Raw genomic sequence first — 72,089 nt, forward strand, 5'->3', positions numbered from 1 at the left:
GAGAGGTATGTTATAGAATTGATATTTTACTATTTTATTGCAGCTCACAGGTGGAAAAGACTGGACTGAGCTAGGCCTATGCGAATGAAAATATATACATTGTACATTTTATTATTCAAGTGCTCTTTTATGAGCTTTGGCCATTTATGACCGGCTGGCCAGTCTGTAACCAATTTGACCATTCAAGAAATCTATAAAACAAATACGTGCAAGAGGGAAATGGTCACTCTTGCACGGGGGGAGATTGCACCCAGTGTCTGTGTATTCTTCTCTCCTCTCCTCTCTCCTCTCCTCTCTTCTCTCTCGCCGTGCTGGAGTAGCACTCCACTTTAGGAGGTGCACCTGCACGCTCTCTTTCTCTCTCTCCCGCTTTGTCTCTCTCTGCTCGTGTACAACTTGGATTATGCGTTGTATGATTCAAGGTATGAAGATTTGTTCGTTTTATCGCTTGTAGTATATTGTTTTTTCTATTTTGCAAGGCTCGCGACGTTTCCGTCTGTAGCAGTATTCGGGCCAACTTCACCTTTTTACTCAGCGAATACAGGCTCGCCACCTAAGTAGGGCCGCCTCTTGCCTGCCCCGTTGTGACACGGGCCTTAGATTTTATGACATATCCTCCCTCTTGAAACCATAGTCGTCGTCGTCTATGAAGTAGAGAAGATAAAGCCTTACTCATTAGTCTAAATTTCTTAGCGTGTAGAGGATCCCTTTTTACCCTACGACATCATTCCAGAAACAATGACTAGTCCATTTGGTGCTTGAGAGATTTAGCTGCCACAAGCATGTCTGCTCTTTAGTCCATATCATACTCCCAAAGTAGAGTGACAAATTCTACTTGGTGTTTGGGAGACGTCATCATCACAAACATGATTCTAAGCATGCATACTACTTGTTTGGGAGACGTCATCATCACAAACATGATTCTAACTATGCATACTACTTAAATTTGTGCACAATAGAAAGAGATCTAGTCTTATAAGACAAAAACATTGTTTATTTTAAAAAAAACACATTTACATTTGCTTACTCTAGTGTTGCATGGTAAGCATTGACAAGGTTCATACTATCCTTAAGTTGTGTTCCTTGCATCCATCTAGCATCTTCAAAAGGATAATTTTTGCATTTAATAAGATACCGTTGGATAATCTTACCATGTCTTAGTACCTTGTTTTCATGTCGAAGGATGAATTCAGGCTGAAGCACCTCTTCTTGATCCTCGATCTCGGGTGGCTCCTCAATTATTGGTTCTCTTGGTGGCTCTCCATCTAAGTAGTCTCACATGAAAAGCATTGTGTATGAGTCAATGATTGGGCAACTTTAGTTGACAGGTCATCTCGTTGATTGGTTTTAGAATTTGAAAAGGACCATAGTATCTTTTTGCTAGCTTAGCATAATACTTTTGGTGGCCCATAGGATTTTTGTCCGTAGTTTGCCTCAATCGAGCATTGGGAAACTTGAGTATGACCCAATCATTTTCCTTGAAAGTTAAGGCCCTTCTGTGCTTGTTAGCAGCAGCTTCTTGCCTTTTTTGGGAGATGGATATAGCCTCCTTAATCTTTTAAACAGATTATTGTAAGTCTTGGCTATACTTAAGAGCACCAAAGATCTTCCCATGTACCTTAAGTAGCAAGGGACTTTTGGGTCTTCCCTCAATGATCTCTAAAGGTGTTTTCCCTGAAGTAGTATAGATTGTGTTATTGTACGCATACTCCATAAGGGGTAGGTACTTCTACCATTGTGAGCGTTGATCTACTTCCGTAACATAGGTCTTGAGTTGACCTAGAATCGTATGGTTAGCTATTTCACTTTGGCCATGCGTTTGTGGGTGATAGGCCGAAGAGAAATTTAACCTTGTTACTAGATTTTCAAAGAGAACCTTTCGGAAATTATTGGTTATCCAAGGATATCTATCTGACACTATGGATGTTGGCAAGCCATGGTGTTTGAAGATCTATGATATGAAGAGGGTTACCATTTGATTTGCGTCAATAGTCTTTTTGACATGTATAAAATGTGCTTGTTTGCTAAGCCCGTCGATAATTGTCCATATTCCCATGGATAGACTTGGGTAGTCCAAAGATAAAATCCATGGATATACTCTCCCATGGTGAATAAGGAATTGGCAATGGCTAGAGTAATCCAGGTTGCTTCCCTCTATCATACTTGGTCTTTGGGCATATGACGCATTTTGAAACATACTCTTGTATGTCTTGTTTCATGGTAGGCCAATAGAAATATGTCTCTACTCCTCAAAGAGTAGGTTGAATCCCTCAATTCCCCACATAGGGAGGAGCATGGGATTTGTACATTACTTTCTCACAAAGGGAGTTAGTAACACATAGCCTATTGCCATGGAGAAGATAACCATCTTGCAAGGTGAACGGTTCTTCTTTCTTCCCTAAGGCAAGGGCTGAAATTTTATCCTTGAAATCAGGGTTAGCAGCTTACTCATCTATCATAGAAGATAGATCTTTGTGAGTTGATATAGACACTACATTTACTTTTGGTCATTGTTTGCGGGTCGCCTCGACGGACGTCCATAGCATAGCCTTCAAGCATCAACATAAATATCAATACCAAGGAAGCGACTCGGATGAGGCATGGAAACTCACTAGGGTATCAATCCTAATGAAGTGAACTCGAAGAGATGCAACTACTAACTCTACAATCAAATCAAACGCACTAAAGCCAAGTAATCTGCCTATGTCCTTCTACACAACTCTACAGTCATCACACCTGTTTACCATGCAAATCATATCGGATTCGCACAAAACTTGAAGGGAAGCTACAGGGGACTATCAAGAGCATATCCTATCAGTGTCACAGCATTCTGGATGGGTACACGGATCGCGATCGTTCGTCCCAAAGTACGCAAAAACAATAAACGGATGATCGTAAAGGGTCATTTTTGGGTCCCTAAAGCCTTCAAACAACATAAAATACGCATATAAACACTCAAAACATTGATTTAAGGTCACAACGATTGCTTTTGATACCTACACCGAATCTTGAATGCTTACACTTGAATGAAAGAGCAGAGTAAGAAGAACACAATGCAATAAACAAAACTGAATTTGGATTACCGTAGCCACAATAGCGATGATTACAAGTTGGAGCCAAGAGGTCGCTCCCTATGCGTACAGCAATAGTCACTTATCTTCAAAAATAATCCCTCTTTCATACTAACCTTAGTGTATTATATACCTAGGGCTTTCTAAAGTGGCCAGCGGCCAACTTCTCATGGACCTTTACATACATCATTGAAAAAATTACATCTTTGTCTTAGACTTGACATAGACGATTGTCATTAGGCTTTTATAGGGTTTGATGTATTAAACATCGGAAAAATAATGTGACCACATCAAAACTTTGGTCGGCTGACCCAATGGGCGCCTTGGCTAGGTGGGCACTTGTATGTTGTTATCACCTCCAAACACTCCCCCCTTCCTAGCTCGTGTCGTCCCTTGACACGACCATTTGTAGTCTGGTCTTCTTGTTGATGAGACTCCCCCCTTCCTTAATTGAGTTATATCTGGCATGTTTTACTTGTTCAAATGGGGTGCCCATGTGCCTTTGATTGATGAACATGTGTTCTTTGTGATTTGGATGTTGTGGACGAGGCATTTGTGCATGTTGTTGCACATCCTGCTTTACCTTTCCATATGTGCAGTTGGTCGATGATACCTGCTTCTTTGGATACTGTGCCTTCTGGTGCAGTTGACTTTTTATTGGAGCTCGTATCTCAAAATGTTTGAGCCTTTGACGTGTGTGCACTGGCATCTCCAATTTGATTTTCTTTTCCACTTTGTCAATAGAGCTTTGTTGGTATCTTTGAAGATAAGAGCTGCTCTTGTTGAAGCGTAGTTGAGAACAATGTGGCCCCACTTTATCTCTTTGAAGATCGTGTAACAAATTCTTTATTGGTTTCATTTGATGGAAGGAATATATACAATAGAATAGTGATGGGTGTTTCTAAATTAGGGTCTAGAACCTGAATGACCAAAGGGAAAAACCCAGTGGAAAAAAATGCCTTTGGTATACGCTCTTATTGGGGTTGAACACTTGGAAGTTGAGTACCTGTTCATGCAAGGTGAGTGCTTGGGAGAAATAAAGTAAGAGTGCGTAATGCAAGTGCCAATTATGGGACACTCTATATGCACACAAGAGTTCTTTCAAGAAAATCATGCGGTGTGAAAAATGAGTTGTTGGGTGCTTCAAGGAACAAATGTAGCACATGTGATATCCAAGGACATCTCAATAGCTTCCACATTTCCAAGAAGGGTTTTTGATGTTGAAGCTTCTCCACTCATTACTCACTATGTATAGTGCACGAGTGTCTTTTGGACTCTCTTCTTCACTTTACCAAACTTAAAATACATAGACTTGGACTCTTATGCTCACCTATACCAGCATGAGCGACACAACATAAATATGCTCAACTCCTCCACCTTGAGCGGTACCTAGATTAGCTAAGACTCTTCGACCACAGAGAATATTACTTGAAGCTTTGGGACTAATGCCTTGCTCATTTAGTGGCTCAGCTGCCCGACTCTTGACTTTTATGCCATGTAATTATAATGGCGACTTGGACTTACCTGTTCATGGCTAAAACCCAATGCCATAAGTTCTTGAGATTAAGGTCTCTATCATTTCTTTGGTCTTTGGATGCCACCATCTTTTCAAGTAAGTTGGCATACTTTGACTCCTCTAGCTTCTTTTGTTGCATGGGATGTTCCGTAAGGAGGCCGTATTGTTGTACCTTTACTTCTTTGTGAGGAGCCTGAGTTTTCAACAGTGGTTTTGGGACGCACTTTGTTCTTGCTTCATGAGTTGCTCCCTTGACTTGATGGACACTAGGCTTTTGTATCCATACTTGGCTATTACCATTGTAAAAGCCTTGCTTTTGTAGTAGAAGACGAGGGATCCATTTTGAGGTTGTTTCTCCCTTGGTTGTGCTTAGTCTCCATTGGCTCTTTGTTGTTGTTAATTGTCTTTGTGTGGGGTCCTTTGCTACTTGGATGGTCTTAGTAGCTCTAGGTTGAGCAACTACTTTGGGTAACCATATTTGGGTGTTACCTTCATAGAATCCTTGTGCTTCAAGTAGCTTGACGGGAACCATTCTATTCTTTGTCTTCATTTGGCCTTGTTGTTGTTGATTGTCTTTGTTGTTGCCCGAAGAAGATATTCTTCCAACTCTTTGTTAGGACTAGATTTTCTTTGATGTGATGTGAGTCAACTATGTTGAAGTTGTCTTTGAACTCCCCACGACTCAACTTGAGTATTGCCTCCGCTATGCCAAAACTTGGGATTGGTGTTTTGGCACTGGTGTATACTCTTTCCTCCACTTCTTTAATTGTCGGCTTTCCCATCATTATCCAAGTGCCATATGACATTATATTCTTAGTAGCATAGGGATCAATTGTGGCCGAACATGTAACCTTGAGCCCTGTTTGTCCACATAAATTGAATTTGATCAATGTGGGATATTTTTCATCTTTGGCTTCTTCCTCATTCTTCCTTTGATCTTGAGTTTGTAGAACATCTGTTGATGTGGAGCTTTGCACATCTGACTCTTCCTGTACTTTCAACTCTGCATCATTTGAAGTTAGTTTCTTTGGAGTAGATGTTGTTGACTCTTCAAGTATGTCAATGATGACATCTCCACATGGTTGTATTGCTCTCCTAGTTTGTGTTTGTGCAACATCCTCCATGACATAGCTATTTGTCCCTCTATTTTCATTCTCACAAATCTCATTAGCATTTCTCAGCACTTTCAACATAAAACATGAAACTAGGTCATAGCCTCCTTCATCACAAAACTTGGTTGGAGTTAGCTCATTTACACACACATCCAAGGTTGCCAATATTTGAGTCCATCCAAATGGCTCAAATAATTGCTCTGGAAAGGGTTCCGGTATGTAAGCTTTATCGTCCATTGATCTTTCTAGGATGCAATCCTCCTTCACTGAGCTTCCACACTTCAAAGCACCACGCATCCAAAGTTCTTGTTTGGTTTGTGGCCACGCAGGTATCTCTTTCCCATTGACTATAGTAGAGTCAATTTCTTCTAAAGGAGTTCTATTCACATCTCTATAGCTATGGTCTTTTATGTTTATTTTTGTGGTGATCTTTTTATGTCTCAAGTAGATACAGTCATAGCCCCAATCTTGAACCATCTTAAGTTGACGCATGAAAGGTCTTCCTAAAATGATATCAAAATTGTTCCCTTTTCCAAAATCTACTATTGCAAATGTACGTTTATATTCAATTCCACAAGAAGTCACAATAATTTGCTCTAGGATACCCAAAGGTTTTTCTGTGTATCCACCTGCAAGTTGCAGCTTCATTCTAGTTTTCCTAAGCGCTGGTCTACCCCATTTTTCCCAAATGTCTTTTGTGCCTATGGCTACTCCAGCCCCACTATCAAGTATAGCCAATGTTTTAACTCCTTTGTATTCCACAGGTAAGGTGGTGTTTCCTTCTTCTCCTTCGCAATACTCCCCCACCTTGTTTATTGGCATAGGTTTAGCGTTTGCACTTTCTTGTTGAGTTTTGTTTGATTGTTCATTTGAGGGTAGATCTTGAAGAGGTATCTTTAATCCCATCTTCCCCAAATTGTTGCCTACTTCATCCCATACATGTGGTCTAATCTTAAGCAGTTCAGATAGAGTAATGGTGCACTGTATTGGAGCTGACATCAACTCTTGCATACTCTTTGTTTCCATCATCTTGGATATGGATTTCCTCTGAGATGGCACCACTCGAGTCTCTGAGTCTGCCTCATGTTCTCCTATGTATGAGGGTAAGGTCTTCAAGGACTCTGGTTTGCTTTCAATTGAAACTTCCGTCCCTGCATCTCCATTTAGAGATTGAATGTCTCCCTGATAGACTTCATGCCCTGTATTGACCTCAGTTATGGGTGTAGATTGGAAAGTCGCACTTCCATCTTTTGCACTTCTAATTGCTTTCCACAATTCATTTGGCCATGGCTCATCTATCTCTGGGATAGGTGCCATAAATTGTGATCTTGACCTTGCATCATTAGTGGTGTTGGCCACTACTTGATCATCTACTTGAATTTCTAGGTTGTTGGTTTCTTGTGTTGCAGTCTTTGCTTGCACATCCTTTTGTGATTCTAGCTCAATGTTTCTTTGAGTTAATGTTTCAACAACCTTTGCCTTAGGCATTTCAAATCCAATACTTTTGGTTTTTTTTCTGGAGGTGAAATTGGTGCTTCAGGTTCCATCATTGCTTGTGCAGTTTTTACCAATTCCTTACACATTTTCAACCTCTCACTCTCTACCTCAGCATGAGGATATTTCATCCCTCGTTGCTCTAGGGTTTGGTTGGGTTTCAATCTAGCCTCATATGCTTCAGTGCAGCATCTAATGGCTCTAGGACTTTGTCTACCAACACAGATCCTCCGGAAGACGCCTTCCTTGGTTTCTTATCGCTCACCACCGTTTTGTTTTCCCGTTCTTGTTTTAACTGCTCCTTTGTCTCTTGTAATTGTTTTTGCTTTCATTCTATCTCTTTTGGCTTTCCAGGATTTTCTCCCAGTCCTCACTGACACACTAGTTGTTTCCCCTTGTTTGGGTTGTTGATCTTTCTCCTCATTAGCTTGGTCCTCAGCATTTTCTTTTGCTTGGGCTCTAGTCACTACCTTCATAGGAATTTTGGGTTTTGCCTCTGATCCACTTGGAGAATGTAACACTCCCACAACATTCATTGTTGTTTTCCCCTGTTTGTTTGGGTGTTTTGGACAATTAGGAACAACGTGTGTAATGGCACACTCCAAACAATATCCAATTATCTTTACACGAGAACAATTCTTGGCCCAATGATTACCTCCACACTTGTAGCATGGTCCATCTTGTTGAGTCACGGGTGGCACAATTGATGGTTGTACTTGCTTAGCCAGAATGGTCTCTAGTCTACACTCTTGATTGGCTATGAACATCAGAGTGTCCTCATTCAATGAATAGAGTTTTCTCATAGGTTCTTGCCCTAGCCTAGGTTGTGATACCTTAGCTCTTTGTAAAGCCCTTGATACAACCCTATTTTGAAATAATGGATGATTTGGTAATGGCATTTGTTTTTCTATTTGATGTCCAAATAGTATCCCCCTCGTGTAGGTTTGATTATAGTAGCACTCACTCATCTCATGATTGGTCCATTTTTGCTCAATGGCACACCATTTTATTCGTTGTGCTACTTGCGCTGCTAGCTCATCTAGGTTGGTCATTAATTCAGACATAACCACTTGCCTTGTGTTGGTTTCACTAGATGCTAAAGGAGCATTATCCATAGTGATCTTTGTATCATCAATTTCCTCGCCATAGGCTTTACAATTGTCAACTAGGTATAACGCTTCTCTCGTGACTTGTTCAAAGGAAGTACATCCTTTTAAGTGCAAATCTTTCTTGAGAGTTTCATTTTTCAAACCCTCTATGAAGAGAATTGATAATCTTTCATCCTGTGGTAACTCGCGTTCCGGACATCTCTCTATATATTGTTTGAAGTGTAGCGATGCTTCCTTCACTCTCTCATCTTCTTTTTGCTTGAATGCATAGATTTGGGACACTGTGTTATGCTCGATTCCCCTTTTAGAGAACTCCACAACAAATTCTTGCAACAGTTGTTCAACGTTTGAGAAGGCATTTTTGTCCAACGGTTGGAACCAATTCAATGCTATCCCTTCCAAGGTGAAGCCAAATCCCTCATACTGTGTATGAAAATAAAATACTTGTTCGGCTCTTAACACTTGTTTGAACAAGATTCATGTACGTATGGATCCCTTAATCCACCATACTTCTTCTTGACACATTTGACCAATTGATATGGTCTCATTGGTTCTGGTTCAACCATGTATCTTAGCGTGTTGGGGTATCTCACAAAGACATCCCTCGTTCCTTCTTCTCGTCTTGGAGCAAATCCCGGTGGAATCCCCTTTGAGACATGTTTTGGAAATGTTGATGGATTTGTAAGTCTAATTGGTGGTCTCTTGGTTCCACTCAATGAGGTAGGAGCTACACTCCCGTGAATAGCTATTTTGGATGTTTGAGGTCCATTTGATCCCATAGTTTCAATGTTAGCTTCTTGCAAATCAGTCTCAAAAAACCATGGTACGCTTACTTACACTCGATTGAAAGTAGTAAGCAGAGATTGGAGTACCCATGTATGTATATCTTTCTAGCTCAATTGGGCTGATAAGTTTGTACTCTCATCCATACTTATCTACCATTAGAACTTGCACTCCCTGGTCATCTGTGTATGTGAAGGCATAGAGGTTCTTGTAGTCTGTCAACTCTTCAATGATGGAATTTAAACATCTACAGAAGTTGTTTTGATCCCCAATAGGTAACCTATAAAGGCCATCATAAGTGTAATCCGCTAGAACTCTCGTGGGTTCATTGGTTTTGATGAACCTCACGTTGGGTTTGTTGATTAGAGGATGCTTCTCCTCTAAGTCTCCAACAATTTCCACTTTTGCTCTTCCAAACTCCCGCATTTTAGATTGGTTTGGCTTCCAGTGAGCTACATGATCACTTGACAAATATCCATGAGCCATGCCTTGAGGTTTGGCTTGATATGATTGATAAGCCTCATGGTCTTGTCTCAACCCTCTTGTTATAGGTGTTGCAGTATTTCTGGCTGTTTGTGTAGGTGGCATAGCTCTGAGTTGAGTGGGAAACCCTAATGATGGATGAGTTGTCATGTTTAAGCCTCACTCAATACTCTCAAGATGGTCCTTGATAAGAACACCTTGGCTTAGTGCACACAATCCCTTTTTGCCCCTGGTCAAGTCTCTAAATAGTCAGGCTTTGGTGCCCCACTAACCTTTGGATACTGGTTTTAGGTACCCTAAAAGCTTCCTTATCTCACAAGCTTTCTTGCTAGCTATAGGAGACTCAGTTTGGAGTTGTGTGTCAAAAGTTAGAGCAATTTTGGTAAACTGCACTTGAAACAACACTCAAAACAGTTTCAAGATCAGCACACAAAGAGATTTTGTGCTTGTATCTTGGCTTCCAGAGGGTATTTTTCACTCAAACTTGAGATTTGGGATGTACTCAAGTAGATCTACAAACTTATGAAGTCAAATACCCTCACTATGTAGAGGTACACCGATCGCGATCGTTGAGCCCATGTCACAGATTTGGAAGATTTTTGCACAGTAGCTATCTCTTGATGTCTTGATACCAAGTGTCTTTGTATTTTTGAATTTGGAGATGTTTTGACCAATGAAAACCCAAATCCCAGGTGGTTTTGCGGTTATTGGTTTGATTGTGTAACTGGGACTTTTGACCACTTTCTTTTGCTTTTTTGACCTTGCTCCTTTTGGAAAATATGTTGCATTAGATGTCAGCTACCTACTCACCAAGTCTCAACTCAAAATGTCACTGGGGTACACTGATCGCGATCGTAGTTCTAGCTCCTTTTCAAGTGAAACTTGTGGATATGGTAGACAATGATGTGTACAGTCTACTCCTCAAATATTTTTGAATTTGGACAAGAAAAAGTCGAGTTTTTACCAGATCTTGGTCTGTTACAGTGGTTTTCTGATTGTCTGCTGTTTTTGGCTATTTTGGTGACTTTTTTTGAATTTTGACATCTTTTGGTATCTTATATAACCTAGGTGTATGTGTGGGTCAGATCTGGGACAGAGGTACACCGATCGCGATCGTAGTCCTGAGCCCAAATTGGATGAAACTTCACGAGCTTGTTCACTAGGCTATTTTAAGACTACCTGCCAGACACTTTTGTATTTGGACTAAAAAAAGTCAAGAATTTACAGTTTCTTGGTCTGAAGTGCCTGATTTTCAAATTTTATTAGGTTTGATTGATTTTGATGTTTGATTTGGGATTTGAGAGATACCTAGGCTTGTCCTATGCATAGGCTATCCCTCTGCATGGTTTCTTTCCAGTTTGGATGTGTTTTGGTCTACTGAAAGTCAATTTCTATGCCAGTTTAGTTGTTTTTGACTTGGATCTGTATTCAGTGGTTTTGACCAGTTTTTTGTGGTTTTTGACCCTAGGTCCTTTAGACTTTTATGTTTGTATACCCTTGAAGAGTCTACTCATCAAATCTGGAACAAATCTGAGGTCTAGGTACATCGATCGCGATCGTAGTTCTGAGCCCAAATTCAACCAAATTTGGCATGCTTGTAGACACTGATGTTTTAAGGCTATCCCCCAAGTCTTTTTGTATTTGGATCACCAAAAGTCAAGATTTTACAGTTTCTGGGTCTGTCAGGCTAGTTTTACCCAAGTGGCATGATTTCCTTGATTTTTGATGTTTTTGGGTGTGGTTGCTTTAGACAAACTTGTTTAGAATCTTAACAGGAAGGCACATGTCAAATCTTGTACAATTCTGACACTGAGGTACACCGATTGCGATCGTAGTACCAGAGCCAAATCTGATGAAATTTTACAGGCTCTCTCTGACAAGTATTTCCTAGTGTTTGGTGCTACCACTTTGTGATTTGAATCAATTTCAGCTCTGTTTGGTCAGATTTTCTAATTTCAGAGTCTTATGGCCCTTTTGCCAAAGTTATGGTTTTCTGGTGTTTTTGACTCTATCTTTTGCCCCAAATCTGACTGGAATGTGATTTACTTATCCTACTCCTAAGTACATAAATGAAAGAACATAAGAAAATGAATCAAACAAAACAAACAGGATAAAAAACGGATGATGGATCAGTACTCAATCAATACAAAGAAATTTGAAGAGAAAAAATGCTTAAAGCAACCTCACTCACAACTCTCTATATCTCTCAAGAGTAGATCTAGCCAGTCCACCGACCCTAGACTCCACTAAGTACTAAACCCCTGTCTAGATGCTTCACTGAAATGTAAATGGAATGGAAATTATCTTTTGGAACAATAAGAAAACTCTGAATACGCGCTCGGTCACTCATCGCCTAAGATTCATTCTCCGACAACGGCGCCAATGTTTGCGGGTCGCCGCGACGGACGTCCATAGCATAGCCTTCAGGCATCAACATAAATATCAATACCAGGGAAGCGGCTTGGATGAGGCATGGAAACTCACTAGGGTGTCAATCCTAATGAAGTGAACTCGAAGAGATGCAACTACTAACTCTACAAGCAAATCAAACGCACTAAAGCCAAGTAATCTGCCTATGTCCTTCTACACAACTCTACAGTCATCACGCCTGTTTACCATGCAAACCATATTGGATTCGCACAAAACTTGAAGGGAAGCTATAGGGGACTATTAGGAGCATATCCTATCACTGTCACAGCATTCTGGATGGGTACACGGATCGCGATTGTTCGTCCCAAAGTACGCAAAAACAGTAAACAGATGATCCTAAAGGGTCGTTTTTGGGTCCCTAAAGCCTCTCCTACGATCAAAACAACATAAAATATACATATAAACACTCAAAACAACGATTTAAGGCCACAACGGTTGCGTTTGATACCTACACCGAATCTTGAATGCTTACACTTGAATGAAAGAGCAGAGTAAGAAGAACACAATGCAATAAACAAAACTGAATTTGGATTACCGTAGCCACAATAGCGATGATTACAAGTTGGAGCCAAGAGGTCGCTCCCTGTGCGTACATCAATAGTCACTTATCTTAAAAAATAATCCGTCTTTCACACTAACCTTAGTGTATTATATACCTAGGGCTTTCTAAAGTGGCCGGCAGCCAACTTCTCATGGACCTTTACATACATCATTTGAAAAATTACATCTTTGTTTTAGACTTGACATAGACGATTGTCATTAGGCTTTTACAAGGTTTGATGTATTAAACATCGGAAAAATAACGTGACCACATCAAAACTTTGGCCGGCTGATCCAACAGGCGCCTTGGCTAGGTGGGCACTTTTATGTTGTTATCACCTCCAAACAGTCATTGTGACAGTGCATCAACCACTTGATTGTGCTTGCTAGCAATATGAGCAATATGAAAATTAAACTGCAAAAGAAAATTTTCCCACCTCATTTGTTTGTTGAAAAGCTTGGTTTGGGTCATGAAGTACTTAAGGCTTTGGTGATCCGTTCGTAGGATGAATGGAGTCCCCAAAAGATAATGCTTCCATGTTTCAAGGGCATGTAGAACAGCTAGTAGCTCCTTTTCATATATGCCCAACACTCGCTCACCATCGGAATTGAATCTTCGACTCTCATATGCTATGGCATGCCCTTCTTGAAGTAAAACTTCTCCATGGTAATCTCCACAAGCATCACATTGGACCTCAAATGCTTTTGAGAGATCCGGCAGTGTAAGCACATGCTGAGAGATAAGCTTTTCTTTGAGCTTGTCAAAGGAATTTTGCTCTTTTGCAGCCCATGTATACTTAACATTCTTCTTTATTAAGTCATGTAATGGTCCTGCTATTTGCTAGAATTTTTCTATAAAGCGTCTATAGTATGCACACATACCAATAAAGCTTCACAGCTCATGTAGATTCCTTGGATTAGGCCATTCTTTTATTACCTCTAACTTTGTTGGATCCATATGGATACCATGTTGAGAGATAATGTGACCTAAGTATTGAATCTCTTGAAGGAAAAACCTACTCTTCTTTTGATTAATGAAAAGTTTATTCTCCCTCAAAGCTTGAAAGATTACATGGAGATGTTGCTTATGCTCCTCAAGAGAATTGGAGTAGATGATGATATCATCAAACGGTGGGTCTAAAAAATTTCTCCATTAGGCGGTTGAATGTGACCAGAGCATTTGTCAAGCCAAAAGGCATGACAAGATATTCATAAAGACCAAACATTGTGCGAAAAGCGGTCTTTACAATATCTTCATTCACTGTCCTTATTTGATGATAGCCACTTTTAAGGTCAATCCTAGTGAAGTAGGTAGAGCCTTGTAGTTTATCAAACAGATCTTCTGCCCACGGTACAAGAAATCTGTTCTTGATAGTAATCCTATTTAGTGCTCTATAGTCAACACGTATAAGATATGTGTTGTCTTTCTTTTGCACTAAAAGTATTGGAGAACAAAAGGAAGAGGAACTAGGCCTCACCATCGCCTTGTCTACCAGTTCATGCACTTGCCTCATAATCTCCTCTTGTTGAGCTTGAGAAACTCTATAAGGAGGCTTATTAGGCGGTGAGCTTCCAGGTAGAATCTCTATCTTATGGTCATCATCCCCTCGTTGGTAGTGCAATTGAAATTTTAGTTTTTTGATACTTTGTGTATTTTTTGAATTTATCAATGCTTTTGTAAGATTAATTTAGCCACATATTTTCCTCACTAACTAGTACATGCTCCATCTCAATCAGTGAATCTACATATCAAATAGATACGCACTTCTTTTCTCACAGTTCTGCAATTCACCTTATGTATTATAGTACTTAATATGCTCTGTACATGTTTATTTTATTTCTATGTGGTTAATGTGAATCTACGTGTGTCCCTATTCCACTAAAATCTACTATATTGTCTCTGATTTGCAACCAATTTCCATAGCAAAGGCCACCAAGCAAGACTAGTTTACCCCCGCTTTCTGAGACGCAGACCAGTTTGCGAATTTGAAATTTGAACGCTGCTTACATTAATGGAGAAATTGCCAACGTAGCTGACGCGAGGGGGGTTCTACCCAGCCGTGCCCTTAGAGGGGTATTTTGGTAGCCACAGCAGCACGCTGCTAGTTTTTGTGACAACGATCAGCTGGGTTGCTCGTCAAGCTGTGAGCTTTGTGTCCCTCTCTCCCTCGCACGCACGCACCGCACATATGCTCTTTTGTGTGTGTGTGTGTGTGTGTGTGTGTGTGTGTGTGTGTGTGTGTGTGTGTGAGAGAGAGAGAGAGAGAGAGAGAGAGAGAGAGAGAGAGGTGTTGGCAGTAGGAGAGCACATGGTGAGCCTTGCAGACGGTGATTATGGGATGACTGTTGGCCATCGCGATTAGCCTCTTTGCTAACTTGGAAGGATATACATTCTCCATAGGTAATCCTATTCCTTTTGAGCTGATGGTTTTCTGCCTTCATCTTCCATTTCTCTGTCTCATTTGCAATCGCGTAACGCGGTGCGATCATCTGCAGTCATTGGGAAAACAAATCAAACTTGAAAGAAGAGGTTAAAGTGTTGATATAGGTTGTCACCAAGTAGTGGTGAATATTGACTACCAACATTTGAAATGTATCTCCAGTTAGCCCCCCCCCCCCCCCCCCGAAAGATTGGAATACCTTGGGAAAGCTGTTTGATCGGTTTGGCAGATGTTTGCCCTTTAGGAATGTGTTTAAGGAAAGATGTATGTTCTGTTTTGCATAGTTTTGTTGCTTACAATAGGCTTACGCCAAACCCACACTCACATTTTAAATGAAGGCAAAGCCAAGAATGGATATATGCCTCTTCTTGTGTGTTTGCAATGCATGCAATGAGTGCTGTAGGCATTTCATGATGCTTTGGCCAAAGAGGAATTGCTTTCAACAGTCTGCACCAGTACCTATCAACTATAGTAATACTTCCCTCGAATGTGTGTTTGGAACAACCTTCTTAGCACATCCTTGAGAGGGGCATTTTGTCAACAAATTGATAGTGTATGCCAGGGCTAGTAGTTTGTTTCAACCATTTAGAAGGTTGTGATATTGAAAGTTTTTTCTATGCTCACTTCTCTTCTGTAAGATGGGAAAAACATGTCATCCATTGCAAATGAATTGTTTCGAGAGGATGCCCTTCAATTACAATTTTGTTTTTATAGAACAGAATTGAGAGAGTGACAAAAATGGCTCAAGCTCTCAGAAGCCCGTCCTTCACATGCTTGGGCAAGCTCTACTTTCACACCGCTGCTGCCTGTTGGTCTCCTCGCAAACGGCCAGGTACCAGGGTAAGAGAGAGAGAGAGAGAGAGAGAGAGAGAGAGAGAGAGAGAGAGAGAGAGAGAGAGAGAGAGAGAGAGAGAGAGAGAGAGAGAGAGAGAGAGATGAAATGAAATGAAATGATATATGAAACATCTTCAAAAGGCCAAAATGACCTATAACACCAACCTGATACGATCGTGGTGGATCGTGGTGGACCTATAACACCAACCTGATACGATCGTGGTGGATCTAATACAATGTCTGCGTTCAAAATAAAAATGAAGTAAAGTGAAAAACTAAAATCATCGTCATCATCATCAATGTCCGAGGATGCCTGACATCGGGCGTTGTCCGAGAAAGTATTGCATCGGTCGCTGAAGAGCATCGTCAATGTCCGCCTCTGTAAATAGTCGTATAAGACATCTCCCATGTCGTGCTAGAATGGTCCTGACCCTCTGATGGAGCCTCCGTCGATGTCGTGGTCGCCCTCGTAGACGTTGGCATCTAGCTCTCCCGACCTCAATGGCTCTGTCAACTAATGTACCTCTGGTATAGGTGGGCTCCAAAGTGTACTGTGAAGCTTGCTCATTTGACTGCCAAGTCCTTGCACTAAAGAAGTCAGTGATCTCCCTCTATGAATGTCTTCCATTGCTTGACCTTCTGAAGAGACTCTCCTTGTGTCTGTGTAGCTCTAGCAAAAACAATCCGAGGCATCTCTGATCCTGATATCTCATGACTCTAACCAGCGGTCCAAAGCTCTCCCTGAATAGACAATGAAAGCGGCCTCGTATCTCAGAGTATACCAGACAATGATATATGTGATGTGTAACTTTGTCTCTGGCTCTATGTGACACAACTGGCAAATGTTGGCCTCTGTTGGTACTGTCACGAGGAAGTGGCAACCACTAACCTTAATTGTTGGTTTCTTTCCCTTGATTTTATTTAATTTTTGGGACCTCTTTTTGAATCACAAATGGTCGGACATTGTGTGGCCAATGTGAAATGACCGACGGCCGAGAGTTTCACCCGTAGTCGGAAAGGGCAGGTTGCAGGTCGGGCAGTCGACACTGAAATCCGAGCAGTAAAAGGGTGTCTAGGCTCAACTCCAAGTCGTTTAGGCCCCTTGCTACACTTATAAGTTGGTGGGTACTAGGAAATTAACTCAAAAGAGGCATAAGGAACACATTGCGGCTGCAGATGCACTTGCCAAGTCTGCAAGAAGAGGGGGCACCCATTTTGAGAGGGGGGGCTGATTTTTACCTACTAAGTGACTACAGAGTGTGTGTGAGTAGTTGGTGTAGGTGATGAAGCTTTAATGGAAAGCTTGCCTTCAGCGCGATGATTTGCTCTCTTGCATCTCCTCTCCCCTTTGCACATATGTTAATGCCCCACTAGTTGGGCTTCTTAGATGACGATGTACAGGTCTGGGGGTTTTATGCGTGTTTGCCAAGGCAAGAGCCTTTTGAACAGGAATCAGATTAGCTAATTGCTAATCCCCCACACGTACGCACAGTTTCATCGTGAAGGATTGTGAAAATGGAGAGTTTTCTCGCGTGAAAAGTTGTCTGTTTCAAAGGGGAACTGTCCCATTGCGTGCGGGAGCACCTGAGACACGCGTAGACGTGCTCGGTCCGCCTAAAACGATCCGAAACAGAGAATTACAGCCTGCTGTGTTTTTGTGCAGGTGTAGGGTTTCACACCTAAATTGCAGGGCAATGCGAGGGGAGCCTTGGGATGCGTAAACAGGGCTTTGGGCACCTGATAGTGACAAAACAGGTAATTAGAGCACGCTGAAATTGACCTGAGCTCACTGGAAAGCTTCCAAACCGCAAGGGAAAGCGTCCTTGACGTGTACTTTTAACCTATAGGGGTTTTGCGTCGTTATGTTGGCGAAATTGGGTCAAAACTTGCAATTACAGCCATGGACAGGTTTGGGCAGCTTGGTGAGAGTTAGGTGAGTGTTCGGATCGGTTTTTGCAATAAGACTAAAGAAATACCGAAAGGGGCACCAGTTTTTGGGGCCAACAGGTTGTCGGCGTCTGCTTGGAGCGCTCTAGCTTCCAGGCCATGTTCTTTTGAGTATTGATTCCAGCAACAGGTTTTTATTTGCAAAGTTTCTCTGTGTCCTAGAGTTTAAAGTAAAGTTTTGGGTGAAAGCCAAAGTCTACCGTCCTACGGGCCTGTTTCATGGTTCCATCGCCAGGACATAATCACTTTTTTCTCAAGAAGTGAGCCTTGGTTGGTTTTTGGTGAAGACACAGAGTACAAGAATGCGGGATTACACTATGGCCAACAAAGGGAAAGGCATTATGGAAGAGGGTTCCTCTTCGCAAGATAGGCAGGCAATTCCTACAGTGTTTGAGGTTGGCGAGAGTTCACGGCCGCCCCTGTCTGTACCTCTTGCTGATGTGAATGCTTCTCCAGTGTAGGGCTTTATGACTGGGCAACTTGAAGATGATGCATTCAGGACTCAGTTGGTTGCCGCTGTGAATGTTTTCCCTCGACTGGTGCAGAATCCAAGGTTTATGGAGTTTTTGCAAGTGCCACCAGTGCCACAGCAGACAAGGCAACTCACACAGCGAGTAGAGCCCATTGAGGCTCAAGTTGAGGTCCTTCATGCGTCCCAGCAAGATAGGGAGCACTCGCACGTTGCAGAGTCGTTTGGGGTTCCAAGACAGGTTCCTTCTGTCCATGAACAGGTGGTTAGGACGCCAATTCCATAGGTTTTTCCAGTTCATCCCGCCACCTCTCAGAGTCCACATGTTGCATTAAATGGACAGGGAACCAATTTCCAGGCAATGCATCAGATTTTTCCACCACCCACGGTACATCCTGGGTATTTCGGGGTGGATTTGTGTTCCAAAGTATGGCTGGTTATGCGCCTGGAAACCAACAATATATGCCAGGAACAATGTTTGGGGGTATGCAAGGCATGATGCCAAACCCCATGTATGGTAATATCGGCATGCAGCAAGGCTTTCAGAGCAATCAGAGCCAGTTTGGGGTGCCACAGGGCAATTTTGGCATGCTGGTTTTTGTGGACAACAACCAGATGTGGCACTTATGACGCAAAATGTCAATGGCCAAGGAATGCCGATGATCCCTATTACGTGCCCATGTTGCAGACAATTCCCTATAACAATTTGGGGGCATTGGAAAAGCCAAAAGCCTACAAAGAAGGTGGTGCAAGTGTAAAGTTTGATACTTTCAGCGACTTTGAGGATAAAGCAAAGGCTCTTACTTTCCTCCAGCAGTTTGATACAGTTTATGCAAGGGGGAATTTTACAGAGGCCTCTGAGGTCAGGAAAGTTGTCACTTTCTTGAAAGGCCATCGCTACATGGTGGTTGACACTATTGATGCAAGGACAGGCACCCGCCACATGGGTATACTTCAAGAAAATGTTTGCATTTGCATGGCTATCAAAAGAATTTGAAGCCGATGTCATGACGGATTGGCACCAACTCACTGCGACTACTTGCAAGAGCCTACAAGAGTACAATCGGAGGTTTTGTAAAGCGTTGCTCTCAGTAACCTCCTACAGGTTTGTGCCACTGACAGAGTAGATTGAGAAGTATTGTTGTGGGCTGCCTAAAGGGCTTCGAGATGACTATACAAAGAACAAAGTGGCTACCCTCACTTAGCTTATGGAAGTTGCCAACACTGGTCTTGCCTTGTTGAAGGGAGAGGACAGTGGGTTTCTGGGCAACGTGAAAGAGGGGCAGCAAAAGAAAAATTCAGCCAAGAAGCCCTTTGTGAAAACGGCTCCTGAAGCGTCACATGGGTTATAAAAGGTCAACAAGGATGATGACTTAGCCGAGACTTCTGGAGCGTAGACAAAGAAACAGAAAAGGAAGCATGTTGTACATAAGTCGCTCGAGGAAAAGAACTTCTTGATGGCTGAGAATAAATACTTTATATGCGAGCAGCCTGGTCACTTTGCTACAGACTATCCACAAAGGAAAAGACCAGCTGACTCAGATGATAAAGAGGACAAGAAAGGAAAGAAGCCCAAGCCCATGACAGGTTTAGTGCCAGACATGGTGGGTGACAAGCCAAGCATGGATGCCAGCGAGTTATGCAGAGCATGGGGTAAAGTCAGAGACAAGACGACACTTATTTTCTTTGATCCAAGTGCCAAAGCGAACTTTATCTCACCAGAGTTAGCTATGAAGCTGGGCATCAAAGAGATAGGTTACACAGTAGAGGCAAGGTTGGCATGTCCTGGCTCATGCCATTGGAAGGGTGCGATGCGTTGTTGGGAATCTCGTGGATGTTCCGTATACATGGAGTGCTGGATGTCTTCAATAAAAATATCACCCTTCAACATAGGGGCAAAACTAATGTTCTGGATGTAAAGCTCAAAGGGGAGTCTGTCCCTATTGTATCTGCTTCGGCTATCACTTCTGTAATTAGGAATCATCTTTCTGCGTACTTGATTTTTGCACGTGATGTTTCAGATAATTGTCAGTCAAATTTATGTGTGTCAAATAAAGAAAGGTTAGCATTTTTTCAAGAGTTTAATGACTACTTTTCTGATTCATTACCGTCACAATTGCCGCCGGAGAGACTGAGGACCATGTGATAGATTTGGTGCCAGTGTGTAGGCTCACCAAACAGACCTCCCTATATCGTTAGTGCGGCTCAGCAGAAAGAGATTATGGGCCAAGTTGAGGATCTTTTAGAGAAGGGGATGATTCAGCCTAGTTCTTCACCTTTTTACTCCCCAGTGCTCCTAGTGCAAAAGAAGGATGGCTCTTGGCGCATGTGTATTGACTCCCATGCGTTGAATAAGAATACCATCAAGAACATATTCCAAGGATTGATGATATTCTTGACCATTTAGAGGGTGCTGCAATTTTCAGTAGGATATACCTTAAGAGTGGGTACCATCAGATTCGTATAAGGCCAGAGGATGTGCACAAGACTGCGTTTAGAACGACGGTTGGTCTTTATGAGTTTCTAGTGATGCCATTTGGTCTTACAAATACTCCTGCTATGTTCAATAGGATGATAGACCGGATTTTCCACTCCCGTCAAAAGTTAGTTGACACATTCTTTGATGACATTCGAGGCCACTTTTAGATGGACCAAAAAAGAGATTTCAGCTTCCAGTCTCTTAAAAGAAAAGTTGACTTCAAATCCCATGATTGTTTTACCAGATCTCAGGAAGTCATTTGTGGTCCAGTGTGATGCATGTGGCAATAGTATTGGTGTAACAAGCTTGGACACCCAAGTCTAGATTCTATCATGGAGATTAACTTCAAAACAATTCACAATTCAAGAGAGAGTCGACACGGCCCGGCGTAGTTCCGTGCCAAGAGAGATTGGCCCCAAAGACTGGCGCCCCTTTCTGTATTTCTTTTATATTAATCTTTGAGCAAAGTACACCTCCTGTGGGTGCTCGCTCTCAGACTCTGTGTCCAGATGCTCTGAGAAGTGAGCCCCCTTGGGCTACTTATAAACATTACAAGGGGTGCTAAAAGCAGAGTCCCAAAAGCAAGTAATCTCAAAAGCAACTTAGTCCCAAAAGCTGCCAAAAATAGTCAACGCAAAAAGCGGAATTTCCGTACGGTTCTGCCACATCCGCACTGTCAGTGCAAAAAGCGGGTGTCCATACAGTGTCACGTCAGCATGTAACGTACATTGCCACGTCAGTAGGTCAGCGTAGTAAACGAACGTTTGTACAGTGCCACGTCAGCAATTCCATACACTGCCATGTCAGCATGTCGTGTCCGCAAGGTCATGCCACGTCATCAGTTTGTGACATACCCCCCTTTTGAAAGAATTGTAATCGCCCTCGATTACGCCTGCAAAATAAATAGAGGCCAGAAACCTTTTCAATGGACATTGACTCTAAGTAGCGACGTACTAGACACGACACATCTAGCACTTGTACAAAGACGACAGTCACATCACAAGACATCACATGACAAATCAATCATATAAAAGTTCATTCCAAATCTTAGACCATGACTGCAAGCAACGGATTTAGTAACCACATATAGATCCATCCCGGACCTCACTGATGCCTGATTAACTAATTCTTATTGTGATCATGTCTATAGAGATTTATGAGACCGAAATGCTGCAGTCATTTCGTCTTTCAGTTCCTGCACTCAAACTAGTCAAATGAGAGAGTACAACTCAATCATATTCAATTTCGGGAATTCCATTTCATAAAGTCATACAACAGAATATTGTCAGCCCAATAGTATCCTTGAAACCTAAAGGGGACATTAGTGACCTTATTCAACTGAGGCAATCTGTTGACAAAGGAGCAGAGTGACTCCCCTCTTGTGCAATCCCTCTGCACCAGATTCAATCTTGCTGATCTCTAGGATCTATCGGAGTAGACGATGCAAAACAACCGAATGCAAGGTAAATGCAAAACAACCGAATGCTTCAAGGTAAAAACAAGAGACTCACATGGAATGCATTGTGAATCTTCAAAGCATCGAGCAGCTTGAGTCGAAAGGAGACATCATTTATCTTTTCTTTAATCTGGAAAGGGCCATAATACCTCATGCTAAGCTTTGGAAAAAGCCGCTCCTGTCCCTTTTGTTTCCTTAGGCATGCCTTCTCAAAACGTAAGAGCACCCAATTGTCTTCCTTTAGTTTCAAATCTCGTCGATGTCGATGTGCTACCTTCTTATGTCGTTCTTGAGACTTCTCTAAAGCCTCGCAGACCTTGGCAAAAGCAGTGTCCAAGCCCCTCGTGTACTGGTCGGCTTCAAAAATCTTGTCTTTAAATGGTTGAAATTCAAAAGGCTCTTTATTTCTTCTTGGTTGACTAGGGAGTACGAACAAGATATACAACCTAGATTCTTTGGACGCTTATTGCGAGAGATTTTGGAACTCTTTTCTACCAACCTCTTCATTTAAGAATGTCTCGTTTAAGGAACAGATCGAGCGGTTTTGCTGTGGACTCCCTACAGAGATTCGAGACTACTGCCTGGAACAAAAGTTAAATTCTATTCAAAAATTGATGGGTCATGCGAAACGGGGTTTTGCGATACATTTGGGAAATTTGACTTACCCCACTGAGGAGATCTTGACTCAGAGAACCCAACAGACCTTTCACAATGAAAGTAGAAAGAGCAACAGTCCCCATGATAAAGAATAGAAAGATACACGTCCCCGACTGACTCTTAGAGAAAGGGCTATCTATCTCAAAGAGGGGAAGTGTGTTGCTTGTAGGGAATTTGGACACATCTCCGCAAAGTGCCCCAAACAGGCACAGCAAGAACAGACTGAAGACAGGCTAGAGAGTCCTAGTACAGCAGAGGAACGTGGCAGAAAAGGCAAATGAAAGCAAAACTGGTACCACATTGAGTGGGGCCCGAACCGAATTAGATGAACGGAAAGTACAAAACTTTACCGCCCTTGGGGCAAAGTGAAAGATCAGGAAGCCCTCATTTTTTCTTTGATGGAGGAGCCAAGGCCAACTTCTTGAATCGGCGGCTCGATTTGGAATTACGCCCGACATGCTGAGGCCACAGGCGGAGGCAGTTCTAGCGGCACCCGGACGGGATGTTACCATTACACCGATCATTGGCAAACTTCGTTTGCAATGTCAGGGGTATTTAGGGCACGAGGACTTCTACGTAACGCCCTTAGGAAGGTTGTGATGTCCTCCGAGAAATCCCTTGGTACCATAAGAACAACGCCGTGGTCGACTATCCGGTTGAGAAAGCGACTTTGACAAATGAAGGGCAAAGAGATTGTACTTGAGGAAATTCAACTTCTTTACTCGATTTTCTGGAGAGAACTGAATGATGATTGAAGGTTGAATATGTTTTTGACCTGATAAAGAACGCCAAGATTTTCTCCACACTCATGCCGATTGTCACAAGACGGGCACCACGTGCCAATAGAAAAGAACAAACCGAACAGACTTTCAGCACTTCAATAACAACTGAGTTGAGAGAGAGAGAGATGACACGCGACACGGAGTGGCGGAATTCCACCCCAGAGAGTATTGGCCCCAAACCTTGGCGCCCCTTTCGGTATTTCTTTATATTGCATCAACTTAGTACAAGCCGATACTCCAGACTTTGCACCTTCTCCAGGGAGCATGCCAGAGAATGAGCCCTTGGCACATATTTAAAGGCCCTTGGCCTATGAAAAGCAGTTTACATGAAAAGCCTTCAAACTCAAAAGCTTATGGTTCAAAAGCAATGCCAAAAAGCTCCCAGCGAAAATCACGGAATTTCGTACACTTGCCACGTTAGCAGTCAGCGCAAAACGCGGAAATCCGTACAGTCTGCCAAGTCATCATGTCAGTGCAAAATCAGGAAATCCGTACAATCTGCCATGTCAGCAGGTCAGCGTGAACTGCGAAAATCTGTTGCTGCTTCTTCTGTTGCTTCTGCTTCTTCTAGGGTTTAGGCCCCTTGGCCGGCATCTGTAAGTTGTCTCCATTCTTCAAGGCTTTGACACGTCAACAGTTTGTGACACCGATTGCTTTTCTGAGGGCCTGCCAGGCGAGTTGCCACCATCTCGACCTGAGGATCATACTATTGATCTGACACCTAGAAGCACACCACAGAACCGGCCACCTTACCATGTGAGCTGAGTGAAGAGATTATGAGCCAAGTGAAAGACCTCTTGGAAAAGGGTCCTATTCATCCGAGTACTTCACCTATTTCTCTCCGGTGTGTTGATTTTAAAGAAAGATGGATCTTGGGGAATGTGCATTGATTATAGAGCTCTCAATAAAATCACCATCAAGAACAAATTTCCGATTCCGAGGATCGATGATATTCTTAACCGACTACATGGATCCTCTTGTTTCAGCAGGATCGATTAGAAAAGCGGATATCATCATATCCGAATCACCGGGGAGATGTCTACAAGACAGCTTTTCGGACGAGCTTCGGTTTATATGAATTTTTGGTGATGCCTTTTGGCCTTACCAATGCTACAACGACTTTAAACCGAATGATGAATAGGATTTTCAGAGAGTACACATCTTTTGTTGGCACTTTCTTTGATGACTTATAGTCTTCTCCAAGGATGAGGTAGAACATAGACACCATCTGCTACAGGTCTTTCAGGCATTACGTGATCACAAGTTAGTAATCAATGCCAAGAAGAGTGAATTTTTCTTACCGGGGATACACTTTTTGAGACACATCGTCTTAGCAGCAGGAGTACAGATGGACCCGGTCAAGATTGACACTATACGTGATTGGCCCGATTAGAAGAATGTCCATGAAGTTAGAAGCTTCTTGGGCTTATGTTCCTACTACCGGCGGTTCGTTAGAAAGTTTGCAAAGGTTGCTTCCCCTTTGCGCATTTTGACACAGAAAGGAGTCCCTTTCTCGTGGGGACCCACAGAGGTGATTGCCTTTCAAACTTTGAAAGAAAAATTGACTACAGGATCAGTTTTGACTTTGCCGGATTTGCAAAAGTCATTCGAAGTATATTGTGATGCTTGTGGTCGTAGTTTGGGTGCGGTCTTAATGCAAGAAGGCCATGTCATTGCCTATGAGAGCCGATTGTTTCAAGGCTGGAATTGACAGTACAGATTCATGAGAAAGAGCTTTTGGCGGTTATCCATGCTCTTACTCAGTGGCGACATTACTTACTCGGAGCCGATTTTACGGTCTTCACTGATCGTCAGAGTTTACGCTACTTCTTGTCACAGAAACAACTTTCGGAAAAGCAGATGTGGTGGGCTAACATCTTATTACAGTTTCACTTCGAGATTGTCCATGTACAGGGACATAAAAACTTGGCAGATGCTTTATCCCGGAAGCCGTTGGTCTTGGCTATTTCCACGATTCATCATAGAAGCTTTGAGGATATGGTCGATCATTACGCCACAGATCCAGATTTTTTTGATGTATTCAGTCGAATACAGAATGGGGAGGTAGTATCGGAATATTCCATACGGGGTGGCTACTTGATGAAGAAAACGATGTGCGTTACACAGCTGTTGAGGGAAAAGGTTCTAACTGAATGCCATTGTCCACCATTTATGGGTCACCGCGCTATTGATACCACCTTGAAAGGTGTGGAGCGTTACTTCTTTTGGCCGAGACTCAAGAATGATGTGGACGATTGTGTACGCAGTTGCTTGGTATGCCAGAAGGTCAAGTTTGACAGGCATAAAGCATAGGGATTGTTACAGCCTTTACCCATTCCCACCCGCCCCTGTGAAAGTATTGCTATGGATTTCATTTTTGATATCCCGAAGACACAAAGTGGGCACGATGGTATCTGGATTGTTATTGACATATTTAGCAAGCAAGCTCATTTAATTCCAGTGAAAGAAAACAGTCAAGCCGGATCATTTAGCGAGACTGTTCATTGCCCGGATATTCAGATTACATGGCATGCCTGAGACAATAGTCTCTGACAGAGATCCCCGATTCACGATGTGAGCGGGATGAAAACACACACAGCGCCTCTATAACGACCCGACACACACTCTTGGGAAGATACACACACACACACTATGGGGCACCATTCGGCTTACACAACACACCTGGCCGAGACAGGGAACACACCTCTGGAGTGAGAGGAGAGAGACTATCCACTTGCCCACTCCACACACACACACACACACACACACACACACACACACACACCCAAAAAACTCAGCTCAAAAGAGAAGAATTTCTGATGTTTAGATACAAATGAGCTTGGGCCAACACCAATGGGGCAAACAGCTCACACAATATAGGTAAAAGATACCAGATACAATCACAAACTGGAGCAGAAACTTCGCTCATAGAAGAAACTTACACAGAAAAACAGCAGGAAAAGAGTGAGGAATTTGGCAAAATGGACAGCGCCATCGTGTCCGGAACGGCCCAAAACCCCAGTCTACAATGTCAAAGTGCTCAAATCCGACCTCGGATGAGCAGTTTACGGCCAAAACAGGCTCCAAAATGAGCAAAAACACACCTGCGGCTGTTTCTCCTCTCTTCTCCACGTTTTTTCTGGTCTTCTTTCTGTTTTTTCAGTTCCCACACTTAGATTTATTAGTTGGGCACCCTTGGTCTTTTAGATGACCTCAAACGGATCCCGAACAGGCCAAAAACTGACCTTGCAGTGCATAGTTGTCACCTTTTTGCATCATTCGCACACCTGGCACTCAGCTTTTTTCCAATAATGCATCTCGCCACCACGTGAAGTGGCCCCAAAAAGTGGTCCTAATGATGACCTTTCTGCATAACTCTCACCAGAAAACACCCACGTGTCCGTCCTCATCCGCGTGCAAATATTGACTTCGTTCGCCCTCCTGACGCTACTAGATGCCATCTGACGCACTTGCTGACCTCACGTCGTCGGCCCGCGGATAGCTTCCTCGAGAAGTTTTACGCGCTACCAACTCCTCCTTATTGTAGAAAAAACACACTAGTATTGATAATAGTGAAAATCGCTGCACTATGTACATGCTGTCCTACCTGTACACATGTGGGCCCCACGTAACCACCTGGCTCTGGAAAATGGGCAATTCCTTATTTGATGCACCATGCATGTGTATGTACATATGCGCAATCCTTTGCTCCAAAAAACTCCTGACATAATTTGCCCATCCCCTAGCCTGCTAGAGCATTCATGCTCAGCAGCAGCAACACTAGTAGATGCTCATTCCACCAGGATCCCACACAAAAACACTTTGCATTCCCTGCATCAAGAGCTTAATCAAGCTTCCACCTGGTTCCGAAGGAAAACCTGTAGAGATGCCATATATCAACTTTGCATCAAGAAAACCATCAATTACTTTGGCGTAGACCTGCATGTGCAAATATATCTCCCTCTCCATAGCTGAGAGGTCTTCACTGATCATTTGTGTCATCAATTCTTGCTTCTTTGACAATTCGACCTTGGTTTGCATCAGCCCTTCAATCACTTCATAAGGCCCTTCACTTTCATCTTCAACTTCATTCGCAAATGCAACTAAACCAAACTCCTGGATTTCTTTGTCCATCGAAAGAAATGCAACATCAGCATCCTCATAACTGCTGGTAGTGCTATCACTGTCCTCATCTGTCACCGTGGAAGAGTCTTCATCACTAGACTCATCCTCATCTTCATAAAGCTCCTCTAATCGTTTCCTTGTGTCCATATTATAAAGCTTCTTGGTACCTGTCTTTCCATAGAGGCTAATCGTACCATGTCGCCAATCTTGAACAGCTCCCACTGCACGTAACCACGGTCTGCCCAGTATAATAGGATATGCTCCCAACCCTGCTGGCATCACATGAAAATCAACCACTGCCTTTGCATCATATGCCTCCACTTCTAAGCTCTTTACAACACCCAAGCATTTTACTTTTTGATGGTTTGCCAATCTGATCCGAAAACCTGACACCCCAGCCATTGTGAGACCCATCTTCTCAACGCATGAGTGTGTTATGACGCATATTTGGGCTCCGCCATCCACATAACCTTGTCCCAAATTTTTCCTTTTATGCCACACATCTACTAGTGGACAAATGTCTGGTAGCTCGTCCATTGCCAACACCTTCACTGAACCTCTCTCTGGCTCTTTCTCCATTGGGTTAACCATCCTCTTCCACTGTCGCTTTAGTTTAGGCACCATTTCTATAAGCTGCCCAAAAGTAACATTTGCCTTCTTGCTCGTCAGATCCTCCTTCAAGTCATAGCTTAATTGCCCATCCCCTAGTGGAAAATCTGAAACATGAAACTTTCGACGAGCTCTCCTTTTCCTCTTGGCCTTGACATCCTCGCCTTCATGGCTCTTTCCTTTCTTCTTACTAGGACCTGGGGCACTTCTTCCTTCCTTTTCCTCTGTGGTCCTCTTCCCAATAGGCATCACTAATGTATCCTCTAGCTTTGATGCCTTCTCCAAGGTGACTACACTTAGCACTTTTGTCTTTCCTTTTTCCTCCTGGGTCAGTCCACTGGTTCCTTCATCTCCCTTAATTTCGATGCCATAATCATTTGACCTAGTTAGCACCTGTCTTGGCAATGGATACATGTCTCTCCCCATCCTTGGTGGCTTATCACATTGCGGGCTGATGTGACCCAACTCTCCACAATTATAACATGTGGGCGTCTGCCTCCAAAACCTACCATTGCTTTGTCCAGCACCATTCCTAGGCCTTTCTTCACCTCCTGGCTGATTTGCAAACCTCCCTCGACCTCGATTATTTCCCACTTGACCTAGCATGTTTAGGCTGAGATTCTTCATCAAATCTACCATTTGCCTCATGTCTTGCCTTAGTTCATCATCTTGCACTGCTGTGGTGACCACTGTTGGCATAACCTGAGTAGTAACAGGAACCACTGGTTCATGATGAACCCCTGACATGCGCCCTTGTAAAGACTCTATAGGCTGAAATTCAGACCTCATTGGCAAAGACTCCACCCCTAACTGGCTCATTTTCCTCAACTTCCACTCTTTGTTCCTTGATACCTCTAGTGCATCTTCATATGTCCTAGGCTTCTTTAGCTCCACTCTCCAACGTATATTCTCCCAAAGACCAGCCAAGAACCTGTCCTTCTTCATCATGTCAGGCGGGGGTACCTGTGGTGCTAAAGCTTTGCACATTCGCTCCCATGCCAATGAAAACTTACGTATGTATGCATCTACTGGCTCACCTTCCTTTTGCACCAAAGCCTGTACTTCTTGCAACACCTTGTCAGGATCTTCTATCTTCACAAACTCCACTTCCAACCCATGTCGTAGATTGTCCCAACTCAACCTTACAGGTGGATCAGCCACACGCAACTCCTCTTCAAATGCTTTAGACCAAACTCGTGCATCACTCTTCAAACAAATTTGGAGAAGGCGTAACATTTGCGTAGGGTCATGAATCTGGTTGCTAATGCAGGCAACCTCCATCTTTTCCAAAAATTCTTCCACATCTTCATCACTTCTTCCATGAAACTCGGGATAAGAGAAAGCCATGGCTACCCAAGTTACAATGCTTTGAGAACCCCTTCGAACACACGTGCAAGAACCCAAAACTTTTGACTACCCAATCCCCAGAAACTTCAATGGAGCTCAACTTTAGATAAGGACAAACACATGCACATCAAATGAGTTTTCATAGTTGATCATCGGAATGACAACAGGCAAAGGACATTCCAGGATCTCTCTCAATCTCCTTGGCCCAAACATAAAGACTATACGCTGCTGGAAAAAGATCTTCCTGGACACATGAACATTAATCTGAATCCTTTGAGTTAAATGAAAAGGAGTGAACTGAGGGCCATTTTGATCATCCATTAAAGCCAACCATGAAGCTCCCAAGAAGGCACACCTGACTCAACCTCTGATTTTGCCAAAATTTCAGCAGCATAACAGCATAAATGGCTCAAAATACCAAAAAACCAGCCATCATCAACTTGGGAAAATTTCGACAGAGTTTCCCCAAAAGTAGAGTAGTAGGAACCCAAAATATAGACTGTCTATGTATGCATAAACTTCAGGTTTAGCATCCATAGGGGCTTGTACAAGGTCATGGACTTGATGAGAATCATTGCCATTTGCATCTCGATATGCATATGCGAGCTTGGTCTCATGCAATTGCTTGAGCACTATTAGATTTGTCGGCTTTTGGCTTGCTTGTGGAGATCATCTGAAACTTCTGTCCTTGATGATCTTCATAGAAGTATTTTTTTGCAGATTTTGATGGGATTTGGGTTAGCTTGTCAACAATAGAACCCGAGCATCAAGTAGGACTCACTAGTACATAGCCTATGGCGAGGTCACAAAAAGGGTGCTCCAGCTACCTGTATCACCGAAAGGATGTCTACATTTGAGAATCTCCCGGCTCAATAAAAACCTCACGCTATCGACCCTCACACGAAGGCTAATGCAAATCGCGTATAGTCAAGTCTCAGAAATGACTATCTTCCAGACCAAGTCTCAGAAATGGCTGGGACTGCCAAATACAACCAAGTATGGCTCCACAAATGCGTACAATGGCAGTTTCCACAAGTAACGTACAATCCAGCGGACAATGCGCTCAAATAGGCGCCAAGTGATGCATACCCACAACAACTGCAAGTGACATCACTGCTAGTATATCACTGTACTCCAGCTATGTGTACCTGTGTAAATCACTTGTACCTGTACCTGTCCCTGTAACCTATAACCTGTAATCTGCAACCTACAACCTGTAACCTGTAATCCCCAATCTCGAAGCTCGAAGCTCGAAGAAGAAGGTACTCGAAGAAGATCCTCCGTGGGGGCGCCAAAAGAATGGGAGCGGGATGAAAACACACACAGCGCCTCTATAACGACCCGACACACACTCTTGGGAAGATACACACACACACTATGGGGCACCACTCGGCTTACACAACACACCTGGCCGAGACAGGGAACATACCTCTGGAGTGAGAGGAGAGAGACTATCCACTTGCCCACTCCACACACACACACACACACACACACACACACACACCCAAAAAACTCAGCTCAAAAGAGAAGAATTTCTGATGTTTAGATACAAATGAGCTTGGGCCAACACCAATGGGGCAAACAGCTCACACAATATAGGTAAAAGATACCAGATACAATCACAAACTTGAGCAGAAACTTCGCTCATAGAAGAAACTTACACAGAAAAACAGCAGGAAAAGAGTGAGGAATTTGGCAAAATGGAAAGCGCCATCGCGTCCGGAACGGCCCAAAACCCCAGTCTACAATGTCAAAGTGCTCAAATCCGACCTCGGATGAGCAGTTTACGGCCAAAACAGGCTCCAAAATGAGCAAAAACACACCTGCGGCTGTTCCTCCTCTCTTCTCCACCTTTTTTCTGGTCTTCTCTGTTTTTTCAGTTCCCACACTTAGATTTATTAGTTGGGCACCCTTGGTCTTTTAGATGACCTCAAACGGACCCCGAACAGGCCAAAAACTGACCTTGCAGTGCATAGTTGTCACCTTTTTGCATCATTCGCACACCTGGCACTCAGCTTTTTTCCAATAATGCATCTCGCCACCACGTGAAGTGGCCCCAAAAAGTGGTCCTAATGATGACCTTTCTGCATAACTCTCACCAGAAAACACCCACGTTGTGTCCGTCCTCATCCGCGTGCAAATATTGACTTCGTTCGCCCTCCTGACGCCACTAGATGCCATCTGACGCACCTGTTGACCTCACGTCGTCGGCCCGCGGATAGCTTCCTCGAGAAGTTTTACGCGCTACCAACTCCTCCTTATTGTAGAAAAAACACACTAGTATTGATAATAGTGAAAATCGCTGCACTATGTACATGCTGTCCTACCTGTACACATGTGGGCCCCACGTAACCACCTGGCTCTGGAAAATGGGCAATTCCTTATTTGATGCACCATGCATGTGTATGTACATATGCGCAATCCTTTGCTCCAAAAAACTCCTGACATAGAGTTTGTTTTGGAAGGCTATTTGGAGAACATTTGCACACGGTTGCAGTTCTCGTCATCTTTCCACCCGCAGACAGATTGGCAATTTGAGATTGCAAATTCAGTCGTATTGGATTTATTGAAGTCTTACTTTTTTTTTATCAGAAGACTAAATGGGAAAAGTTTTTACCCTTGGTGGAATTTGCCTACAATAACACGATCCACTCTTTGACGGGGAAGGCGCCATTTGAGATTATTAAAGGTGCTATGAAGGTTCCACCCTTCCTAAGCACGAAAGATAAGATTTTTGAAGCCGACCAGTACACGAGGGACTTCGACACTACTTTTACCAAGGTCCGGGAGGCTTTAGCAAAATCTGTCACAAAACGGGAGCGTACACGAGCACTTAGAAAATCTGAAAATTATAATTCTTTGAAAACATGAGAGAAGGGAGAAGATCGACACAGTATTGGGGACCAGAAGATGGGCTGGTCCCCCCCCGTAAAGAGTATTCTTTTATTCAGGGAGAATTCTTATACAAGCACGAGAACCCGAGGAAACCCCTCCGTTCTGTAATCTTAGACCCGAAGGTCGTGCTTTCCCGTAAAGGGCTTGGGCACAAGGCCGTTCCTTCCCGTAAGGGACTTAGGCGCGAAGCCGTACTTTCCCGTAAGGGACTTAGGCGTGAAGCCGTACTTTCTCGTAAGGGACTTAGGCGTGAAGCCGTACTTCCCGCGAAGGGCCTTCCCGTGAGACGAGAGATTCCTACAAAACAAACCACACAAAGCAACAATTCTCAAAGTGTATCAACACCTTATACCTGTCGCTTCTTTCTCGGAGAATCAACCTCCGTACTTAGTCGTCACGCGAATACTTGCAGTTTTCGTCGCCAGACTCTGCTCCAAAACCCTAGCGCTGGTGCTTTTCTACTGCTTCTGGCTCTCCCAAAACTGAACGCTGGCTTACCCTTTTATAGGGTCTGGCACCTGGCAGGAATAGGGGTCCAAAAGCAGAGCTTGGCGCTCCTAGAGAGAGGAGAGAGAAAATCGTGTTTTCTAGAGAGAGGAGAGAGAAAGATCGCAATTCAGCCCCCTACCTTAGTTTTTTAGCGCTGGCTTTTTTTATAAGAGCCTTGCTTGGTTTATTTTATTAATAAAGGGGCCGGTCACTTTTAAGTGACCGGTCACTTTATAAAATAAAGTGTGAACCTGTTCAAACTTTAAAAACTCACTCAGTTAGTGAAAACAATGCTACACAGACACATTCCAGGTGTCCCCGGGTGCAGGACACGACACAGATGCAATGCAGACACAGACTCCTTGCGGGAAAACATCTGTCCTCCCGCGACTGTTCTTGCTTTTCGTAAAAAGCTTCATTGAACCCATCTTTATTCTTGTGCTTGCGTTCTTACGCGTATTTTCTTACTCAGTTCGGATTTCCTCCTTAGCCTACAGAATGCCCCCTTTCTGATGCACCCGTCACCCATCATGTGACGCATTAGGGGCACTCGTAACCCGGCCCTTTCCACCGAACTTACGGAAACTCCTTCGCGATGTTTACCGTCACCCATCAAATGACACATCAGAGTTGTCCGTTCCTGATGGCATTTCCTGTAGCTACAATCTTTTAACAGTTCTTAGGGTACACATTAAAATATCCTAATTTCATAAAAAGAAATTAATCATTAAAAATAAGAAATAGTCCAATTAGCAACATCCCTCTGGCTTCTAAACAGTTGACCTCAATTGTAGTGCTTGGACATATACCTCCAATATCTCGGGATAAGCTGCTAATTCCTCCTGAGTCATCCACTGAGTATCTAAGTTGGAATAATTCTTGAACTTAACCAAATACTTCCGTGTTATCTTTCCGGACTTAAGGGGCCGCTCCTGATGACTTACAATCTGCTCCGGTTGGAGTATTTCTTCTGTTTCCTCAACCTCAGGAGGTTCCTCAGCACTTGGCTGACTCGGAGGCGGTCGCACATACGGCCGGAGTAAACTGACATGGAAAGCATTGTGGATCCTCCAATTAGGCGGTAGCTCTAATCGGAATGTAACATCATTCACCTGCTCAGTGATATTAAACGGGCCATAATAACGGGTAGAAAGTTTTACCACCTTCCCCTTATGAGATGCTTGTTTCTTAAGTCTTGCTTTCTCAAACTTGAGTAAGACTAAGTGCCCGACCGTTGAGTCGAGATTCCTCCTGTGCTTGCCTGCAGCTTTCTTATGCTTTTCTTGAGAGCGTAGAATAGCTCTCCTCACTTGCCCGTAGGTGGTGTCCAAATCCCGGACAAATTCGTCAGCTGCGAAAATCTTATCCTTAGTTAAAAGGATAGGTGGAAGCAAAGGCTTACCATAAAGTATCTCAAAAGGTGCTTTCCCCGTCGATGAGTGTATGGTATTGTTATACGCATACTCGACAAGAGGCAAATATTTCTCCCAGTCAGATTGCCGGTCTGACACATAAGCTTTTAACATATCCAATACTGTGGAATTGGCTATCTCACTTTGCCCGTCCGTTTGAGGATGGTAGGCAGATGAAAAATTCAGCTTTGTACCAAGATTATCCATCAAGGCACGCCAAAAATTTCCTTTCATGCGAGGATCTCGATCGCTCACAATAGACTTAGGCATTCCATGATGCTTAAAGATCTGTGCCAGAAAGACCCTAGCCATATGATCTGCTTTGATCGTTTTCTTGACTGGCATGAAGTGTGCTTGCTTGCTAAACCTGTCCACAATGGTCCATATCGCGTCATTTCCAGTCTGAGTTCTAGGGAGGTCCATGATGAAGTCCATGGCAATACTTTCCCAAGGTTCATTAGGCACAGGCAAAGGTTGTAGCAACCCATGCGTCTTATGCCGATCATACTTAACTTTCAAGCATTCCCTGACATACTTATCAATGTCTGCTTTAAGGCTTGGCCAAAAGAAATATCTTTCCATTGCTAAGGTCGTAGGGAGAATACCCCGATGACCGGCATAAGGTGAAGCGTGTGCTTCATCCATGATCTTCTTTCTTAGTGGTTCCGCCACACATATGGCCTGATGGTGGTAGAGATAACCGTCCCGAATGGAATAGGGAAACTCATTCTCTCCACGATGTAGCTTTCCCCAAATGGTGGAGAAGTCTGGATCATTCGGATATAAATCCGGTAGTGCTTCTAATTCTTGGTGATACACCGAGGTGATAGCGTTCACCCTTGGTCGCCTAGACAATGCGTCTACGACTACATTCTTACTCCCAACCGTGTGAAGGATCTGGAAGTGAAACATAGACAAAAAGTTTGCCCACCTCATCTGCTTCTCAGATAGTTTCCTTTGCATAAGAAAATACCGCAAACTCTGGTGATCAGTCTTGATCACAAAATCCGCTCCTAGAAGATAGTGCTTCCAGTTGGATAAGGCGTGAATCACAGCCGAGAGTTCCTTTTCGTAGATTGATGCATGCAACTCTGCATCCTTAAGCCGTCTGCTTTCGTATGCCACTGCATGGCCTTCTTGGTTTAACACTGCTCCGATGCAATCACCTGAAGCATCGCAGTGAACCTCAAATGGTTTCCTTAAGTCAGGCACTACCAAAATAGGTCCATGGCTTAGCAAGTACTTGAGCCGATCAAAAGCTCCTTGTTGTCTCGATCCCCATCTGAAAGGAATCTTCTTCTTTGTTAAATCATGAAGGGGTCCTGCTACATGAGCAAATCCTCGGACAAACCTTCGATAATATGAACATAATCCCAAAAAGCTACGTACATCATGTACCGTAGTAGGAATAGGCCAATCTTCGACCACTCGGATCTTGGCAGGATCCATACTCACTTGATTGTGAGAGACTATATGGCCGAGATAGTGTATCTCAGAGAGAAAGAACTCGCTCTTCTTTGCATTCACATGCAACTCATGCTTTCGCATTTCTTGAAACACTAAGTCCAAGTGCTTCCGATGTTCCTCTTCTGACTTAGAGAAGATGAGTATGTCGTCAAAGAATACTCCCGTAAAAGCTCGATACGAGCTGAAAATGCGGTCCATCATGCGATTGAACGTCGCAGGAGCATTGGTCAAGCCGAAAGGCATTACCAAAAATTCATATAGTCCAAAGGTTGTGCGGAAAGCAGTCTTATGGACATCCTCAGGGGCAATCCGTATCTGATGATACCCACTCTTTAAGTCTATGCGACTAAAGACACTTGCACCTTGAAACTTATCAAGTATATCATCAATCCGAGGGATCGGAAAGCGACTCTTGATCGTGATCTTGTTTAAAGACCAATAGTCTATGCACATTCGAAACGTGCCATCTTTCTTCTGCACCAGTAGAACTGGAGAGCAGTAGGGTGAAGCACTGGGCCGTACTAACCCTTTCTCTAGAAGCTTGTTGACTTGCTTCAAAATTTCCTCTTGCTGAGCAAGACTCACCCGATAAGGGGGTTGATTGGGAGGCGAGCTACCCGGTATGAGATCTATGTGGTGATCTTCCGGGCGTACCGAAGGGAGTTCATCAGGAAGTGTTTCCGTGAAACAATCCTTGTACTTTTCAATAAATTGAAGATGCTTAGTTTCCAGACTAGAGAGAGAGTCTCTACTAGTTTTATCCGTTGCAAAAATTAAGTAAGCAAGAACACACTTCGTCATTTCTTTCTTAATGGAGATATGGCTTACAATTGGGAACTGCCAATCTCCTGCATCAGCTTGAATCTTTATTTTCTTACCCCCATGATCAAAAGTGAGGGTCTTTTCCACATAGTCGGGAATAGGTGTCATGTGGAAGTGCCATGGCATGCCCAAGATGATATCACATCTCTCGATGGGTGCCATCAAAAATGATTCGAGGTCCTTGTACTCGCCAATCCGAAGATTGAGCTGTCCTTGCACAGGAGTTGCATTGGTTGTCAACCCCTCGAATGCCGATCCGGATGTAACCGGTGTGCCAAACTGAGCCGGTGTAAGGCACAAACGTTCTGCAGTATCCAGGGAGATGAAGTTATCCGTGGATCCTGGATCATAAAGAATCAGTACTCGCTGGTTGTTCAAAGACCCCCAGCCCTTCAGAAGTTGACGCTTCCCTTTCTCAGATTCTGTGTTTCCTTGAACATTTGGGATTGAGTTCGAACTTGGTGGTGCGGGTTTCTTCCTTGCTTTCTCTGGCCTCGTAGAGGCTTGCTCTTGCCGTTGCTACTTTAGCGGGCAATCCGGTTTCATATGTCCTTTCTCGCCACAGTAGAAGCATCTTCCTTCCTCTCTGAAAGTTTGAAGTTGAGTAGGAGAAAGGTACTTAGTTCGCTTGCCAGTGCCCTCTGGCTTCTTAGAATGTTCATCGTCTCTAGATGGAGGACGTTTTCTTCCTTGGCCCCCATGGTCATCGTAGACCCCTCTTTGCCTTGCACGGTAAGTGCTATGCTCCATCTTTCTGGGCGTCCCAGTTGAGTGCAAATCCTCAGCGATGATTGCTGACTCCATCATCCTTTGAAGAGTATCATGCGGATACACCTTCATACTCTTTCGAAGCTGCGGTTGGAGACCCGCTTCGAATTTTCTTTTCTTTTCCTCGTCGGCAATCTTCATGAAGGGAGTGACCTTCAAAAGAACTGACCAATACTTGTCCACATAAGTCGTTACTCTTTCATGTTCCTTCTGGGCAAGCCAGTCCCATTCCTTCCGTATGTCCTGCTCAAAGTCAGGTGGAAGAAATTGTTCATAAAATTCAGATTTGAAGCTCTCCCAAGTTCTTGCTTGAGAACCTTCCAGAATCTTGGCTAACCACCAATTACTTGCCGTTTCCTTGAGGTGCATCCCCACATGGCGTAATTTGGATTTTTCTGTGAAGTGCCCATTGGTAAAGGCGACTTCAAACTGTCTGATGAAGGACAGTGCTTTGGAGATGTCTCTCCGTCCGTTGTATGTTTCGAACTTTATGTCCTTGTCGCCTGATTTGAAGACTCTCATGCGATGTTGAGACTTGCGACCTTGCTTCTTGAATCGAGGCTTATCTTTAGGTTGATGTAGGGTAGTGGTAGTAGTAGTTGCTTCCTTCTTCTGACGAGATGATCGAGAAGTAGAAGTATAATCAGGAGAGTAAGATGGAGATGAGATAGAGATGTCCTTGCTCTCGTCTAGCAAAGAGAGCGCTTTTTTCTGGCCTTTCCTTGAAGTAGGCCGTTCATTCCGATCCGAAGATCCTTCGTGCACCTCGGCACGTTCTTCTTCTCTTGCCTCCTGTGGTCTCACGCCAACAGTGTTGTCTGGATGCTTGGCTGCATCAGTTCCATTCGTTTTCTTCATTCCACCCAAAAGCTTTTGGACGTCTGGCAATAGTAAGATTTGTTGCAACTCTGCAAGCTGAGCTTGCACTTGTTGAAGCTCCTCTTCAACGCTTCTCCCTTGGCTCGACATGGTTCTTCCCGGAATCGTCCTTCTTTGCAAAGAAAGAGAGGAGACCGAACTCTGATACCACTGTCACAAAACGGGAGCGTACACGAGCACTTAGAAAATCTGAAAATTATAATTCTTTGAAAACATGAGAGAAGGGAGAAGATCGGCACAGTATTGGGGACCAGAAGATGGGTTGGTCCCCCCCCGTAAAGAGTAATCTTTTATTCAGGGAGAATTCTTATACAAGCACGAGAACCCGAGGAAACCCCTCCGTTCTATAATCTTAGACCCGAAGGTCGTGCTTTCCCGTAAAGGGCTTGGGCACAAGGCCGTTCCTTCCCGTAAGGGACTTAGGCGCGAAGCCGTACTTTCCCATAAGGGACTTAGGCGTGAAGTCGTACTTTCCGTAAGGGACTTAGGCATGAAGCCGTACTTCCCGCGGAGGGCCTTCCCGTGAGACGGGAGATTCCTGCAAAACAAACCACACAAAGCAACAATTCTCAAAGCGTATCAACACCTTATACTTGTCGCTTCTTGCTCGGAGAATCAACCTCCGTACTCAGTCGTCACGCGAATACTTGCAGTTTCCGTCGCCAAACTCTGCTCCAAAACCCTAGCGCTGGTGCTTTTCTGCTACTTCTGGCTCTCCCAAAACTGAACGCTGGCTTACCCTTTTATAGGGTTTGGCACCCGGCAGGAATAGGGGTCCAAAAGCAGAGCTTGGCGCTCCTAGAGAGAGGAGAGAGAAAATCGTGTTTTCTAGAGAGAGGAGAGAGAAAGATCGCAATTCAGCCCCCTGCCTTAGTTTTTTAGTGCTGGCTTTTTTTTCTAAGAGCCCTGCTTGGTTTATTTTATTAATAAAGGGGCCGGTCACTTAAAAGTGACCGGTCACTTTATAAAATAAAGTGTGAACCTGTTCAAACTTTAAAAACTCAATCAGTTAGTGAAAACAATGCTACACGGACACATTCCAGGCGTCCCCGGGTGCAGGACACGACATAGATGCAAATGCAGACACAGACTCCTCGCGGGAAAACATCTGTCCTCCCGCGACTGTTCCTGCTTTTCGTAAAAAGCTTCATTGAACCCATCTTTATTCTTGTGCTTGCGTTCTTACGCGTATTTTCTTACTCAATTCGGATTTCCTCCTTAGCCTACGGAATGCCCCCTTTCTGATGCACCCGTCACCCATCATGTGACGCATCAGGGGCACCCGTAACCCGGCCCTTTCCACCGAACTTACGGAAACTCCTTCGCGATGTTTACCGTCACCCATCAAATGACACATCAGAGTTGTCCGTTCCTGATGGCATTTCCTGTAGCTACAATCTTTTAACAGTTCTTAGGGTACACATTAAAATATCCTAATTTCATAAAAAGAAATTAATCATTAAAAATAAGAAATAGTCCAATTAGCAACAATCTCAGGAAAGACACAAGAAGGCAACAGATTGACACCGTTGCGATTGAAATTAAAGGAAGACGATTGGGTGCTCTTGCGTTTTGAGAAGGCACGCCTGAGAAAGAAAAAGGGAAAGGAGTGGCTTTTTCCAAAGCTTAGCATGAGATACTATAGACCTTTTGAGATAAAAAAAGATAAGTGATGTCTCCTTTAGATTGAAGCTGCCCGATACTTGGAGAATTCACAATGCTTTTCATGTGAGTCTCTTGAAGCCTTTTAAAGGCGATGTGCCCGATGATGGGGAGCCAGATGAGCAACCGGAAGTGGAAGAAAGCGAGAGAAATGTAATCACTGGCGTAGAAGCGATCGATCCGAGAAAGATTCACTCCTCCTACTCTTCGGTCAGAGCAAGAGAAAGACAAGCTGTCTGGGGGCCGCACAAAGCCTGTATGTTGCCAAACATGAGAAACCCTCAAGTTCATACATAGACGCTCCCAAGCTGCCAACTCAGCCCGGTGCATAGTAGCATGGTTACCTCCAATCTTGTCCGAGGGGTCCTCCAACATGTTGAAGTCTCGAGGCAAAAATGGCACTCACCCTGAGCTCACCCCTAGTTCATCCGCCTCGTGGGGTGTCTAACCCAAGACCTCTCGGTTGTCATACGAATGCCCTACCACCACGCTAGCGCGTGTCGCTACCCATTTTGGCATGGTACATGCTCACACACTAGTTTACCTGCCCCTAGTTCACCCCTAGTTCACTAAACGATCCGACGGCTGAGATTAAAGCTTCCCCCCCACCCCACCCCCCCCCCCCCCCCCCCCAAAAAAAAAAAAGGGTCCCTAGATCCCTTCTGGACCATATCTCCGTGCCAGATAGTGACGAGGCTCTCCCCCCTCTATAGAGAGCAATTTTCCTCTTCTCCCTTGTAGCCTTGATTTCTGGCATCAGCATGTGTGCAATTTGCGTTCAAGTGAGGTCATCGCCCAAAAGTACCCTAATTTTTAAAGAATTGGTTTCAAGAACTCTCTCCTAGTTTCCATAGTAGGGAAATGTAAAATGAGTGGTATTTGCTTTGAACTTCCTTCCCCACCGTTTCCTTTCTTCCCCACTCTCCATGCACAGTGTGTATGGCTTCGGAAATGCCCATGTGTTTCAAGAATTCTTTCACTTCTTCTTCCACATTTCCAATGTCCTTAAGACCTATAACACGCACATGAAGGGCTCTAGTCTTCCTCTTTTGCTCTTCCTCAATGGTCAATATTGATTATGTTGGTTGTTGGTGTAGCTTCAACCATCTTTGCTTTTCCCTTCTTTCCAATCTCAATCCATTCTTCAGCTTCAGCAACCTTCTTTTGTGTTTTGGTGAGGACATCCGCCCATGAAGAGGTTGTTCTTGACTTTTGTTCTTCCTCTTCCTGGAGAATTTTCACTTGTTTTCTGATCTTCTTGAATTCTTTAATCACCAAGGGCTGAATTTCCCCCTCCTTTCCAAGAATACTTTTGCTCTTACAAGCTTCTAGTTCTCCCTTAAGCTCTTCAATCAATGTATTTTTTGCACTTCACGCTTTTCCATATTTGATTTCCACAACTCACTAGCAGCAATAGCTTCATCATAACTTGCATTACTTGCACCTCTGCCCTCACAATAGCTTGCATCTCCCCTTTCAGTGCCATGCACATCTCATTAGACTTACCGAGCATCTCTTTGTCCGGCTCTTTCCTCATATGTGCATACATTTCTATAATTCTCCATAGCTGCATACATCTCTTTCTCAATGTGTTCTATCATAAGGTTCAACTTCGTCTTAAACATCACGTGTACCTTCTCAAACATTAGGTCATCCTTTACCCTGGATACTTTCCCTGCTCTGAGAGAGAGAGAGAGAGAGAGAGAGAGAGAGAGAGAGAGAGAGAGAGAGAGAGAGAGAGAGAGAGAGAGAGAGAGAGAGAGAGAGAGAGAGAGAGAGAGAGAGAGAGAGAGAGATCTGTGCAGAATCCACTGCCTGAGGAAGAAATTAAAAAAAGAGTTGAAACCATCGTGCTTCGTACTCGCAAGAAGCACAAGCCCAAAGATGATATTGATTGGCACTTCAGAGAAGTCGGCAATTATGTAAGTTCTTTAGATTTGAAATTGCTACGCATTGCAAGCATGCAGATGTTTTTTTTTGTGTTGCTTGTGGAAGGACAAAACAGGTCAATATGTTGCAAGAAAGTGAAGTGTTTGCATCCAATGCAACAGCCACTGTCCACACCAACTGCTTAAACACTCCAGGCATTTTGGATAGATGTGTGTTTGAATGTGTATCCTTTGGATTGTGATGTTTTGTGTATATTATGTGTCAGTGATCTTCATAGACCAACGATGCATGTGTTAAGGATATATCGTGTAAAATGCACAAGCGGCACAAGTTTTTTGCAAGGGCCGCCCCCCCCTTGAGCTCTGCACATTTGAATTAATACTACTCTCAAAGGCTGCGTACAGTTTGTATGGTGCATTGTTGCAAAAATGCTGGAGCCCCTTTTAAGAATTTACAGCTCTTCTGGAAAAGGGAGCGGCCATTTTACTTTGTCGACAGTCTTTGCAGATTCTTTTTTTTTTTTCAGCATGTGAAGGATGAAGAGATTCAAAAGCTATACAAGGAATATTTGAGATTGTATCATCCGGTAAGCCTACACCCCCCCATGCTGTTTTTACATAGAATGAACTGATGACTTCCCAAGGACTCTTTTCAAAAAGTTTCTTATTCTTTACCTTTTTCCTAATAGTCTATATACAGCACCTTTGTCCACATTGAGGGTAGATGTCAGAGATCACTGCCACTTATTTTGTCCCTCATTTTTTTTTATCACACGGTTCTAGGTGAGGCACACAGCTTGTCACCCATCTATGTCGCAGCAAAAGTGTCATGAAGGGTAATCTCTTGAAATAATGCGCTTGGTGCTGTTTTGAACATTAGATTACAATTCATGAGATTGTTTTGCAGATGCTATTGTGTAAATTTGACATGGAGGGTGAGACACAGTACTAGGAGACATGAATGCTAAACCTCTTGAGGGCCAAAGGAGTTTCATATGTAAGGGTTGGAGGTTGGGGGGTGCAATCTGGATTAGCCACAAGGCCTTAGCAGTATCTTTGTACATGGAGAGGGGGACAGAAGTTGGCCCACTTAATCAAGGCTATCAAATTAAAAAGTCTTTTGCAAGTTTCTCGTTGTCATCTTTCAAGTCTCATGAAAACGGCATGTTGTGATCTACTTGAAATCAGGAGCAGGCAGGGGATGAAGTGCCAGCAAGCAAGAAAGAGGAGAACGGTGAGACGAGGAAGGGATCAGATCATGATAACAAAAGATAATACTAGCTTCATCACCCTGGTAGCCATACCTGGTACTGCCTAGTAGGTAATACAGGTGGCTAAGGATTATTCAATCAGTGCTCGTCGACCAGTTGCACGGTTTGTTTGAAATTGGAAATAACATAAATATTAGGCTGTTTGTGGCTCTTCTACAGTTACTTTCCATTAGTGGTAGGTTTAGAGATGTTGCAGATAGAACTGTGGACAATATTTCTCCAAGGACATACTGTTGCGGCAGCATTCGAACGATGGTCCCTAGAACATGCTGCGTGAACCCCTGTGACATCTTTCTCTTACAGTATTCAGCTTCTGTAATCTTCAGTCTTTGGGCCAAATACTTGTCTCTTGTACATTCAAACATTGCGTTCTATAGTCCTCGTACTTCTATTGGCTACTTAAAGGATAATTGTAAGATTTCTCATGTTGTGTAAATATCAACATATGGTGAGGCAAGTGTTGAAAATAAATTTTTTTATCATCATATGTAAGAAAAACTTATGGAAAAGTTAAGTGGATGAATGAAGTGAAAGGACTTGAGTGGCAGCAATGTTTGATTTTGACCCCTTGATCGAGAATTAGGGTTTCTTATTTTCTGTTGTTGCAAATGATGGTGGGCATGAAATGTGCAGGGTTGGGCAACATGGGGAAGCTGTCTCCATGGCTTGCGGGCCCCTTGTGGGTGTAAAAAGTACAGCAATGTACAGTTGTAAATATAGATATGTATAGATATAGATTTTTCCTTCCTTTCTTATGGTGATGCTCCCCAAATATAAAATGTTTTTGGCTTTCTAAAACAAGCCTTAGTGAAGAAGGAAGTCAGGCATACATTTGATGTGAAGTATGAAATTTTCTTTGTTATTTTAGTTTGTAAAAGAGTCCTTTCATTTAAGAGCCTCATATGGGTCCATTTCATTCGATTGTCTTGAAGTGCGAATGTGAAAGGCGTGTTTTTGCAAAGTTGAGTATGTTATGCCATCCTGCACTTTTCCTTCAGTTGACTGATCAAAAAATGTTCAAAGTTCTGACTAGCCTTTAAAATAACAAGCTCCACCGTATAATATAACTTCTCGTGTTTTGTCCATTGGCAGCAAAGAAGTGAAGTTTTCGTATCCCATACAGAAGTATTACACCGTTGCAGATCGGCATATCGCGTATACATTGGCTTGGGATGCAGGGGTTGTGTTTTGGACAAAGAGCCAAATACGTATGTATTTTGTTCAATAAGAGTAAACTTCATTGGTTTACTGGAGGACAGTAAGAAGAAAGAGATGAACAGACCACTCAAGAGGGGGTTACTTCAGCAATTATTTAGCAGAAGGAAAGAATGCAACGCTGTGGGGCAGTAGCTGTGCTTGCACAAGGGGTTAAAGCTAGAGTTCTTGGGCCAACCCTTCATGATGTGACAAGCTGGGGAGGGTGGCTTCAAGAAGACAGTAGCTGTGCAGTTTTGCAAGTAGATCACATGAGTGTGAGGACGGCCTTCAAGGTTTCTTGTAGAGGGCCACGGCCCCCATAAGGATCAGAAGGTCCCATTTGTGGGTGAAGAGGGTCCCATTTGTGGGTGAAGAGATTGGATGGGCAAGGCAATTTTTTTTTTGTTTTCCCTTAAAAGAGAGGGATGGCCTATATTCTCCAAAGAATATGGGCCTTTGGTCCCATGGCATGCCTTTGTTGATATGTAGATGCCCAATGATTACTTTTGTTGTGTGATAACAGTACTTTTGGGGAGGAAAAGAATAGTTAGTATACCAGGTGTTCTAAGGTACAAAAGTGGTATTGGATTCACAAAATCTGCGGACCTTGATTAATACGGGCACTCAAGATTGATAAGGCCTCTAACTCTCCACATTGATGTCAATAAGTTCTTAGGCATGTGCCTAGAGATTAACCTTTGAAATGCCAAGAATTCCCAAAGCTTTTATATGTGAGTGTGCATCAGCTCATGGACTATTTGTAACTCATCCCGATTTTTCCTTGGAATGGGCTTGCCTTATCTTCATGTCGATAGGCATTCTCTCCGTCTTATCAATTCATCAAATTCTTACACTCTTTGCCCTTTTTCCCTTTTTCCTCCTTTTTTTTTTTTTTGTTTTGTATGTGCTTGATTCTATTTGTCTCCCTGATTGTGTTTTATTTGTGTGTATTCTATTTGTCTCCCTGATTGTGTTTTATTTGAGTGTATTCTATCAATTTTTCTTTTGGATGTGTGAGTTCAATTTGAATGTGAGGGGTGGGTATGTAGAGCATGTTTTGATAGTGTTGTTTTGATTTTGCATGTGTGATTATGTTTTTGCTTTGTTTGTACTCCTTTCATGTTCTTTTTTCTTTGTTTTTGCTTCTGATTTTGCTTGTTGCTTTTTATTTTGCTTGTCCGCGGACTTGGTGTGCATGGTCTGCATGGGGTTTGTTCTCTATTCTCTCTACCAGGTCTTTCGCGTTTGGAAATCTTTGGCTGGCCTTCCCTTTACCATCTCCTTGGAGAAAGAGTCTCAACATTTACAGATTATAGCAGGAACCTTCAGCAAGTGGATCATCCTCTCCAATGCCTAAATACTCCTAAGCTACTCCAATTGAGTGTTCCTAGTGGTTCTTTCTTTTGAACTCTATTCGGTTGCTTGTTACCTCTCATCAATTGCTACCCTTTTCCTAATCTTCCTTAGCTCTATCATTGTAGATGGTACTAGCTGGTAGGTTTTCGACCTCAACTTCTAGCTGATGCATTAGGTAGCTATGCAAGTTGCTGGTGTCCTTTTGTTACTCTTGGATATTTGGAGTACAACTTCAAAGAGAACTTTTGCTATGGAATGCTAATCCTAGGTATGGCTAGGGTCATTGTGCATCAGGAGCCAAGGGCTGTTGTTTGAAGCAAAATTCTACGAAGGCATGAAATCAACATATCTTGAAAGCAATTTGGTAATCTTTACCAACAAGTATGCAACATATTATATGCACACATCCAGCACTCTCGGGAGATTATTTACATCAAATTTCACAAAGTTTGAACCATCAAAAGGCCTAATTGAAGAACTACTCAGGTAAAGCTCTTGCCGGGTTTTTGTTGGGGGGGGGGGGGGGGGACTCACCAAATCCTCCGGCCATTTGGATCACAAAAGAAAACTCAATATAATTAATAACTGTCAAGGTCCAGGGGTTGGGGGCAGGCGATTCCAGCAAACTCAATATACTCAATTAGCATTATTTAACTGTCAAAGTCCAGGGTCGTGGGGCCAGCGATCTTAGCCCTCCAATCTGCATGCTCTTATTTGCAGAATCGGCACTGCAGTCGACAGATCTGCAACATGTCAGTAGGCAGAACGTGCATGGCTTGCACACCAATCAACGCCTCCCAACTCAGCAGGCGGAATTTCAAGCACATCAACATGCGGAATTTGCTACAGCTGGATACGCTCATGGTCTGCCACCTCAGCTTCCAGAATCTTTGCCACGCCAGCACTCGGAATCTGCACAGACTGTACCTGTACTTCAGAGAGCACTAAGGCCTCACTCCCCTCGACCTTTGGCGGCCGGGAATGGCCCTACAGTGGCCATTCCTAGAAATAATGTGCTCCCACCATGGCTCCCGGCCTCTGCCGGTCGCCATGCGGTCGCCCATTATTTCAAGGAATGGCCACTGCACGGCCATTCCCTACACCGTCAAGGTCCAAGGTCATGGGGTAGGCGATCTGAACCATTCATCTAGTAGCAATTACTGTCCGTAATTTCTGCCCAGAGCCGTCAGATGCGAGACAAGTCATTGCACGTAATGTGCATGGCAACGATTGGTAATCATTGTGCGACACCTCAGCATGCGGAAAATGGCTGCTTGTACCTGCACTGCAAGACTGCATTGTGTTGTGGTCAGGGACCAGCGAATGGCCCCACCACTCCCCTGGACCTTGACGGTCGGGAAAGGTCATTGAATGACCTTTCCACAATAGAACTGCTCCCGCCATGGCTCCCGGTTCCCCGCAGGTCGCCATGGGGTCGCAAGTTTTACTGGAAAAGGTCACTGAATGACCTTTCCCTACCCTATCAAGGTCCTTGGGAGGGGGGCAGCAAATCTTGGCCTTCATCTAGTGGCGATTCCTCAGCAGAATGCACCCATGCAATCGCTAGATGCACGCCAGATCAGCAGCCATAATTTTTTTTCATATTGTCCTATGAATTCGTGGCAAGTCAGCAGCAGGAATTTCATTCAGTATGCTACACCTCAGCTCACAGAATTTTTAGGGGGTGATGCAATCATTGCGTGACAGATCAGCAACAGGAATCTGCCCTTGATCTCCGCATGGCCTGCAGCAGACCTGTCACTACCATCTGCGCTCAGTCCAGCAGCACTGTCACTACCATCTGGTGCATCAGCAGCTCGATGACTGGCCCCCCTCGCCAAGGACACTTGACGGCCGGGAATGGGCCTCAAGTGCCCATTCCCATAATAATTGCTCCCACACGGCTCCCGCCGGTCACCACGTAGTCGCAGTTATTTTGGGGAATGGGCACTTGAGGCCCATTCCCTACACCGTCAAGGTCCAGGAGTTTCCCGCCAGTCGCCACGTGGTCGCAATTATTTTGGGGAATGGGCACTTGAGGCCCATTCCCTACACCGTCAAGGTTCAGGGGTTGGGAGCATTACTGAGCAAAATATTCAAACATCTCCCTTAGATTAATGACACCTCAGCACCTGTAATGTCAGACTCACACTGTCAATTTACTTACAGTGTCACCTCCAATCAAAGGACACCATCTCAGCACCATGAAAAATAAGCTTACAGTGTGTCACAGAAACAATATGTCACCTACCAATCAAAGCACCACAGGTCAGCAGTTGGAATGTCGGAATTCTACTGTCACTTTCTAGAATTGAGACGACTCAACACCGAGAAAACACATAATCTTTTGACACATTAGCACAAGAAATTTAATCAATCAACCACGGAATTTTTCAAACTGTCTAGCAACAAAAGACACATCAGCACAAGGAATAAAGTCAACAACACAGCTCTGCAAGAGGCACACAACATATAACAATACAGAAGTTGCACCTGTATAACAACATGAAACACAGAAGTTGCACCTGTATAACAACATGAAACACAGAAGTTGCATCTTGAGCGACGTGTTCGCCACCAAGACCAAGAGCTCGAGCACACTCGGCTGGAAGATCACTTAGTATATCCTCTTCAAAGGGCAACTCATCTCCGACCTTGTAAGGAGCAAAACGCATGTGAGGAGACCCCTTTAACCTCACTCCACAGTTCTCAACACTGACATTTTCTCGAGACTGAGTAGACCCACAAGGTTCTCCACATACATCAGATTCACCACCTAATCCATTTGCTGAAACAACACCCATCATCTTGCAACCACCAGAAACAAACTTATTGCTGCCAAGCACCTGTAGAAATAGACACAAACACAACAATATATCATGGCATCTCAGAATACAAAAATTGTAAGACTACAATAAACAACAAGCAATCTTCAATATTTTTGTAAAAATTCGAGAACTTTTCTTCCAAAACCTTTGGATAAGCCTTCAACTTGCCATACTAGCTAGTATGACTGGTATGACTAGTCGTATGACGTCACTCTCTTATGGCCTGTGACTAACATACCAACTTTGCGAGGCACTTGCCCAAGACTCATTCGCATCACGCATGTGTTACGTAGACTTTTGTTGCTGAAGTTCCCATTAAGACCAAACCTTTCAGCAATAGCCTTGACAAAAACACTTAACACCGTCAATGATACCCGATTCTTGCTGTATTAGACCTGCATACAACACCATCACCACAAGTGACTGAAGGCTTTACATGTCATCAACATAAACAATATCCTATGGTAGACACACAACAAATTTTAGCACCCAACTATTTTTCTAAAGATACTTGCATACGAGGACTACATATGGACTGCAAAAAAACAAACATCAGATTTTTGTCTCCCTCTAGAAGCAGTAGCATGTGGCGCATAAGTTTACCAAAAGTGTCCAACACATCTATCTACATCTTGCACAGTCATGCGACCGAAAGTGATCCGGTTGATAATGCATTAAATCAACTTTACAATTCTTGCTTAGGCGCTTCAAAAACCTACAAACAGATTCATTTATGACATTATCATAGCAATATACAATTACATGCTGAGCAAATGCCTTAGTCTCAAAAACCCACTGAACATATTGCCCAAACTCGTCACTCCCACGACTCATAGTCCTCTCAAGCTTGTGCAACTCCAACCCACCACGAACTAAAAAGTGTAGCATAAGAAAAAAATGCAAATCGCATTTGACAACCTCTGTTGTGATGCATAGTAAAATCAACATCGCGCAAGATCTCTTGCTCCAAGCTGACACCTTTCACAATTGTCTTCTTTCTATCCTTGCATAAACTAGTAGCTATAGATCACCGCATTGTAGCAAGCACATCATTTTGTGTTGTTTTGAAGATGGGATTCCTGACTATGTCATACGGGACCTCACACACACCCGTTGCTGCTATTCGTAGATCTTGCTCATTCTTTATAATCCTCCCAAAACTGCGGAAAAGGCCCATTAGCGTATTAGAAGAGAATAAAGCACCACCTTGCTTACACACCACAAGAAAAAACTTGCTTAACATGACATTCAGCTCATGCAGCTCGATCTTCTCTAGTGGAGTATCACAATCCACACAAGACACCTTCCTCCACAAGTCAAATTTCTTTCTTGCCCAATTATCTTTTTTGCTTTGTGGTTGTCTGTCCCAAAACCAAACGATCCTCCTTAAATTTTCCATTCACTTCCAAAAACCTAGATCTACATTCTTTCTTCCTTGATTCTCCACCCTTGATTCAACATCTACTGGAATAACTGACACCCACTTATTGCACGCCTTAACCCGTGCAAAAACCCCCTTTCTACAAGTCTTAGAATCTTCAACATCAGCCATATCGGTAATAGAAGGACAAAGAGATTTGCAAGCACACTAAAATAAGTTGAAATTGATCAGCAAAGAAACAAAGCAAGCCTGTAACTAGTGTTGACAAAGCAACAAAGCTTTCGAGGCAACTTTGTCAAAGCTTTCGAGGCAACACTTCTGAAAGCAAGCAGAAAGTACAATAACATTGCTGTAATCATAAAAGTTGAGGGTCAGCTTAGCTCGGGCCTTTACGTAACACCACACAACACCAATACAAGATTGGAGGATTGGCTCCCACGTTATTATAGGGAAAAGGTCACTGGACGGCCTTTTCCGACCGTCAAACGTCCAGGGAGTGTGAACCCTTCTTTTATGTGATGCACCTGGTTTGGTTGCACCTCTGCATCTTTACTTTGACAGGATGTATGCTCAAGTGTATTTCTTCTCTAGTTTGCAGATTCCATGCATTTTCCTCATGGCTCTAGCCTCCAATGTGGTATTGGTGCAGTGCTTCTTTGTGTGGTGCAACGTAAAGCCCCGAGCTAAGCTGCCCCTCAACATTTGTGATTGCTGCAATGTTATTGTACTTTCTGCATGTTTTTCTTCTATTTTTTGCATGATGTACACATAAGATGGAGAGCAGTTGGTGGTAGATAGAGATTATGATAAATTGCAGAAGTGTTTCCTTGAAAGGTTTGTTGCTTTGTCAACACCAGTTACAAGCTTGCTTTGTTTCTTTGTTGATCAATTTCAGCTTATTTTAGTGTGCTTGCAAATCTGTCTGTCTTGCTATTACAGATATGCCTTGTCTCTCTTGCTATTACAGATATGGCTTGTCTCTCTTGCTATTACAGATATGGCTGATGTTGCAAATTCTACGACTTGTGGGCTAAGGCGCGCAACACATGGGTGTCAGCTATTCTAGCAGAAGTTGAATCAAGGGTGGAGAATCAAGGAAGAAAGTATGTATATCTAGGGTTTTTGGAAGTGAATGGTAGATTTAAGGAGGATCTTTTGGTTTTGGAAGAGATAGGAACAAAGCAAAAAGATAATTGGGCAAGAAAGAAATTTGACATGTGGAGGAGGGTGTCTGTTGGTGTGGTTTGTGATACTCCAGTAGAGAAGATTGAGCTACATGAGCTGAATGTCATGCTAAGCAAGTTCTTTCTTGTGGTGTGTAAGCAAGGTGGTGCTATATTCCCTTTTGATATGCTAATGGGCCTTTCCGTTGTTTTGGGAGGATTGTAAAGAATGAGCAAGATCTGCGAATAGCGGCAACAAGTGTGTGTGAGGTCGCATTTGACATACTCAGAAATTCCATCTTCAAAACAACACAAAATGTTGTGCTGGTTGCAATGCGGAAATTTTAGCTGCTGGTGTATGCAAGGATAGAAAGAGGCAACTATGATAGGTGTCAGCTTGGAGCAAGAGATCTTACGCAATGTTGATTTTAGTATGAATCACAACAGAGGTTTTCAAATGCGATTTGCATTTTTTCTTATGCCACACTTTTTAGTTCGCGGTGGGTTGGAGTTGCACAAGCTTGAGAGGACTATGTTTAGTCGTGGGGGTGACGAGCTTGGGCAATATGTTCGGTGGCTTTCTGGGACTATGGCATTTGCTCAGTATTTAATTGTATGTTGCTATGATAGTGTCATAATGAATATGTTTGGAGCGCCTAAGCAAGAATTATTAAGTTGATTTAATGCAGTATCAATCGGAGCACTTTCAGCTTGCAATGACTGTGCGAGATGTAGATTTGTTGGACACTTTTGATCAGCTTATGCACCACAAGCCGCTGCTTCTAGAGGGAGATAAAAATCTGATGTTTGTTTTTTTGCAGCCCATATGTAGTCCTCGTACGGAGGTATCTTGAGATAAATAGCTGGCTAAAATTTGTTGTGTGTCTACGATAGGATATTGTTTATGTTGATAACGTGTAAAGCCTTCAACCAATTACGATGATGGTGTTGTATATAGGTCTAGTACATCAGGATTCGGGTATCAATGAAGGTGAAGTGGTATTGTCAAGTCTATTGCCAAAAGGTTTGGTCTTAATGGAAACTTCAACAACAAAAGTTTACATAACACGTGTGACACGGAAGTCTTCGGCAAGTGCCTCGCGAAGTTGGCATGTTAGTCATAGGCCATAAGAGAGTGATGTCACACGACAAGTATGCCTTGTCTAGTGAGGTTAGAATTGCAACAACCCAAGACATTCTTTCTCAACCTTATGATGAATTTGGCAAGTTGAAGGCTTATCCAAAGGTTTTGGAAGAAAAATTCTTGAATTTTTGTGAAAATATTGAAGGTTGCCTTTGACTTCAAAAGTATACTTGATAATCAATTCGTCTATCTAGTTGAGCTAAAATAGCACCCATTGCCATGCAAGAGGCATCACAATACACATGGAAAATGACATCCTCGTTTGGTTGGTGAAGCACTAGTTTTGTGCTAATAGCTGTTTTCAAATTTAGAAAGGCTACGTCACATTCAAGGGACCATATAAATTTTACATCTTTCTGGGTCAATTCATATAATGAAAGAGACTTAATCCCAAACATAAGAATGAATCTCCGATAAAAAAAATATATATCTCAATAAATTTCTCAATGGAGACACATTTGTGGGTGCTCTAGACTCTTGGATGCTACAAATCTTGTCTTTAGCCATCTCAAGGTCGGTCCTTGACACAATGTGGCCTAGAAGCTATCCCTCCCATACCATGAACATTGACTTGAAGGGGTTCAAAAAAATCATTTGCTCTTTGCATCTCTCAAATGCCATTTCTACAGGTAGGAAATGCATCTCTTCGTATGAATATATGGCGAAGTTGTCCAAGAGAATTGCCATAAAATTATGCAAGAACTCACTAAATACTTCCATTATGCATCACTGAAATGTCGTTAGAGAATTACATGAACCAAACGGCAGCACCAAATACATGAATGCTCCCCATTTAGTGATGAATTTCATCTTTCCTCTATCCTATGGTGCTATCTTCAACTGGTTGTACCCAATGTATCCGTCCATAAAGCTATACATTGCATGTTTATCTCATCAAGTATCATATCCGTGAAAGGTAATGAAAGTGGGTCTTTGATCAACTTTTGGTAGTTGACAAACACTCTGAGCTTACCATTCTTCTGCTTGCTACTTTAGTAACGAATCCCATCTTCAGAAGGTTAGTCAATCTCCTCTTTGACCTTCTTAACATGGTTTGGGTTCACTCTATATCATTGTAATTTGACTAGTATGGCATCAGCTTTAAGTGGTATTCTCTGGGTGGTAGCAAACTTCAATCTTCACTCCTTTCAAATCCATATGCTCCTAGGCAAAGACATCCTTATATTTTGAAAGATCTATTTGGATGTTTCCTTGACCCCTTGCTTTATATATTTGTTGATCTTGATGACTTTTGGATTTGATTCCATACCTATGTTCCACTCCTCTACCTCCTAATAATCTAGTAATAGCCATTTCTTAACCTACTTCCTTTCCATCTACCTAAAGATTTAGCTTCATTCAATGTTTGTATTCTAGTTGCATAACATTGTCCATTGTGTCTGAGCTAGCCAATTCACAAGCTCCTTCAAATGGTATCTCTGACTACCTTATTCTGGTGAATTGGCATCTGTAACTACCTTGTTCTAGTGAATTGGAATTCTAATACGTGTGTTTTCCATTAGTGCTTCTGACGATCTGATACCTCCAAGTATATTGTCTTTTGATGCTATCTCAAGTGTCTAGCTCACTCTATCATCTGACGTTCTAACGTCCAGACTAACTGTGTTGGTTCATTTTATTGAAGCCCTTGGGGTACTGTCTCATTGTTCCTACACCCTTTTCTGATCCAATAGTATCTCATTCAGATCTATTTCTACAATAGGGAATATAATCATTGAGGCTAGCATTGTCCCTAGCGTTTTAGTGCCATACTCTCTACAAAGTTCCTTGGGCCACATTGCCCTCTTCTATCTTTTGGTGTTGTTTGTCCGAACTTGGATTTTGTGGTGTTGGCCTTGTATAGTGAATGCTTGGTTTGCATAATCATGCATGATCCCTACACTGCGTAGCCAACAACATGCTATAGGCATTTTGCACACCCATCGCAAGAAATCTGGTTTTGAAATTCTCAATGCTGACTTTTATATATAAATTCCCTACTAGGTGACTAGCTTGCACTATTCTCTGATGAAAATGTTGGAGCTCCTGGCAATTACTTGCACCGGTATCGGCTCTGCCATCTTTCCCTTAGTCACTTCAGCATTCAGATTGTTAGGACATTATGCTAAATAGTCCCCATATTTCCCCCATATGCAACAACTGAATTTTTTTATGGGGAAGTCAGCTTTGCCTTGTCCTTGACCAAAAAGAAAATTGTATCTTCCTCTGCCAGTCATACCACTAGTATTAGCTCCATTCTCTGCATTCTTAGTCCTACTTGACTAGCTTAGGGTTGCCTTATACAATGACGGATACATATTTTCCTTCCTTGATGTGATGTATATTAATCTTGCTAGTGTTCCACATTTGACCAAACACCTTGAAATATGTGCACTAGATAGATTCATCACTTTGATGCTCTTTGGATTTGCATCATATACACTAGGTCTTGACTTTTTGGTCCTTTGAGATCTCAGAGATCTGTCTCGACAACTCTTTAATTTTTTGTGTTTCGGCTCCTTTCTTCTTTGCTCTGGATAGTTCTTTAGAATGCTTATCATCGGATAATTTGGAATTTGATGATGTGTTTTTGAAGACTTGGATTTTATCTTTTTTACCCTTCTCCTTCTTGACCTGTTGTTCTAGTTTCAAAGCTCTCTACATTAAATCATTAAATTTCCTTATAGAATGTGGGACTTCCCGCTCTCTTAGATTCCTGCTCTTGAACTCACTTCAAAATTATGCTTTTATGTGTTTTTCAAATGGGGGTTCATGCAATTGGCTAGTGAGATCTTTGATCTTCTATACATAGTGCCTTACTAAGAGTGTCATGCCAAGGGTAGGACCGGGCAGGGCCAGTGGCCATGACGGACAAGGGGGTCCCTATGTTTAGCAGGCCAAGGGCCTATATAGGGCATGACTGGGAGGTGATGAGCAAGGTTCAGTACCCAGTCTCTTATACTGGTATCAGAGCTTCAGTGTATTCAAGACAAAGTGGGTGGTGGACCTCCAATTTTAGCATGCTCATGCAAGCAAGGAGGGTTGAAGGGACCTTGGAGGCGGGCATGGCTGCTTAGCAGAGGACGAGGTCAAAGTGTTGAGGACTGTGGACAAGCGCCCTTAGTCGGGGAGAGACCGAAGTCGACAATGTGAAAAACAGAGGTCGCCGGGATCGCCTTGACAAGAGGAGCAACTCCTGTTGCTATGGCATCGCCAGCAAGGGCAAGAAACACGCGTTCTCTCTCTCCTCTCCCAGCCTGACTCTGTCTGCATTCGCCATCGCCACTTATTTCATATTGAGCACCCAAGACCATTGGCCTTAGGGCAAGCAATTAAAATTTTCAAGTTAAGCTAGGGAGGGTACCCACAATTTCCCCTCCCCACGCACCTCTTTGCTACAAACTCAAGGAGGTGTTGATGCGACTTCTGGGAAGACAGAGACACCTTCCACATTCAAAAAGCTCAATATTTTTTGAGATTGCAAAAATATTTGTTGGGTAAATTTTTCCAAATCAGCCTTTACAAAGCAATTTTGGTGATAGTCAACAAATTTGGAAGCTTTGATAGAAAACGAGGGAGGCAACCTTCTACGCTTTCAAAAGTGGAACTCTCTATGAGGTACTTTGTTTTTGTTTCAAACATAGTACAACTTGCTATGGATTCGGATCGGGCAAGGCCTTCGACATCAGGAAGTAGGACATCTCTTGACAAACAATAGATGTATTAGTACGACGGCAAGGCTAGTTGACAGGAGTATTTGAAAAGGTATATATGCTGTCGTGAATTTTGTTTTATTTTCCATGCTTGTGCAGTTTCAGTACTCAAGGCACAAGCAAGGCTTGTTAGAATTACCAAAAGCATGACATTTTTGTTTTTCAACACATGGTGCACAACAACCACTCATAGTCAAGCAAGGCTTGAGTGAGAAATGATCTCGTTTAAAAGCAAGGCTTCTTCCCATGCCTGGCAAAGGTCGGGGCATGGTAGTGCTTGAGAATATCGTGGAGCGGCACATAATGTTTCTAGCTTTGTTGAAGGAGGCATAGATACTTGGCAAGGCCGACCATTAACTACAATGCTAAGAAGTTGTCCAACAAGTTGCTAGGGCTTGAATTCTAGCCTCTAGGCAAGTTGTTTGCACATGATGCACTCAGACACGAATATGATCCACTCATTGTTGGCAAGCGTGATCCGACGAGTTTTCTAAGACATCATGGGAGCAAGGCTCTGTCCACAAATCTTCAAGATAACAATAATCAAGCCAAGCAGGTACGAGGTACATCTCTTGCAAGTTTTTTTTTTGTTTTTCATACAATGGTCGATTATCTGTGAATGCTCAACAAGGTTGACTTTATTTTGCTATAACATTGTGAATTGGCAAGGGTATCCGTTAGATATAAGCACCAGAACTCCATGGGTACTTATGTGAAGCAAGGTTTCCCTTTCGGCATTTGGCATAACGGTTTCCACAGTTTGGAATATGCACACTAGGTGTTATGGGCCCTAGTGTTTAGCAAAGGGCGACCTTGAGCGGCATGCATATTCATCACATTAGTTGCTTATGAAGCATTTTGCACTCTATGGGCAATATCTCTATGAGATTACTTTGGATCTACCAATCACCAATAGAGGTCATCGCTTGGTTTGGGTGCTTGTGGATCTTTCAAGTAAACCAAGATGGTTATTTATGACATTGTTGATTCCTTAGCAATGTTGTATGATATTGTGATCCCCGTTTACCAGTCACTTCGGAAGGCTGTCTGAAAACCATGGGGAAATGTAACATTTAATGGCCTAGTAACTTGTGTGTAGCGGAAAATAGCATGAACATAGTGATAATTTCATTAGAATAGATTCCTAATGATAATAACAAGAGTGCTTGGGTGGAGAGAGCAACAAAAAGTATAACACCTAGTTAAATAGCACGAACAATACTTCAAAAGAGAGAGAAATTAAGCAATTGACAACAGTTGAGGACCGGATTTGCATGGAGCCAATCCCCCCTCCAAAAGGCTTTGTATTATGGTTTCTCCCATCAAGAGAGACATTTTACAATACAATTCTTTGTGTTCCTTCAATACTAGCTAGTGCAATGAAGATGGAAACTTCATGCACTAAGCAAAACACTTATCAAACACAACATCAATTCCCTCACGGTCTCAGACCCAAGACCTCACACACCTTCGAAGATGGTGAGAGCTAGCGGGGTATGAGAGTAAATTGAGAGGAAGAAGGAGTATTCTTACGAGAAAGATGTACATCTCCTCACATAATCACTCATATTAGCATAGCTTAGCTTAGTAATTAGCATGGTAGAGGAGATGAGCATGCATTGAAGCTTGGCTCTTGGTTGGATTTGCATCACAAATCCAAGAGTTGTTGGTGTAGGCATCCCTTCTTGCAAGCTTGGAGTAGGTGGTAAGCTTTCCATTGAAGCTTGAGAAGGAGAGAGAGTCTTCTTTCTTCACACATCAGATTTTGTGAGTGTGTGTGTGATAATGCCTTGCAAAAATAAGCCCCCCCTCTCTCTCTTGGTCGGCGCCCGTTGCTAAATGCTCATGCTACAGCCCTATTGGACCTCCTCATGCCTACCCAATGGAAATTAAGCAGCATAAGTGATATCCTTCTGACATGTGTCCCCCTTTCCCCTTTTGTGAGAGCTTTAGGTAATTAATAAATGCAACTAAACTCTCATTGGACCCTTTGCCTCCTGGCCAATAGGAATCAGGCAAGCCATTGGGCTACTGAATGCTCATTGGTCCCCTTGGGAGACTTTCCAATAGTCTTCTAGAGAGCTTAATTCTTATTAATTCTTTTATTAAGTGTTTTGAAATTAATTAAACTAGATTTACTCTAGCCTAATTCTCATTGGTCCACCCCCAATGCCATCCAATAGGATTTGAGTACACCTTGTGGGCATGTGGACTAGGGAGCTGACATGTGTCCCTCTTTCCCCTTGTGTACAAATGAAGCTTGTGAGTGTGTGTGGGTGTTTCTCTCTCATCCCCTACTTCTTGGGCTCGCCCCCTCCTATGTAGGGATTGAAAAAGACTTTTTGGGACACACTCAAAGTATCCAATTCCCCTAATCTTTGACCTTTGGACACAACCTTTGAATTTTGGAACCTTAGCATTTTGGAAGTCTTAATGGGCTGAATCTTAGGGTCTTTTGAGCCCATTGTTGCACATAGCTCTTTTGCAGGCCCCCCCTTTGGATCCCTATTTTCCCTCCTTTGGATCCCTAATGTGGCCGGTCTGCTAGCTTAACCAATATTCTAGCTTTTTCTCCCCTGGAACTTCCCCATATTAAATGATCAGTTTAACATGAGAAAACAGTCTTCCATAGTAGAGTGACAAGCTCTGCTTGGTGTTCGGGAGACGTCGTCTCCGCTAACTTGATCTAAGCATGCATACTACTTCATTTTTGTGCACAATGATCTAAGTACTTATACACCTTGTGGGTAATTTTTGTGCACAAATGTACTTACCCACTAAGGGTAAGTACTTCTCCCATTGGGACCTTTGATCTACTTCTGTTACATAGGCTTTTAGCAGATTAAGAATTGTTAGGTTAGCTATTTCACTTTGGCCATCCGTTTGTGGGTGATAGGCCGAAGAGAAATTTAGCCTTGTCCCTAAATTCTCAAAGAGACCCTTCTAGAAGTTACTGGTCATTCTAGAATCTCTATCCGGCACTATAGACATTGGCAAGCCATGGTACCTGAAGATATGTGAAATGAAGAGGGTTGCCATTTGATGGGCTTTGATAGTCTTTTTGATAGGTATAAAATGAGTTTGTTTATTGAATCTGTCTACTATCGTCCATATTCCCGTATTCCCATGGATAGACTTAGGCAATCCAAAGATAAAATCCATGGATATGCTCTCCCATGGTGAATTAGGGATTGGCAAAGGTTGAAGCAATCCAAATTGCTTCCCTCTATCAAACTTTGTCTTTTGGCATACCACACATTTAGAAACATACTCTAGTATGTTTGCTTTCATGGTAGGCCAATAGAAATATGTTTCAATCCCTTTTAGGGTAGACTGAATCCCTCTATGCCCGGCATAAGGAGGAGCATGAGATTCATACATTACTTTCTCATGGAGTGAGTTAGTAATGCATAGTCTATTTCCATAGAGAAGATAACCATCTTGTAAAGTAAATGGTTCCTCTTTCTTCCCTAGTGCAAGGGCTGAAATCACATCTCTAAAATTGGGATCAGTAGCATACTCATCTATCATAGAAGATAGATCATTGTGAGTTGCTATGGAAACCGCATTCACTCTCAGTCGTCTTGAGAGTGCATCGGCTACTTGATTATGCTTGCCAGCAATGTGAGCAATATGAAAATGAAATTGTGAAAGGAAATTTGCCCACCTCATTTGTTTGTCGGAGAGCTTGGTCTGCATCATAAAGTACTTAAGACTTTGGTGATCCGTTCGCAGAATGAAAGGAGTCCCCAATAAATAGTGCTTCCATGAGTCTAAGGCATGTAGAACTGTTAGGAGTTCCTTTTCATATATGCCTAGAGCTTGCTCAACAGGGTCGAGCCTTCGACTTTCATAGCCTATGGCGTGCCCTTCTTGGAGCAAAACAGCTCCAAGGCAATCACCACAAGCATCACATTGGACCTCAAATGGCTTTGAGAGATCTGGTAGTGTAAGCATAGGTCGAGAGATAAGCTTTTATTTAAGCTTTTCAAAAGCATTATTCTCCTTGGTAGACCATGTGTACCTAACGTTTTTCTTTGTTAGGTCATGTAATGGTCCTGCTATTAGTGAGAACTTTTCTATGAAGCATCTATAGTATATGCACACATACCTATAAAGCTTCTTAACTCAAGAAGATTCCTTGGTTTAGGCCATCCTTTTATTACCTCTAACTTTGATGGATCCATTTGGATGCCATCTTGAGAGATAATATGACCTAAATACTGAATCTCTTGTAAGAAAAATTAACTTTTCTTTCGATTAACATAAAGTTTATCTCTCTTAGAACTTGAAATATTTCCTGGAGGTGTTGCTTGTGTTCGTCTAATGAATTAGAGTAGATGCTGATATTATCAAAGAACACTCGAGTAAAGGTTCGGTGAGGCCTGAATAGCTTCTCCATCAAGCGGTTGAATGTGGCTGGTGCATTGGTCAAGCCAAAAGGCATGACAATGTATTCATAAAGACCAAACGTAGTGCGAAATGCGATCTTTACAATGTCTTGATCAACTATCCTTATTTGATGATAGCCACTTTTTAGATCAATCTTACTGAAGTAGGTGGACCCTCATAGCTTATCAAATAGGTCTTCTACCCGTGGAACGGGAAACCTATTCTTGATAGTGATCCTATTTAGGGCTCTATAGTCGACACACAAACGATATGTGCCATCTTTCTTTTGCACTAGTAGCACAGGAGAACAAAATGGAGATGAGCTACGCCTAACCATGCCCTTCTCAAGTAACTCATGCACTCCTCTTGTTGAGATTGAGAAACTCTATAAGGAGGTTTGTTAGGCGGTGAAATTCCTAGAAGAAGTTCAATTGCATGGTCATCATTACCTCGTTTAGGAGGTAGCTCACAAGGGATGCCATTAACCCCTTGAGAAAATTGGATAACTCTAATTCCTTTTGATTGTGTATATTTTCTTTTGCTAAAACATTAGGTTCATTTTGAGAATCTTTAACAAAAATCATGTACACGTAAATAGAGCTCTTTATTGACTTGTTGAAAGCTTGTGTATGTACAATGGGTATAGTGTTAACCATTTCCTTAGCATCTATATACATACCTTTTACCCTGAACTTAAAGGAGATTCTCCTTTTAGGGAATTTAACATTGGCAACCATGCGATCAAACCATGATGCCCCTAGGATTACATCCTCATGCTTGAGAGGAGAGATAAAGAAGTCCTCTTTGTCCACATAGCTTTAGACATGGAGCCTCAATTTACCGATTAAGGGAGTGACTGAAGCTTCTTGCCCCTTGAAAGCACTGTCAGCGGGGGTAGGACATCTCCCATCTCGTAGGCTTGTATGCCTAGCTTGGTGGCCAACTCTATAGATATAAAATTGTGAGTAGAACCAGGGTCAAAGAGAATAAAAGCATCATGTTCTCTTACCTTTCCCCAAGCATGGAATAGAGGAGATCCTTTGTGGTGAGTTTCCTCCTCTTGGATTTCGACCAAGGTAGCTCTAGGAGGTTCATGGTGGGTGTTCTTTTGGGGACAAGCGCGATACACATGCCCTTGCTCGCCGCACTTGAAACAACGGTTATCCTTGCGATATCGCTCAAGCTCTTTGGGAGAGAGTTTATTTTTGCCTTTATAAACTCCCTTCTCTTTAGCTTTGTTGGAGTTGCCCTTAGGAGACTTTTGGACATTGTCCTTCCCCTTAGGCTCATTGGAACCCTTGTTTTCTGTGGGCTTAGAATTTCTTTTAGTCCCCCGTTTGGAAATTGATTCAAGAGGCCACCATAGTATGGTGTATAACCGCCGATATGGTGCATGGCCTTTGGGAGTTGACATACTCCACCATTTCTTCAGTTAAGCCCGCACAAAATTGTTGCTTTTTCTCTCCAAAATCCAACTTCTTGAAGACAATGTCTTGAGTTGTAAATCCCAAAACTTGTCTACATATTTGTGAATGGATTCGTAGGGAGAGAGCTTAAGCTTCACCATTTGGTGAGTACTTTGTCTTTGGCATCGGTGGCCAAAAACTACTTCATAATGGAAGCTCTTAAAGCTTTCCATGTTCGTGGAGCTTCACCATTGGCCCATAGGCTAGACCACCATTGCCTTTCGGACTTTTGAAAGTGCCTAACTACATGGTGAAGGAGTACGAGCCAAAGTGCGACGCGAGAGAGAGTGCGAGAAGAAGAGCACTACGATATGGTGAACTGGCTCTACTGTAATGTGTAGAGCATAGTGAGTTCTTATTAGGTTTTTACAAAAGAATATGTGTACATACCTGGCGGCCCGCCCACTTACCTGGGCGACCACATTGGGCTTTATACCCCAACAACCTCCCACTTAAAGTCCAATGTGGTACTTTAAGTGTGAGAGAAGCTACTATACAAGCTAATATACAAGAGATGTAGAGAAGTGATGTACTACCCTACACCTAACTGCTTGCGAAAATGCGTAAAGCTCTCTGAGGGAAGTCCTTTTGTAAGTAGATCGGCAGGATTTTCTGTGGTGTGAACTTTGACAAGCTGAAGTTGCTTATCCTCGAGCATTTCCCTGATGAAATGATACTTCACATCCACATGCTTTGTCTTTGAGTGATAAACTAGATTGCGAGCCATTGTATAGCACTTTGACTATCACAATATAACACAGGCGTCTCTTCTTTGATTCCCAAATCTGTTACTAGTCGATTAAGCCAAATTGATTATTTGCATGCCTCTGATGCTGCAACATATTCAGCCTCTGTAGTAGACTGAGTAACACAATCTTGTAATCTAGAACGCCATGATACTGCTCCACCAGCCAATGTAAAGACATACCCTGACGTAGACCTTCGGTTTTCTAAGTCACCTGCATAATCTGAGTCTGTAAAACCCTTTACACTTAGCTCCTGACTCCCATAGCATATGCGCATACTCTTTGTAGCTTTCAGGTATCTCAATATTCCTTTCACTGCCTCCCAATGTTTCTTGCCTGAGTTTGACATGTATCGACTTACTACTCCCACTGCAAATGCAATGTCTGGGCGAGTAGCAATCATTGCATACATCAAACTACCCACTGCAGACACATATGGAATCTTATCCATTTCAGCCTGTTCTTCCTCAGACATGGGACAATCTTGTTTGCTAAGTTTCACATATGGTGGCAATGGAACACTCAGTGCCTTTCCCTTCTCCATATTGAAACGTTGCAAAACCTTGTCAATATACTTTGTTTGAGATAACCAGATCAACTTCTTTGATCTGTCTCTCTCAATGCGCATACCAAGGATATGACTTGCCTCACCCATGTCTTTCATGTCAAACGATTTTGCCATCTTTGACTTCAAAGCTGAAATTTCTTTGATTGCCAGCAATCAACATGTCATCCACATACAAAATAAGGATCAACCAACTACCATCCTTAGCCTTCTTTGTATATAGACAGTGATCGAACTCACTACGTTTGTAGCCTTTAGAAAGCATAAACTTGTGGAATTTATGGTACCATGCCCTCGGTGATTGTTTTAAGCCATAAAGACTCTTTAACAACTGGCATACCCAATCTTCCTTGCCTTCCTCAATAAACCCTTCTGGCTGCTGCATGTAAATTTCCACATCTAAATCACCATGCAAGAACGCTGTCTTGACATCCATTTGGTGCAACACCAAATCTAATATGGCAACCAATGCAAGAAAGCATCTCAATGTAGTCATCTTGACCACCGGAGAGAAGACTTCATCAAAGTCAATGCCTTGTTCTTGCTTAAAGCCCTTGGCAACAAGCCTTGCTTTGTACTTTGGCTGACTATCATGAGCGGTGATCTTATACCTGTAAACCCATTTACAGGGTAGAGCCTTTTTGCCCCGTGGTAATTTAACTAGCTTCCATGTCTGGTTTCTATGCAAATCTGTCATCTCTGACTGCATGGCCAATTGCCAATTCCCGGAGTCCTTCATTTGAACTATGACATAGTTCATAGATGGGACAAACCTATCAAGAGGTCGCGTGACATGTCCAGATCTACGCACAATAGGTGGCTCATGCTCAGCCACAACCTGTGGTTCCACTCTATCCTGTCCTTGCTCCTCTTGAGCCCTGACATTTTGTCTTGCACGTGCAGGTCCATCTTCTTGGAAGACAACTCTTCTAATGTCCTCAACCCTCTCTGGTTTAGAATGATATTTGGATTCATTAAAGTGAACATCATTGCTGCGGACAACCTTTCTGGATTCGGGATCCCAAAGTCTGTACCCCATCTCACCAGAATTACCATAGCCTAGAAAGATGCACTTTCTACTCTTTGGCTCAAGTTTGTTCCTAAATTCCTTTGGAACGTGAGTATATGCCTCACAGCCAAAGACTCTGAGATGCTTGTATGAGGGCATTTTGCCTGACCATACCATCTCTGGCACTGAATCCTTCTGCAAAACCTTGCTAGGAGATCTATTTACAAGATGAACAGCTGTTGATACAGCTTCAGCCCAAAACCCATTTGGCAGCTGTGCATTAGACAACATACTTCTGACCTTCTCTTGTATGGTCCTATTCATCCTCTCAACAACACCATTTTGAGGAGGATTGTAAGGAGCAGTAAGTTCAAGTTTTATACCTTTTGACTCACAAAAGTCCTGAAAGGCCTTTGAAACATACTCTCCACCATTGTCAGTGCGTAAGCATTTAAGCTTCTTGCCACTCTGATTCTCCACAAGTGTCACAAACGTTTTGAAAACACTAAACGCTTCATCCTTGTGCTTGAGAAAGTAAACCCATACTTTCCTCGAGTAATCATCTATAAATGTCATAAAGTAAGAAGCTCCCCCTAGAGATAGGTTAGGCATAGGTCCACACAAATCACTATGAACAAGTGCCAACTGTGTATCTCTTATACTGCTTCTATGCTTATGTGGCTGTTGTGTTTGCTTACCATACAGACAATGTTCACAGAATTCAAAATCATTAAATGAAAAGCCAGGCAAATAACCAGAACGAGACAAGATTTCCATTCCCTTCTTGGACATATGTCCTAACCGGCTATGCCACAAATAAACGTTTGGCTGCTCGGTTACATTGATTACATTTTTAGAGACATTTGATACATAAATCATGTAAAGTCCTCCGGACTTAACTCCATGTGCTACTGTCATAGAACCCTTGGATATCTTCCACATGTTCTGTCCAAAAGGGGTGAAGTAGCCAGCATCATCAAGTAAACCTGTGTTGATCAAGCTCTTTGTAATTGCGGGAACATGTCTCACATTCTTCAGCGTGAAAGAAGAGCCATTCTGAAACTTCAATTGAACATCTCCAACACCTAAGATCTCACATGTCTGCCCATTGCCTAGCCGAACATGATCTTTAGTGGTCACATAAGAAGTAAACCACTCCTTGTTTGGAGACACATGAAGTGATGCCCCTGAGTCTATAATCCAGTCACTCAGTGCATTTCCATCAGATGCTGTAAGAAGAGCTGAGTCCATTGTATTCTTCAAGAAGTAGATGTCTCCTGACACTAGACTGTCATCCTCTGCAACAGTGTTTGTCACATTTATTTCTTGAATCTTCACCGAGGACTTGTTCTTCTCACCATGGTCTTCAGCTTTCTCTTTGCCTTTTTCTGCTTTCCATTCTCAGCAGTCTCTTTTCATGTGACCCTTCTTGCCACAATGGTAGCATTCTATGTCACTCTTGCCTTTAGCACTGCGGGACTTGCTACGAGACCGATTCCTCTTTCCACCTTTGTACTTTTCTTTGGTCCTTCCCCTGACAACTAAGGCTGTTCCTTTGCCTTTGTCCATTGTCTTTCTATTGGTTTCTTCAGTAAGCAGACTTCCTTCTACACTTGCTATGTTCAAACCATCTGGAGGTGCAGAATTACTCAAAGCTATGCGAAAAGTGTCCCAACTTTCCGGCAATGTGATCAACAGGAACATAGCTCTAACAGGTTCATCAAACTTGACACCTTGAGCTGACAACTGACTGTAGATTGTGTTGAATTCATTCAGATGATTGGACATAGGTGTCCCTTCTTTCATCTTCAAGTCAACAAGCTTTTTAAGCCAGTATACCTGTGAAGCTGCACTCTGCTTCTCATAAAGATCACTCAGCTTTAACCATGCTTGATAAGCCGACATCTCGTCTGCTACATTGAAGTAAACGCTTTTTGCCAAAGTCAGCATAATGGTAGAAAGTGCCAATTCATCCATTTCGCTCCATTCATCTTCGTCCATATCTTCTGGTTTTATCCCCTTGAGCTTTATAGGTTTTATCTGCTTCTTTTGTACCAACACGTGCCAAATCTGCTTCTTCCACAATGGGAAATTGGTTCCATCCAGCTTCTTGATATTGTAAAGAGCAATGTCCTGTGATCCAGCCATAGCTACGCTTCACAGTGGTTTACTTTCCTGGGAAAAATTCGGCAAAGTTTCCCCTGTAAACTGACCTCTGAACCAATATCACCCTGTCAAATGAACCAAGAAAGCTTCAGATTCTGCATAAATTTCGGCAGAGTCTCCTTTGTAAAATGGCTCTGATGTACTAAAAACACAGACCAAAAAACAGCTCAAAAAAAAACATTGTCTCTGTGACACTGTAAGCTGCGGGTAAACCTGTCCTGCACCTGTACTGTCTCTCCATGTCCTGTCACTGTCCTGTAAGCATAGACTGTGACAATGCCTCAACGACAGTAAAGCAAAGATGCAATCCCAACTGTCTAATTCACAATCAATACATCCTAGGTGCCTATCTAAGGGTGCTCGAGGGATCGCTCCAAGACCTGTATCACCGAAAGGATCTCAACATTCGAGAATCCCCCAGCTCAATAAAACGTCACTCGACCCTCAACAAAGGCTGCAGTAAATCTGACAATACATAGACATCTCACAAATTCATACATCCACAAATTTCCCACTATATGCTGTAACCGCTGCGGCGGTTGTTTGCTGCGTGACTCACAGCCAGCAAACCCTCAACAAACATACATCATCTCTGACAATACATCCCATGTGGAAGTACCTGCAATGTTAGGAAGAAATCTGGAATATCAAGCAGCAAACACAAGCTACCTGATGAACTGGTGGATGTCGCCTACAGTCTGTGTGTAGATGCGCCCGTGTCGTATGTGACAAGCCTCCAAGAACTGTGAGCCATCCTTCGATGTGTAGACAGCCACAAATCAACACTCTGGGAGTGTCGATATCCTCAGCACCTGCAGTCGCAGGCCGAAAACCCCAAATTTGAAGAGTCGGATATGCACCCGCTAAGACACGTAGTCAAAAATGGCCTGCGCAGACCTTTGTCGAAGCCGAACGGTGGCCGAGATGACCTCAGAATGAAATTCTGATAGCACCAAGCCGTGTCTTCGCCTGTCGAATTTCACTCCAATCTGAGTTGGTGACTCTAGCCTCCTGCAGTGCTGCCCCGAGCCTCGATCTGAGCTCTGATACCAGTTGAAGAAGTACGAGCGGAAATGCGACGCGAGAGAGAGTGCGAGAAGAAGAGCACGACGATATGGTGAACTCGCTCTACTGTAATGTGTAGAGCATAGTGAGTTCTTATTAGGTTTTTACAAAAGAATATGTGTACATACCTGGCGGCCCGCCCACTTACCTAGGCGACCACATTGGGCTTTATACCCCAACACATGGCCTAGCTTAGAGGACTCCGTGAAGCCCTCATCTACAAACTCCACTTCGAATTGTTGAATATAGGCCGTCCGTAGCACCAAAAGTGCCATCATAGGTAAGGAAAGAGATGCTCTTCCCTCCCTCTTTGAATCTCTTGAGCTTGGACGACCTCTTCCATGCGGCATAGGATTTCCTAAGGCCTCTTCTTTTTGATGGTTCAAAGGTTGCACCATCACTTTCTTCAAAAGATGAAGAATTTGAGGAAGATGGAGAAGACGATGACCTCTTTCTCGCCTTTTTCTTGCCTTGATATTCATTGTCTTCACCATCACTTTCATAAGAGGAAGAGGATGAAGAAGATGGAGAAGAGGGTGTCCTCTTTCTTGCCTTTCTCTTCTCTTGCTTTTTGTCATCCCTCTTTGAAGTATGGTGTGGAGAAGTATGCGATGGTCTTCTCCGTTTTGGAGGTAATGGAGAGTGTTTAGCCCGCAGTCTTTGTGGAGCCGTCTCCTTTGAGGTGGCGGGAGACTCACTTCTTTCTCGTTCCTTCGGTGGAGGCTCTTGAATTCTCCTTTGAGAAGGAGATGCGTCATCAAGGAGCAAATTTTTGAGCCCTTCATATGGATCCTCTTCTTCTTCCTGAATGGGAGAGAGGCCTCTTTTGGAAGTCTCGCAAGGAGGCTTCCTAGGTGCTCTCTCGTCATGGTGGAGAGCTTGGAGAATCCCATGAGCACGAAGCTGCGGTTGCACTTCACTTTGGAGGGATGGATTGCCCATGGCTTGTTGAAGCATCGAAACAAGATAGTTAACAAGCATCGGGGCATCATTAGTAGCTTGCTCATTAGCAAAATCAAAGTTATCAACATTAATTTCACTCTCTTTACTATTGTCATCCATTCTAACAACTCTTTGGTGTAAACTTTTTAGGTGTACTTTGGCACTTCAAGCCCTAGTTACTACTCCTCTTTTACCCCTTTAGAAAAAGCACTCAAGCTACTATACCCGTGGCTCGAATACCATTAATTGCAAGGAATAGAAGAGAGGGTCATTCAACACCAAAACAACAACGGCTCCTGTCAAGCTTCTAATAGCTCCATAGTGGTTAGGCAAGCCCGGTAGGACTCCAATATTAAGACCATAGCTCTCGACGGTAATGCCCCGTTAACTGCACAAAGGCATGCACACTGTAAAGCTGAAAAATCCCTATTCTACTTACTCACATGCAATTAAAAGTACCAACCATTTATAGCTAGCTTGAGGACCTCCCTTATTGAGCAAGAAAAGAGAAACCTTGAGCTCTGATACCAATGTAGCATTTAATAGCCTAATAACTTGTGTGTAGCGGAACATAGCATGAACATAGTGAGCATTTCATTAGAATAGATTCCTAATGATAATAACAAGAGTGCTTGGGTGGAAGAGCGACAAAACGTATAATGCCTAGTTAAATATCATGAACATTACTTCAATAGAGAGAGAAATTAAGCAATTGACAACAGTTGAGGACCGGATTTGCATGGAGCCGGTCCCCCCTCCAAAAGGCTTTGTATTATGGTTTCTCCCATCAAGAGAGACATTTTACAATACAATTCTTTGTGTTCCTTCAATACTAGCTAGTGCAATGAATATGGAAACTTCATGAACTAAGCAAAACACTTATCAAACACAACATCAATTCCCTCACGGTCTCAGACCGAAGACCTCACACACCTTCGAAGATGGTGAGAGCTAGTGGGGTATGAGAGTACATTGAGAGGAAGAAGGAGTATTCTTACGAGAAAGATGTACATCTCCTCAAATAATCACTTATATTAGCATAGTTTAGCTTAGTAATTAACATGGTAGAGGAGATGAGCATGCATTGAATCTTCGCTCTTGGTTGGATTTGCATCACAAAGCCAAGAGTTGCTGGTGTAGGAATCCCTTCTCACAAGCTTGGAGTAGGTGGTAAGCTTTCCATTCAAGCTTGAGAAGGAGAGAGAGTCTTCTTTGCTTCACACATCAGATTGTGTGAGTGTGTGTGTGATAATGCCTTGCAAAAATCAGCCCCCTCTCTCTCTCTCTTGGTCGAACCCCCTTGCTAAATGCTCATGCTATAGTCCTATTGGACCTCCCCAGGCCTACCCAATGGAAATTAAGCAGCATAAGTGATAGCCTTCTGACATGTGTCCCCCTTTCCCCTTTTGTGAGAGCTTTAGGTAATTAATAAATGCAACTAAACTCTCATTGGACCCCTTTTCCTCATGGCCAAAAGGAATCAGGCAAGCATTGGGTGTTGAATGCTCATTGGTCCCCTTGGGAGACTGTCCAATAGTCTTCTAGAGAGCTTAATTCTTATTGGTTCTTTTATTAAGTGTTTTTACATTAATTAAACTAGATTTACTCTAGTCTAATTCTCATTGTTCCACCTCCATGGCCATCCAATAGGATTTGAGTACACCTTGTGGGCATGTGGACTAAGGAGCTGACATGTGTACCTCTTTCCCCTTGTGTACAAATGAAGCTTGTGAGTGTGTGTGGGTGTTTCTCTCTCATCCGCTACTTCTTAGGCTTGCCCCCTCCTATGTAGGGCTTGACAAAGACTTTTTGGGACACACTCAAAGCATCCAAATCCCCTAATGTTTGACCTTTGGACACAACCTTTGAATTTGGGAACCTTAGCATTTTGGAAGTCTTAATGGGCTGAATCTTAGGGTCTTTTGAGCCCATTGTTGCACATAGCTCTTTTGCAGATGGCCCCCCCTTTGGATCCCTATTTTCCCTCCTTTGGATCCCTAATATGGCCGGTCTGCTAGCTTAACCAATATTTTAGCTTTTTCTCCCCTGGCACTTCCCCATATTAAATGATCAGTTTAACATGAGAAAATCATTTAGGAGAATTAGATATTGATTATTATGATAGGAAACATACCTCAGTACTTTCAATTATCCAAATTGGATAAGAAAATTACAAGTGTAATTTGCCTATCCAAATTGGATAGGCAGATTACAAGTGTAATCTTGTGCTAAAGGATATGCTAAGGACATACGTTAGCGCCAAGCAATCCAAGTAGCAAGCATGTATTGCTTTAGTTGGATTTTGCTTACCATAAGGTAAAGAATGTTTGTGACTCAGTTTAGTCCCTTCATGTTTAAGTCAGGTTCTCAACCTTGAACACTAGTTATGGTGGGGTTGTTTACTGATGAAAATTGAGAACAAGTCAAGGACTTATATTTTGCTGATAAGTTACGTCAGCCAGTTACTTTCATGGAAAGTGAAAAGAGGCACTATTTCGGGTACATATTTTTTGTGATAACTGTTTTTTAGCATGCTCATGTGCGTTCTAAATGGAGTCTACACACTATGTTGGATAGGAGCTGATAACACAAGGCGGTTGCAAATGGACAACAATGTGAAAAATCAAGATGTTACTCTTGGTTTCATTGAATCTCCTACTAAACCTTGTTTTGATCAAGCGAACAGTTGGATCTATGAAGGATTCCAATGTGGAAAACATTAGTGTATCACCACTCTTGTTTTCGAGGAGAAAAACGTCTTTCCAAGGGGGGAGTAATATCAATGCAAGGATAGGACCCGGCAGGGCCAAGGGCCACGACGGACATGCAATCAAGGGGGTCCCTGTGTTTAGTAGGCGAAGGGCCTATATAGGGCATGCTTGGGAGGTGATGAGCATGGTCCAGTCCCTAGTCTCTTATATAGAGTTTACCCTATTAGAAGTATATAACTCGTAGAGGATCTCCTCATCCCCTTGGTTCTCATTGTACTCTAAAAGGAAATCTTTCTTTAGCTTATTGCACGTTCTCAATCTACATGCTAGATAATGGTAGTACCATTTTTGACGCAAAGTATGAGGAAAGTACCCTATCTTCATGAATGTCTATGAAGAATTTTCTGGATATTTTCAGCTCACCTTTACTCTAGGAGATCAAAAGAAGACCACTTTTATCACACCATGGGAATGATTTTGCTATTGTGTGCTTCCTTTGGGTCTTATGAATGGATGTGCTTGGTACCAAAAGCGTGTCAATAAGGTGTTCTCTCCCTTTCTTGGCACGCTTTTGGTACCAAGCACATCGATTCATAAGACCCAAAGGAAGCAAACAATAGCAAAATCATTCCCATGGTGTGATAAAAGTGGTCTTCTTTTGATCTTTTAGAGTCAAGGTGAGCTGAAAATATCCAGAAAATTCATCATAGACATTCATGAAGATAGGGTAGTTTCCTCAGACTTTGCGTCAAAAATGGTACTACCAATATCTAGCATATAGATTGAGAACATGCAATAAGCTAAAAAAAGATTTTCTTTTAGAGTACAATGAGAACGAAGGGGATGAGGAGATCCTCTACGAGTTATATACTTCTAAAAGGGTAAACTCTATATAAGAGACTAGGGACTGGACCATGCTCATCACCTCCCAAGCATGCCCTATATAGGCCCTTCGCCTACTAAACACAGGGACCCTCTTGATTGCATGTCCGTCGTGGCCCTTGGCC

The 72,089-nt window shown here is 42.9% G+C and overlaps 1 protein-coding gene across 6 annotated transcripts; it reads left to right on the forward strand.

Annotated features, from left to right (window-relative positions):
* The first annotated feature begins 14,478 nt into the window (after window positions 1–14,478).
* Window positions 14,479–45,076, forward strand: LOC147456321 (uncharacterized). 6 transcript variants are annotated; one of them, XM_086514834.1, is made up of 6 exons: window positions 14,479–14,939; window positions 15,699–15,819; window positions 41,884–42,000; window positions 42,495–42,554; window positions 43,156–43,288; window positions 44,331–45,076. In XM_086514834.1, the coding sequence occupies exons 2-5, from the start codon at window positions 15,718–15,720 to the stop codon at window positions 43,240–43,242; spliced, it is 366 nt and encodes a 121-aa protein (XP_086370960.1). In that variant the 5' UTR covers window positions 14,479–14,939; window positions 15,699–15,717; the 3' UTR covers window positions 43,243–43,288; window positions 44,331–45,076. The 6 variants fall into 6 exon arrangements, with proteins under 6 accessions (XP_086370960.1, XP_086370962.1, XP_086370963.1 ...); XM_086514836.1 differs by lacking the exon at window positions 44,331–45,076 and having other exon boundaries at window positions 14,479–14,682; window positions 14,837–14,939; window positions 15,694–15,819; window positions 43,156–43,771; XM_086514837.1 differs by lacking the exon at window positions 44,331–45,076 and having other exon boundaries at window positions 14,479–14,682; window positions 14,864–14,939; window positions 15,694–15,819; window positions 43,156–43,771.
* Window positions 45,077–72,089: the final 27,013 nt, after the last annotated feature.

Source organism: Adiantum capillus-veneris, chromosome 6, assembly GCF_014529385.1.
Source record: "Adiantum capillus-veneris isolate H3 chromosome 6, ASM1452938v2, whole genome shotgun sequence".
NCBI lineage: Eukaryota > Viridiplantae > Streptophyta > Polypodiopsida > Polypodiales > Pteridaceae > Adiantum > Adiantum capillus-veneris.

What these genes read in the sequence shown, in the direction of transcription:
- LOC147456321 (XM_086514834.1), top strand. Translation starts at nt 15,718, where the DNA reads ATGGCTCAAGCTCTCAGAAGCCCGTCCTTCACATGCTTGGGCAAGCTC. An exon ending in TCAGAGAAGTCGGCAATTAT is followed by an intron (nt 42,001 to 42,494) that starts GTAAGTTCTTTA and finishes TTTTTTTTTCAG; the next exon opens with CATGTGAAGGATGAAGAGAT. An exon ending in ATTTGAGATTGTATCATCCG is followed by an intron (nt 42,555 to 43,155) that starts GTAAGCCTACAC and finishes ACTTGAAATCAG; the next exon opens with GAGCAGGCAGGGGATGAAGT.